Consider the following 72,089-nt stretch of genomic DNA (forward strand, 5'->3'; position numbering starts at 1 on the left):
TGCTCTTCCAGGTCCTTTGCTGTCTCTGTCCATATTAATGAGAATTTAAAGTGGAAAGTGCACATTTTGGAACTCCTAAAACAAAGTAGTGCAGCCGCATTTGCACTTATAATCACTTCAGATCTTGGGGTGAGACAAATCAGTAAGTTGACATATTTTTCATATTTGCATTCAGTAATATCCTATGGGATAATTTTCTCGGGTAACTCATCTTTAAGCAAGTATTCATTGATCAAATGTAACGGTAATACGTGGTTCTCACCCATGACCATCTCGTAGGCATCTGTTTCAGGAGTTCGGCATTCTGACTAGCGCTCCACAGTATATTTATTCCCTCATGAAGTTTGTTGTAAATAATCCACTACAGTTCAAAAGGAATAATGATGCACATAATTACAACACTAGAAGCAAAAATACTATTCATTACTCCACAATGAGGTTTCCTTTAGCACAAAAACGGGTGCACAATGCTGCAACTCAAGTTTTGATCATTTACCAAACAATATAAAATGTCTGACAGACAGCAAAATAACATTTGGAAACAAACTGAAAAAGTTTCTTTTTGGAAATTCCTTTTATTCTGTAGAAGAATTTCCACTATTGCACTGTGTAAAAGGGAGTGGGTGCAGCTTAGTATGTGATCACAATAATACAGACAGAGTAAGGCTCTTCTTGACAACATGAAGTGCTTTGGTTCATAAAAAAAGCAATGACTGTGGATTCTGCAATGATTTCTGTTTGGCACCATACCATTGGGTGCCCCATGTTTACATTCTTATTGCCACTGTAAACTGTTCTTTAGTCTCTTGGTATTACTGATATATTTACATTGCTGATGTTACTAATTCTGAGGATGATATCAGCTACTTCTCACTGTTAAGCCGTATGAAATTCCTGTAATAGGACACTTGCCACCAGCATGATGTAGGAGCTGAGTACTCTGTAATGGTGGAAGGCAGTGTCCACAATCATCCACAGATGAAAAGAAATATACAAACATAAATTTAGTAAAGACTAGTAATTGTCTAAGTTACTACATGTTTTATTTCTGCATTGTCTGTTACAACAACTTATCCTTTTGGCCTTAGAAGAACAGATGTTTTTACACATGGCAAACATTACTGCATTCATTTCATCCATATCTCATCCACGTATTTATTCTAATTACATTCCTCAGATTATCATTATAGAGTTACAGAAAATGTAACACATTCACAGAGACCACCTTTCACATGTCCCCATACATAACAAAGTTTTTAGCAGCACTACAGCTCACTTTTTCCAATTAACATTATTAATTTAAATAAATTTTTTCATCATAAAATAAAAACATATAACAAATGAATTTACTACTGACAACTGTTGGTGAAACAGATAGAATTTTTAATGTAACAAAGAGCAGCATCCTCAACTGTAAGCCAAATAAACCGAAGAGGGGGAGGGGAGGGAGGGTTTATTTCATTTTTGAAATCTTCTGCTTATTATTCTTTCCACACAACAGTACAACATTCTTCAGCCAACAAACAACCAGTGTTTTAGTACAAAATTTCACACACATTTATGTCCAGATCACAACATTTACACAGACTGGAAATGATGAATTGCTCTAGCTACCAGTGCCATGTGCATGTTGAATTCCTTCTGCCACTAGTTCTTGTTGTTTCTGGAGCTCAAGCAAAGTCTGTATTGCCAATTCCAATTGCCCTCGCCGTCTGCAGTCACTTGATGAGATATATAGCTATCAACAACAATAATTTTAATTAAAGATCACTAGGCATCACTACAACATACTAATTGGAAGTAAATTAATTCTGTCCTCAGAGAACACTTCTGGTGATTTTTAAACACTTTATCAATATCACTTGACTGCCACACAATAGTCTAGGCTTTGAAATAACTAAAACAAGACTGAAACAAAAATATACTGAAACTTTTTTTTTTTTTTTTTTTTTTGTTTCTAACTTGTGACACAAAATCAGTCATCTCAACCAAATACACCGAAATATCAAAGAAAATTGATACTAAGCGCACCAAATGACATTTTAGTATGAGAAAATCTGATCATGGTTTATACTGAAAAGAAAGAAACAAAGAAAAATATCTTCCTTAGATGTGTACTGATGACGGCAGGAAGTGCACAAATACAATATCGTATTTTATGCAAGAAATATGCTGGAATGGAAACTTAGTAAGAATGCATGTTTAAAAGGAGGAATGCATGTTGAAAACATTATAGTGAGTGTGTTTTTGTGTGTGGGGGAGGGGGGCAGCCACTTGTGTTCATTTCATGACTGTGTAGAAACTGCCACCCGCATAAAAGGAATTTGAATAATTTGCCATGTACATTTAAAAAAAAATATGTAATGCAAAATGGGCTACCACACATGGTGTAGTAGAATCACACACAATCATTACTTAAAATACACTAGATACTGCAACGAATAAACAAATAAGAAGTCTGTAGATTCCTAAGAGAACAATAGCACCCTTAAATAACGACCCGCCCCCCCTCACCCCCTGTTCCTTTCATCTACAAATGCCTACGGCTCTTTAACTCTTGTTGTTATGGGTGGAACACTACACCAAAAATTTCTCCCCCATTTTCTAAATTTGCATTCAGATAATTTGTGCAGCATGGTAATATGACCATACAGCTTCATCTAGCCCACCCAAACTACTTCTAAACAATTTGTATCCTAACATATATAAAATATGTATTTCTTTCCACTGCTTCCCTTCATAGCAACATTTTATGGACACTGTGAAATCCAAAAGGAACTGGAAGACCAGACAAGTCATACCATCAACTAACTGTGCTGTCATTAGTTGTACGAGACATAGGCGTGACTACCAGTAATACATCTATAGGGAAGTGCCAATGATTCATTCACCAAGGTAGCATAAAGTACTGGTATTTGAAGGCATCATTATTATTAATATTATTAACATTATTCTTTTGCTCTCAATCTATGTGGAAGAGTCAGAATGAATGGTAACTTATGAACATGTACTATAGTCAGTCAAATCTATCTTCTCACAAAACATACTGCTTAATATTATTCTTGTGTCATTAAGTAATCTTATCTTGTATGTAGAAAAGATTATTCCCTCGAGTAATACAGGCCATTGTAACAGTGAATGATGTGTGTGTCCACTGTAAGTATTGTTTAAGTACAATACAATGAAGGAAAGTTCTGTTATTCAAAGAAACAATTTAGTACAGAAACAATAACTGCTCAAATTGTGCACACTTTTGCCTTGGCAGAATTTTTTAGTCTCTTACTTGAACAGTGGTTGCCCTGTTACTATACTAACTTCTGATGGGAAATTATATTCAATACTATGAAATACTCACAAACATTTAAACTCCTTAAGAAACAGTAATTAAAAAATAAGGTTTACTCATTCAAAGCTCCAATAAATAATAGTACATTAGTTTGACAATATGAAATGACATCATAGATGACAATTTAGTAAAAAGTTCTAATTCCTAAGTCTCAGAAACAAGGAAAAATAAAGGCATGTAATACACCAAAAACATTTAAGAAGATCACAATAACAATATATTATAGAGTGCACAAAGGATAAAAATATGTTATCCACATTATCACCTGAGGAGTTATCCATTCTTTGCACATAGTTTATAGAATACTGAATGTTTTCAATAACATAAGACTTACCCTTATCAAGCCAAGGTCATCTCCTTCATATTCAGCAGCAGCTATTGCAGACTCTGAACTTGGATTCAGTTTATGAAACAGATTAATCAAAGCTGTGGCCTCATCTAACCTGTTAAAAAGGAATGCCAATGTCAATGGAAATGAACAATTTGTATGCAAAACAAAATAGAAAACCAATCATGTAAGTAAGGCTGCAGAATTCTATTAATAATTTAACCTGCACTGAAGTCTACATTGGAAATGCCAAAGTCTTATTTCGAATTTTTTATTTAAATTAATAGACACACATTACTTTTACCACAGATAAAATAACGTACTGATACCTGAAGGTATTATTATTAAATTTATGTTTATGAATAATTCAAAATTCTGTGGCTTTTCTGATCAATGCATTACATTTATTTTCCTCCTCTTGGTCTGTACACTGCTTTTTCTATCAGATTATTTCTGTCACTGGTCTAGTTATTTGATGCCATATTTTCTTTACTGTATGAGGTACCGATCACTGATGCAGACACATTTCGAAATGTACATTAGTTCAGAAACATCTTACTTTCAATTCTTACCAGTTACATTAATGTGAATTATGTCTATGTTCAACATCAATATGTAATAACCACTTACAGACAGCAGGTAGCAGCACTAGCAGTGGAGGGTACATAAAGCATGTCGGAGGGAGGCGGAAACAGAACAGTCATTATTGTAATGCTGAAACGGACTGATTTACCTGACTTCCAAAAGGGAGTGATCATTGGCTTTTGAGTGAAGGGTGAAGCATTTCCAAAACAACTAAGTTTATAAACTGTTTGCATACGGCTGTGGTTAAAGTATACCATGGATGGCAAAACAGTGCTATCTAAAACCGGCTCTGAAGCAACTGTGGTGCACGGTGAGCCATAGATGAGGGGGTGAATGACAGCTGTGCAGATGCATATGGGCGACTAGATGTCCAATTGTTGAGCATGTCACCACCCAAATGAACCAAGGGGCTACCAACAATGTCTCTTCAATAACCATTCAGCAAACACTGTTGCCTATGGGCCTCTACAGCAGGTGCATGGTTCATGGCCGTTGGGTCTTAGAAAGGGTCCAGGCTGGAGGAGAGAGTGTTATGGTCTGTGGAATGTTTTCATGGCATACTCTGGGAAATCTCATCATTCTGGAGGGCACAATGGATCAACATACCATATTTACGCGAATCTACGCCACACTTGAATCTAATTATATATAAAAACAAAGATGAGGTGACTTACCGAACAAAAGCGCTGGCAGGTCGATAGACACACAAACGAACACAAACATACACACAAAAAAAACACACAAAATTCAAGCTTTCGCAACAAACTGTTGCCTCATCAGGAAAGAGGGAAGGAGAGGGGAAGACGAAAGGAAGTGGGTTTTAAGGGAGAGGGTAAGGAGTCATTCCAATCCCGGGAGCGGAAAGACTTACCTTAGGGGGAAAAAAGGACAGGTATACACTCGCACACACGCACATATCCATCCACACATACAGACACAAGCAGACATATTTAAAGACTGACATCTCTGTCCAAACTCTTTGTCTTTAAATATGTCTGCTTGTGTCTGTATGTGTGGATGGATATGTGCGTGTGTGCGAGTGTATACCTGTCCTTTTTTCCCCCTAAGGTAAGTCTTTCCGCTCCCGGGATTGGAATGACTCTTTACCCTCTCCCTTAAAACCCACTTCCTTTCGTCTTCCCCTCTCCTTCCCTCTTTCCTGATGAGGCAACAGTTTGTTGCGAAAGCTTGAATTTTGTGTGTATGTTTGTGTTTGTTTGTGTGTCTATCGACCTGCCAGCGCTTTTGTTCGGTAAGTCACCTCATCTTTGTTTTTATATATAATTTTTCCCACGTGGAATGTTTCCTTCCATTATATTGACACTTGAATCTAAGCCGCACCTGAAAAATGAGACTCGAAATCAAGGGAAAAAAAAAATTTCCTGAATCTAAGCCACACCTGAAATTTGAGACTCGAAACTCGAGGGGAAATAAAAGTTTTAGACCGCCCCTCCAAATAGAAACAAAGTTGGTCCATTGTAACATGAGACACAACTGAGGTCGAATGGATGAAGATACAGCTACAGTAGTTTGGTTCGAGACGTAAGCTTAACAGTTAAGCTTTAAAAAGTAGCCATTGCTATGTGTCAGGCACTCTGTCCGTATTTATATGGGTACCCTTCCTTTTACACGTGCTTCGTCTGGTTTGAATCAATTGCTTATTTTGCTATGATCTGATAAGTGACGTTCTCTTTGTTATAGGTGTTTATGTCACTCTAAGCTGAAAATGCATTATTGTACTGTGTCATGCATTGTTTGTCGCTTTCTGATAATGAGTGTTTACGACCTAGCGCCGCTCGCGGCATGGCTTGCTTTTGTGCACGCTACTGTGGCTTTTTTTTTTTTTTTTTAAAAAAAAAAAAGAGAGGAATTGTCTCATAACCAAAGCAACAGCTGTTATTTGTTGTTACTTACACTGCTGCTTTCTTTGATAATGATCAATAGACTGCGTATGATAGAATTTGTTCCGAATGAGAGTTTAGTGAAAATTTTTCTCCGTTTGAAAATCTTTGCAGACGTCTCTTTAGTACATTATATTCTGCACAGAAATTAGTCATCTTAGATTCGTGCTTCATTTCTGACTGTATCATTATTCAGCATAAGAATAATATGAATATAAACATGACATTATATGTATATTCTTCTGCATTTGCTGTTGTCTCACTCTAATTTCATAGTTTATTAGGCAGACAGGATTTAAATGAGATAGCAGTAAACACGAAAGAATACATGGCATAATTTTTACAATCTTCAACCTTTTCTTTTAATTTATTTACTGAAGCTTAGGTTTTGGCACCAGTATTTATCTTGTGCCTGCAAAGCATGCATGTGCAGTGCTACATATATTAGACGGCAGAAGTTAGCTGTGGCGGCACCTACCAACATTTTTCAGAACTTCCACTTACTTTGCACTCGATTCTAAGCCGCATGCGGTTTTTTGGATTACAAAAAGCGGGGAAAAAAGTGCGGCTTAGATTCGAATAAATACGGTAGGTATGCATCTATCCTTGGGGACAATGTCCACTCCTACATGCAGTTTGTCTTTCCTCAACATGGCGGCATCTAGTAGCAGGACAATGCAATGAGTCACACAGCTCACAGTGTATGTGCATGGTTTGATGAGCACCAGGATGAGTTTACCATACTCTCCTGGCCACCAAACCTCCCAGTTTTAAACCCAATCGAGAATCTGTGGGACAACCGCAATCAGGCTGTTCACGCCTTGGATCCTCAACTGAGAAACCTAGAGCACCTAGCCATGTCACTGGAGTCGGCATGGCACCACATCATTGTCGGTACCTTCCAGAACATCATTAACTCTCTTCCAGCTTGTCTTATAGTGGTCTGCACTGCAAAAGGTGATTATTCAGTCTTTTGACAGGTGGTCACAGTAATGAGACTGGACAGTGTATAATGTTCCAAACTTCACATGGCTTGATTTATGAGATATAATTAATTTTTATCTATTAAACTGTGCATGTTTTGTGCAATATTCTTAACTGACAATTCTTAGGCTTATTTCAAGTAAGAGTTCAGGTAACAGTCATCACAAGACAAGTAAACTCAGATGCAACAAAGCACTAGGAACAATTGTGCCCAAGTCCTTTGATGTCCTGACAATAAAAAGCTTTTTTATTTTCCTCCGAGTTCTCAACTTTAACTGAGCAAGAGACGGGAGGAAGGAAGATCGGGGTTTAAAGTCCTGTTAATATTGAGGTCATTAGAAATGGATGAGCAAGACACTACAACAAAACTGCCACATAGCAGTGAAAAGTCCTACCAATAGCACAATTATGGATAATATAAGAGCAACAAATAGTTGGAACATAATTCCCAATGTTTACCACTATTTATATGTCTCATCCAGCTATCTGAGCCCTGTTACACTAGTGTACCATTGCCAGAGATGAGACCATTGCTTCATGTCATAGGGAAAGCTCTGCTACTTTTGCACTCACACCTTGCTACACAAAGATTGGCTTAACAGACTATAATGTGGACTACTACTTCTTCTTCCTCTTGAGAAGCAATAATTTATAGGTTAAAAGGGATATTAAGTAACAACAAGTGAATTACAGTACAGGTATCAGAAATATGGGGAAAAAAGTAATGGTCAAATACAAGGCACATTTCATATTGATTTACACATTTCTATATATAAATACACGCACTAAGAACCTCTATGCCTCAGCAGATACATGCACTTTTTCAATATAATCTCCACTGAACTGTACTCACTTGCACCACCACCATGGCAACTTCTATAGACCCTCCTAGAGCCACATTTTTGTTGAAATGTATCATATCCACTGCAGAACAGCTGCTTGCCATTCCTGGAATTCTGCAAAATGATGACCACGCAGAGGTTTCTTCACATCCTGAACAGGTGATAATCAGAAGAGGCCAAGTCAGAATAATATGGTCAGTGTGGCAGTACCTGGAACCCTATGTCATCTGATGGAAGCCATGGTTGTCCTACTTATACGGGAGTGAGTGTTGTTGTGTTACAAGAACAAATCATTTTGCCCATTTAATTGGCAGTTTCTTTTGAATTGCATAGTGCAACCTCTGAATCTCCTTATATGCCGTACTATTAATGGTGGTCCCTGGTTCCACCTGGTCAATGAGGAGGATGCCATTCTTGTCCCAAAAGACTGTGGCAATGTGTTTTCCTATTAAAGGTGTGACAGAACTATTTCTGTGGGAGCTGCCTGTATGCTTCCACTGCATTGATTGGACTTTGGTTTCCGACTCTTGGTAACAGAGCCACATCTCATAGCCAGTCACAAGTTTGGACATGAAACCTACTGGGTCATGGCTGTGGCGTTGAAGGAGGTCACAGTACATGTCCTGGTGCTGTTGTGTTTGTGCTACATTCTGGGATTTGGGAATTAACCTAACAGACACCATCCCAAGCTTACAAGGTGTTCATGCACTATGTGCTGTAGGGTGCTTCTGGAAAGTTTTGTGGCCACCTCCATCTCTGTGAATGTGATGCATCTATTCTCCCAAATATGCTTTTCCACTCTTAAAATGTCAACTGGTATTACCTGTAATTTTCCTGTCAGAACTTGTTCTTTTCTCCTTTGATGTGCGTCCAATTTTCCAGCCATCCAACCAGTTGTACATGATTTTTCATGACAGTGCACATTCTTTACACACTGCCACCAATTGCATGTGAATATCCACAGTGTTTACACTGCCCTTCTACAGAAACCATGGTATACAGCACTGTCCTTGATGGTTGGAGTCCATATTGTCCACTATGACAGCAATTGGAAAAATGGGCTGCACTGTGCAACGACTACACTTCTAGTGATTGTCCTGTCACGTACAGGTATGAGTAGGCCTTGCAACTGCATGATGTGTTAGATGGCACACAATGAGAAATGAGAATAAATAAAGTGTAAATCAATATGGAACACTCCTCATAGAATTAACATCAGGATATATGCTACACTACAGAGAAACTGACCAGTGAGGAAATTAAGGTCAGCACTTCACTGCAAACAGGAAAATTATTTTAAAAAAATTGTTGTGCATATTAAATGGATCTCATCCAAAATAGCAAGACTTGTTTTAAAACCAAAGAAAAAAATGTAGAAAACAATGCTGTTCACCCCCTATCCACCAACATTCTCACAAACTGAGGAGGAGGTGGTAGAAGACACATGACTGTGAGGGACATGACTGTGAAAATGAAATGAAGACTAGAATGAGATTTTCACTCTGCAGCGGAGTGTGCACTGATATGCAACTTCCTGGCAGATTAATACTGTGCGCCAGATCGAGACCCAAACTCGGGACCATTGTCTTTCATAAGCATGTGCTCTACCAACTGAGCTACCTGTTCCCACAGCTTCAATTCTGCCAGTATCTCATCTCCTAGCTTCCAAACTTCACAGAAGCTCTTCTGCGAACCTTGCTGAACTGTCACTCGTGGAAGAAAGAATAATGCAGAGACATGCTTAGCCACAGGCGGAGGACGTTCCAAAATGAGATTTTTCACTCTGCGATGGAGTGTGAGCTGAAATAAAACCTCCTGGCAGATTAAAACTGAATGCCGGACCAACACTCGAACTCAAGACCTTTGCCTTTCACGTGCAAGTGCTCTATCGACTGGAAGTTTCGAAGGTAGGAGACGAGGTTCCAGCAGAATTAAAGCTGCAGGAATGGGTCGTGAGTCATTCTTGGGTAGCTCAGTCAGTATAACACTTGCCCCCGAAAGGCAAATGTCCTGAGTTGGAGTCTTTGTCCAGCACACAGTTTCAATCTGTCAGGAAGTTTCAAAGTTAACGATACTTCAGTAGGAAGCTTTGGGTATGACATCAGTAGTGACGGATGATTTGTTAGTAGAATTTACTGAGAGAACAAGTTTGTTGTACATATACTCATCCAGGATCATCTTAATTTTCATGGCCTCTACCGTATATCTTAGAGTTGGCATTTTAATTATTGGATTTAGCAATGTTAGTGGTAGAATGTGGCTGGATGTCCTTCCTCTCACTATCTGCCACCCTCCCCCTCCCTGCCCTCCTCCAGATAGAATTTGTGAACCCCAACTGTTTGCATCTAGTGTTATTTGTTACAAAATTATGCACATCTTTTCTAAATGTGTTACTAAGGTGCAATATCAGTATTCAGCTAGTTATATGTGGGAAAGCGCCTAAAAACCACATCCAGACTGACTGGCAGACTTGTTCTCATTGTTAATCCACCAGTGCACCTTCCCGAATCCTGGAATTGGCATGCTAATGAGCACGCATATCTGGATGGATCAGTAGAGTCCTTCAGAATAAAACTTAAACAATGAATTACCAAGGACTAAATGGAGCTAAAAATGAAGTGAATATTTATTTTGTATGAAAAGCAAAATTCACTGAGAAGATCACAACATTATGAAGACAGAACAGCAAGTTATAGTGATAGACACAAAAGTAGAAACAATTTCTGTGAAAGCAACAACTAAAAGGGAAAACACGATAAAAGACAGACTGACAGGCATAGGATTAAAAAACAGCATCATCAAATGTCCTTAGAGAGGTTTGTCAAATTGATAAAACGAAGAACACGAGCAGCTGCTCGTGGGTCATCCGCTAAAATGGCATCTAAAGTACATGGCAGGTTAAGATCTAGACGCAGTGTGTTAAAATCCGGACAGGACATTAAAATGTGGCAGACCGTCAGCAATTGCCCACATGGGCAGAACGGCGCCGGCGCAACCGTCAGCAGATGGCGATGGCTGAACCGGCAGTGTCCAATGCGTAACCGGGCCAAAACGACCTCCTCCCGCCGAGAAGGGCGGGAGGAGGACGTCCAAGCCACGGGAAGAGGTTTCAAGGCCCGAAGCTTGTTGTCTGTAAGTGCAGCCCAATCGGCATGCCACAGCGATAAAATGTGCCGACAAATGACCCTGCTACAATCTGATGAAGGGACACAACAAGAAGCTGTCCGAGGCTGGAAGACCGGAGCCTTGGCCGCGGCATCTGCAGCTTCGTTCCCAGGGATACCGACATGGCCAGGGACCCACATAAAGCTAACCGGAGAACTGACGTCCACCAGCTGCTGAAGAGAGCGTTGGATCCGGTGCACGAAAGGGTGAACCGGATACGGATCACTGAGGCTCTGGATGGCGCTCAGGGAATCGGAGCAGATGACATAAGCAGAATGTCGGTGGTGGCAGATGTAAAGAACAGCCTGGTAGAGGGCAAAGAGCTCAGCTGTAAAGACCGAACAATGGCCATGGAGCCGGTATTTGAAACTTTGTGCCCCGACAATAAAAGAACACCCGACCCCGTCATTGGTCTTTGAGCCATCTGTATAAATGAAGGTCATATTGATGAACTTCGAACGAAGTTCAACAAAACGGGAGTGGTAGACCGAACCGGGGGTAACCTCTTTTGGGAGCGAGCTGAGGTCAAGGTGAACGCGGACCTGAGCCTGGAGCCAAGGTGGCGTGTGGATCTCGCCCACTCGAAAGGTTGCAGGGAGTGAAAAATTAAGGTGTTGAAGGAGGCGACGAAAGCGAACTCCAGGGGGTAGCAGGGCAGAGACATACAACCCGTATTGACGGTCGAGAGAGTCGTCAAAAAAGGAACGATAAGACGGGTGGTCGGGCATTGACAGTAGCCGACAGGCATACCGACAAAGCAGTATATCGCGCCGGTAGGTGAGTGGCAATTCGCCAGCGTCAGCATGAAGACTCTCTACGGGACTAGTATAAAACGCTCTGATCGCAAGTCGTAAACCCCGATGTTGTATGGAGTTGAGGCGGCATAAGATGGATGGCCGTGCAGAGGAGTATACGAAGCTCCCATAATCCAGCTTGGAGCGGACGATCGACCGATATAGACGAAGCAGGATGGTTCGATCCGCTCCCCATGACATACCACTGAGAACACGGAGGACATTTAAAGAACGGGTACAACGGGCAGCCAAATATGACACATGTGGAGACCAGCTAAGTTTCCTGTCAAATGTAAGACTTAAAAATTTTGTTGTCTCCACGATTGGGAGAGCAACGGGACCGAGTCGTAAGGACAGTGGGAGAAATTCTTTGTAGCGCCAGAAGTTAATACAGACCGTCTTCTCGGCAGAAAAACGGAAGCCATTGGCGACACTCCAGAAGTAAAGACGGTCAAGAGAATGCTGAAGACAGCGCTCCAGGACACGTGTACACTGCGCGCTGCAATAGATGGTAAAATCGTCCACGAAAAGGGAGCCTGATACATCAGCTGGGAGGCAATCCATTATTGGATTGATCGCGATGGCGAAGAGAGCGACGCTCAAAACTGAGCCCTGTGGCACCCCATTCTCCTGGCGAAAGGTGTCTGATAGGACAGAACCCACACGTACCCTGAACTGTCGATCCATTAAAAAGGAACGAATAAAAAGAGGGAGGCGACCGCGAAGGCCCCATGTATGCATGGTGCGGAGAATCCCCGCCCTCCAACAGGTGTCATAAGCCTTCTCCAAATCAAAGAACACAGCCGCGGTCGGGCGCTTCCGCAAGAAGTTATTCATAATGAAGGTCGACAAAGTAACCAGATGGTCAACAGCAGAGCGGCGCCTACGAAATCCACATTGTACATTGGTAAGTAGGCGTCGAGACTCAAGCAGCCAAACCAATCGAGAGTTAACCATTCGCTCCATCACTTTACAGACAAAGCTGGTAAGCGAGATGGGTCGATAACTGGAAGGCAAGTGCTTGTCCTTCCCCGGCTTAGGAATCGGGACAACAATAGACTCGCGCCAGCATGCGGGAACATGTCCCTCAATCCAGATGCGATTGTAAGTACGAAGAAGAAAACCTTTACCCACAGGAGAAAGGTTCTTCAGCATCTGAATATGAATAGAATCAGGCCCTGGAGCGGAGGACCGTGATCGGCCAAGTGCGTTTTCGAGTTCCCGCATGGTGAATGGGGCATTATAACTTTCACGATTCGAGGAGCGGAAGTTAGGTGGCCTAGCCTCCTCTGCCTGTTTGCGGGGGAGGAAGGCAGGGTGGTAATGAGCGGAGCTCGAAACCTCGGCGAAAAAGCGGCCGAAGGCATTGGAGACATCCTCAGGGGCCACAAGGACGTCATTCGCGACCGTCAAGCCAGAAACTGGTGAGTGGACCTTAGTGCCAGATAGGCGGCGCAGGCTACCCCAGACAACAGAAGAAGGAGTAAAACTGTTGAAGGTGCTTGTGAAAGCAGCCCAGCAGGCTTTCTTGCTTTCTTTAATAATACGACGACACTGAGCACGTAATCGTTTATAATTGATACAATTCGCCACTGTAGGGTGGCGTTTAAAAGTGCGTAAAGCACGTCGACGAGCACGTAAAGCGTCTCTACATGCTGCGGTCCACCAGGGGACCGGTACGCGACGTGGAGAAGAAGTAGGGTGAGGGATGGAATATTCAGCAGCAGCGAGAATGACTTCCGTGAGGTGTGCGACCTGACGATCGCAGCTTGTGAAGGTTTGATCCTGAAAGATCGCCCTGGAAGAGAAGAGCCCCCAGTCTGCCTTGGAGATGGTCCAACTAGAGGAGCACGGAGAGGGGGTATGCTGCAGGAGATGGATAACACATGGGAAGTGGTCGCTCGAATATATATCAGAAAGTGCATACCACTCAAACCGGCATGCAAGTTGGGGAGTACATATATAGAGAGGTCTAAATGGGAATAGGTGCGAGATGTGTCCGAAAGAAAAGTAGGGGCGCCAGTATTGAGGCAGACAAGATTGAGCTGGTTGAAAAGGTCTGCTAACAGGGAGCCCCTCGGGCAGGATGCTGGAGACCCCAAAGGGGATGGTGGGCATTGAAGTCTCCAGTTAACAAAAATGGTGCAGGTAGCTGAGCAATATGTTGCATAATGTCTGCCCTGGTAACGGCAGATGACGATGGAGTGTAAACGGTACAAATGGAAAATGTAAAAGTGGGGAGAGTAATGCGGATGGCAACTGCCTGCAGGCCGGTGTGCAACGTGATGGGATCGTAGTAAATATCATCCCGGACCAGCAACATAACCCCTCCATGAGCCGGGATACCTACCACAGGGGGTAGGTCAAAATGCACAGAGGTGTAGTGTGCCAAGGCAATTTGATCGCATGGGCGTAGCTTCATTTCCTGGAGGGCTACGACGAGCGGACGGTGCAAGTGGAGCAGCAACTTCAAGTCCTCTCGGTTGGAGCGAATGCTGCGAATATTCCAGTGAATAAGTGCCATCGTAAGAAAAAAAGGAAGATGAAAGAAGGGGTCACCTCGAAGGCCGCTGAGGGCCTGGCTTCGAGCGAGCACTGCCGCCGCTATCAGTAGGTGGACAGTCATCGTCCATTGGGTCTATAGGTTCATCGGCCATCTTGGGAAGATGGCCGGGAGGGGGAGCTTCCTCCGCCGGTGAACGGCCAGATGTTCGGCTACCAGCGGTGCGGCCAGGTGAAACGGATGACGGCCTGGGGCGGCAACCGCTGGGTGGCGCAGGAGAAGAAATGCGCCGTGGCGGAGAAGGAGAACTGTGTTTCCTATGAGCCTTCTTGGAAGGACGTTTGGTGGAAGTACCAGTCGAAGGCTGGGAGGTCGAGGTACGTAGGAAGTCTGCACGGGACGGTTCCTTCTTGAAGGCCCGTGCAGCTGACTTCTGGGTCTTCGTCTTAGCAGAAGCTGATGAAGGGGCTGGTGTCTGTGGGGTGATGGGAGGAAGAGGAGACGTCGACCGCGCGATCTTAGCACTGGCCGAACGGACGACCGTGGTGCTGAAGGTCAGATCGCATGTCTGGGTTGCCACCTCCCTGGTAGTCCGAGGAGAGGCGAGGACAGTACTGTATTTCCCCGCTGGGAGCAGCGTGGGCTTCCTACTAGCTAATAGCTTGCGAGCAGCCGAGGTGGACACTTTCTCTTTGACCCGAATTTCTTGGATACAGCGTTCTTCCTTATAGACAGGACAGTCGCGGGAGGATGCGGCATGGTCACCCTGACAGTTCACACAATGAGGAGACGGAGGTGGACAGTCACCCTCATGGGCATCCCTGCCACAAGTGACACATTTAGCTGCATTGGAACAAGACTGTCGAGTGTGATTGAAACGCTGACACTGGTAGCAGCGCGTAGGTGTCGGGACATAGGGGCGAACAGAAATAACCTCGTAGCCCGCCTTGATGCGCGATGGCAGCTTAATACTATCGAAGGTCAAGAAAAGTGTCTGGGTCGGTACAAGGTCATTGTTGACCTTTTTCATGACCCTATGGACAGCCATCACGCCCTGCTCAGCGAGGAAAGATTGAATCTCCTCGTCAGTCAATCCGTCGAGGGAGCTAGTATAGACTACACCACGAGACGAATTCAAAGTTCGGTGAGCCTCCACCCAGACAGGGAACGTGTACAGGAGTGTGGCCCGAAGCAGTTTTTGTGCCTGAAAGGCGCTCTCAGTTTCTAGTAATAAGGTACCGTTACGCAACCTGGTACAAGATTTGACAGATCCAGCTATGGCATCTACGCCCTTCTGGATAACGAAAGGGTTGACAGAGGAAAAATCCTTTCCATCCTCAGATCGATAAAAGACGAGGAACTGTGGGGCAAGCAGTAGTACTTTTGTCACTGGTGGCTGGTCATATTTCCGTTTTTGGGCAGAAGTCGAGAGAGATGGAGTGAAATCCATTGCGGAGGAATCCCCCATGATTGCCAGCGTCTCCGATGGCGCGCTCCTTCCTTGTGGGGACCCTCTCAGAGGGCACTCCCGCCTTAGGTGAATGTTTACACCTCAGGTCACACCTCCCGAGAAACAGACGGAGGGACCAATCGGCATGGTCAGAAGGTATCAGCGCAGGCAATCACCCCTCCCCGGGCCTGGCCTTTACCAGGGGGTACGCGCGTGCCTTACATGTCTACCCAGGGCGGGAAATTACGCCGTCACCGGCTATGCGTGCGAAAGCGTGGGTCGGCCTTCAGACGCGCACAGGGAGGAAGGAAGATGAGGAAAAAGGAGTGAGGGGGGGGGGGGGGGGGAGAGAGAGAGAGAGAGAGAGAGAGAGAGAGAGAGAGAGAGAGAGAGAGGACAGACTGTCTCAAACGCCGAGGCGCAGACCAGAGAAGGCAAGGAGAAGAAGGCAATAAGAAAGCAAGGATATTTTGCAGGGGAAAGAGTAAGGAAGACAGTGAGGTGGAGAAGAGCAAAGAAAGGAACCAACCAAAGGAAGGAAGAAACGAGAAGTGAAAAAGCAAAATGACCGCAAATAGAGGTCGTGGAACAGTCCGTCTCCGAACGCAGGTGCTAACTACCCCCTTGAGGGGGAGGGACTCCTTTTAGTCGCCTCTTACGACAGGCAGGAATACCGCGGGCCTTTTCTAATCCCCGGACCCGCAGGGGGGCCCGTTAAGAGTGATAAATGTATTTCAGGTATACATAGCATTTCATTAGTCACAATGACAAACAGTGAAGTAACTCAACAATTTTACAAAACTTTGGACATTACCTTCCATGTTGGCGCAGCTCAAGAGATAACTCAGAAACACAGGCAATTCATAATGTCCAATGTGAAATTTTGGACCAAGTATGTAAAGTAATTCAAGATATGTAAAAAGGAATGGAAACTAGAGGTGATGGTGTTTTAATGAAAAAGATAATACATCTGAAGCCAACATGATATAAAATTACACTGTAAAACTATTTGGAGATATCTAAAATGCTTCTCTTTTGAAGATGGCATTATACTACTGCCTCTAGGTGAAATGTAAAAACTAAATAGAGCAAGTTTGAAATCAGGCTTAAAGACTAAAATAATGTATAATCAACATGTCAAAAATTGTAGAAATTAACATGAAGTTGTAAAAACAATTGATATGTTTTTGTATTTAAGAGAGTCGAAGGCATAAACTAAGAGTACAGGAAAATAAATCTACAGAAGACTAACAATAATGGATTAAGGTGCTTTTGGTGAACTGTAGGGGGCAATTAAAGTGTTTCTGTTTGAGGGTGTTGCTAAAGCATGATGAAATATAGTATGATTCTGATGCGGGTATATAAGCAGCAACTGTGGGCAAAGGATCAGTGTGGCATTTGTGTCTTTCCAATGAGCGTGTAGTAAATGCAGAAACCTGCACTATGGTGATGTTATTACCAAATGCAGCCAAACAGGACCAACATGCTGCTATTCTTTTCTCGGCTGCCGAAGAATAAACACCAGTAGACATCCATCAGAGCATGAAAAATGTGTATGAGGCAGCAAGTCGCTAGAAAACAATCATCGGGGAATGGTGTGCCAAGTTCTGTGCTGGTCACAATTCGACACAAGATGCCAGACCATTTGGGAGGCCAGCCTAATCCATTACACTGTCTCCAGAGGTAGACATTCAAGCACATACCCAACAATCCTGATCTCTCCCTATGTGGTTATCATGCCTTCGATCGCTTAAAAAAGGTCTTGAACGGTCAATGATTCCTGTCAGGCAAGCAGGTACGAATTAAGACAGTGAAAAATGTATATTTAACATAAACTTAACAGATAATTTTACTCAGTGAATGATGGTGAGATGTTAATTTGGAATTGCTAGGGGAGGTGGAGAAACAAAATAGTAAATCAGGATACAGACTGGATTGTAAGACTTAATTATGATGAAAATGAAATGAAGCAGGGTGGGACGTACAGCAAGACAAATGGATAGCAGATGGACTGTGGTGAGTTCTTTGTGGTATTTAAGGAAATAGGAAACAAATGAGACAACAAAATAGTGAAAGGAGAGTGGATACAGTGGGCATTCATAAAGTTTTGAGACTTGTCTCGCAACAAAAAATTTACTAAACATTTTTGTTCAGCGAACTAAAAGTCTTCAAAATACTTATGACCCTTGGGTATCAACACACCACTGCCAGTGTTTCTTCCATTGTTCACAGGCTCCCTGGAACCCTTCACATGGAAGGCTGTCAAAGGACTTCATCAAAGCTGCCTGGACCACTGGAATTGCGTCTAATTACTTCCCTTTCAGGTCTCTCTTAATTCAGGGAACAAAAAGAAGTTTCTGAGAGGTACGTCGGCCCTGTAGGGAGGCTGCAGCAGTGTTGCCACACGGAACTTGGCCAAAACATCACCGGCGGAGAGCAACGTGTAAGAGGGCACACTGTCATGGTGAAGAAACCAATCGTGTTTGATCTCAGGGCAGACATGGTGGACTTGGTCCTTCAAATGGCGAAGCACTTCAAGCATCATGTGACAGTGACAGTCCGTCCTGCAGGAACAAACATACTTTCACCAAATTTTCATCAGTTTGCCATACTGAGGTCTCCCAATGCAGGGATGGTCTTCAATCCTCGCAGCTATCTCTGAACCTCTTGTGCTGCACGCTAACTATTTAATGTAACATGGCTTCTTCCTTATAGGCCTCCTAAACCATATCAAAAGCCCCTCTAACAGTTTTGTTCAATTTCGCACAGAACTTTATCGAATAATGCTGCTCCAAATAAAGATGCATTTTTAACTTTACGAGGTTTACATGGAGGCACTGACATGTACTCATGCCACTATCAATCTGCTCGTTCCACCATCTCAGAGGTAACTGTTGCTAGCGTGGTCTCACTACTTCACCCTATTGGTGGAATGTGTGTGTGTGCCCTCCCCTACTCAGGAAAAAATCAGTCTTGAAGCTTTGTGAACACACTCTGTGTAGCATTTAGAAACATGCAGGAGGAACATAGATGCGTATAGCCCTGTAGAGGAATCAGTTTCCACTGTAGGTATCAAATGGCAGACAACAAACAAACTTATCAGGTAGACAGACACAAATTTTACATAATTAAAAAAAAAAGGACAGACAGACAGACAGGGGACCAAAGCATTGCTTTTTTTGTAGTTAAATACCGATTATGGTTTCTCAAAATTTCATTTTGATGAACACAACCCTAGTAAGTGTTGAAACCTAGGTCAATGTACCAAACAGTTATCTGCAACTGGTTGGCTGTACAATTCCTATGTTTGAAAATTATATATGGTTGCCAAGAAATGGCCATGTTTAACACTTAAGTATAGTGATCTACACTACATTTTCCTTCATCTTTGTCAGCTTTTCATCCGTTAATCTGGATTCTGATTGATGTCTTCACCCTCCAACTTTCCTCCAATTATTTCATCTTTTCTGTCCCAAAAGAAGAAGCTGTGGTTCTGCCATGAGTATAGCTTTTTTTTTAAATTTATTTATTCTTATATACTTCTTTTTGGTTAAATTCAGTGTTGAGCCTCCTAAAGGCAGTAATTTGGAGAAATGCAAGAAAGAAACTGTAGTGTTGTAAGTTTTACACAATCTCTCGGAAGCTGTGAATTTTATAAATTCAATAGCTGAAGCAATAATTTTACCATAATCTTTCATTGCATTATCACATTTTTATCTGCCTGTACTGTACTTCATAGCAATTATTTTTCATTGTACTTTTCAGTTTCCTTACCTGAAGTGTGTTGAACAAACTAATTATTATGTACTTACCTGCCATCAGACACAATGTCTAAGAGAAGAGAATCAATATTTCTGTGCCACGCAAGGTAGAAGGCTAACGGGCCAAAATGACGAGTTGATCTTAACTTTGAGAAATGACGTGATTTCTCCACATGGTCAAAGGTTTGATCTCTAACTCTACAAAAATCTGGAGAGTCTGGATCAAACTGCACACATGCTCGATCCAGTATGAATTCATACTCTCCAGTATCGAGCAACGGCTGTAATAATAAGAAGTAGAAATGTCAGTTAAACATACATACACAGTGATAATTTGTTGACCAAAATAACAAAAGAAGCAGAGATCTGGAAAAGGCAATGAGTAACTTATATTACATTCTATTCTCATCTCTTACCCATACTGCTTACTGATTTAATGGAATAGTGACCTCAAGTTTTCAAGAATGAAGAAATGACACAGAAGCAAGTAACATCAATCCACAAAAGGCAGAGCCTAATATTCCAGGAAACTCCAATAATCCACTACCTGAGTAAGTTTCACATCTTTCTCCCACACAAATGGGCTAAGTGTCATGGGTTTCTGGTTCTCTCGCCTGTCTTATTATTTTAATAACTTCTACCTCTGTTGATCTGTTGTGAATAAGGGACAGCAGCTGGTCAAACATTTACCAATGAAAATCGCTAAACGGCCTATCTTTTGAGAAGTTACTTTATTTAGACACTGAGTTTTGGCATCTCAATAGTGCTATCTTCATGCCACTATGCATTCCATGTACAGACAATTAGATAAATTGATACTTGCATAACTGGAGCCATCACTATTTGTATTCCGTGAATCCATTTTTGGATTGTTTACTTCGAAGGCTTGACAACAACTGACTGTTTTTAAGTCTTTGAAGTAAACACTCTAAAAACAAATTCACAGAATCCAGATATTGATGACTCCAATTATGCAAATATGAATATAGGGAGCAGGATAAATGGAATCGACTGAAGCATTTGTTAAATGCAAACAAAAATGCCTTAACTGTCTAAGGTCATCCCCAATAAAATGGTACACTGTGTGCAGAGATACATTGTTCCTTGCTTAGAACAGTGAATAATAATGAGCATAAATTCTTAATGGACATGAGTGCACGTGTGTTGGCTGTTAGTATGACATAATGGGATGACTGTGTGAATGATTTCATAAATAGGAAGATTAGGATGTTAGAAGATACTACTGGCATTGTGCAAGTGGCTATGAGTTGGTTTGATGCAGTTAAGAAAAATAGTGTAGAAGTAGCAGCTCCCTTGTGAAAATGTGGAGTCTGAAGTAATTGTAGTGCCGAACAAAGCATGTGTGACTAGTAGTGTTGTTGTTTTTGGGGGAGGACACAAGACAGCGAGGTCATCGGTCTCATCGGATTAGGGAATGAAGAGGAAAGAAGTCGGCCATGCCCTTTCAAAGGAACCATCCCAACATTTGCCTGGAGCGATTTAGGAAAATCACGGAAAACCTAAATCAGGATGGCCAGACGCGGGACTAACCGTCATCCTCCCAAATGCGAGCCCAGTGTGCTAGCCACTGTGCCACCTCGCTCGGTGACTAGTACTGTGTTTTGAGGCTGTGGAATCTGGGCCAGATGCACGGGGAAACACATGCTTGTGATTATTGTGCCATGCAGAGTGGAACTGCAGTGATTTTATTGTAGATAGTATGAAGAACGTACAAGTAGCTGCTGATGATGCTAGTTGTATTGTGTATGTCATGGATAATGGGGTAGTACAGACTCGTGTGCCCGAAGGATGCACATTCCTCACCAATTCTCATGGAGTCACTTTCTCCAAACAGGTGAAGCAAGAGAAGAGGGAAAGACATTTATAAAGCTAGTGAGTGGACCGACAAGACTTAATCCTTTTAAGAATGTGTGCCAGAGTATCAAAGTGGATTTGAGGATTTGCAAGGGTATAGGTAATGGGGGTAAGAGAAAAGGCATGAAATTTTTCTCAAAAGTATAGTCAGATTCAGGGAGTCATTGTTTCACCCGAAGGAGACAGCTGCAAGTGAGACATCATTGGAAGGGTCTATTATCATTAAAGTAGAACCATTTAAGCTGCATATGGCATCAATACAATTCAATGCAAATGGTAAAGTGCCGAAAAGCAGCAGGAAGTCAACTTTGAAAAGGAAAGCTATAATGAAGTATTGTATTGCAGGCTGAAGTTAATCTCTAAGTAACTATAAGATCAGGGAGGTACTTGGAGCTATTGACCAGTACATTGTATGTGGTAGAGCTGCAAGTAGTTTGTGTGCAAATGTACTTTTAAGAATGTGTGTTTTGAGGAAACACAAGAGAAACTTATGCTTCAAATGCAAAGACCCAGTTGATGAACCAAAACAGTAGGTTAATACACTACCTGACCGGCAAAGAAAGAAGCTGCTGGGTATGACTATGAGGAAAGTAAGAGACAGTGGAATCCTAATAAATGGTGCAGTTTGTGACGTACCTGGAACAACTTTCCCCCTCCTAGCCACGATTATATGTGCAACAATGATCCAATTGACAAACCCTTTCCTGTTCTGGCCAAATAAGCCACTGGAGATAACTACTGGCCCAGAACCTTACCTTTTTGAGCAATACCTTAAACCAATACTCATTAGATAAATTTATATCATCATAGAAGGAGTGGACTTCCACAGAACAGATGTTGTAACACACCTAGCAGTACCAAGAGAAGCAGCATAACATTATGAATATAAGCATTTTAGCTACCAGTACTGTAGCGATTCTCATCGCCATTTGTGTAATTTGTGTTTTTTGCAAGTGAAAGACTGAACCACACCTAGAATTACCTGTTGCATGGTTTAGTAATGTGACTGGAAATAACAGAGAGTAACAAGTCAAGTCACAGATCTATACATTAGTAAATAAAGGGTAAGGAGTCATCTAGGAATTAATGTAAAATATTAAGTAAATACATGTAAAGGACCATGCTTTGTGGAATTCATTTTAATTAAAGGGAAAAAATATCCAGCAATGGATGAAATAATTATGAAGATGGATATTAGTTTGTCAGAGGGAGGATCCGAGTGCAAAAATTCAGGACAAATTTTATAAAGACTGGGAGAATATTGCACAGCAGAACAGTATTAGCATGAGGAATAAAATTTTTAAGCTGTCTCGAATGACAGCTAAGCATAGCGCACCTGCACAGTTCGAAATGGTTGAGCAACAAGTATTAACACTCGGGGGAGGGGGGAGGGTTGGGTTGCAGGAACACGAACAAGCAACAACTACATTGCCACAGACTGTGCGAGAGAGCGTCAGACACACCCGATTCAGTACATCATTTCAAAGGAGGCTTAACAATATTCTATTAACAGGCAGTGTGGAGTACAGTACTTTATCATGCAAGCACCTCTCCTCGCATATTCCTGTATCCTTCTATTTTTCATCATTAAAAAATTATTTTATTAATATCACGCATAATTCCCTCTCCTGATTCATTCTTACTGGAGTGGTCTTCAAATGACTTGACAATGGGCAAAAATGGACACAGCAGTACTTGGCACAAAAATATTTCCATTGTCACAACATATTGCAAATTTGAAAAATGGAGCTGCAGACATTGCAGTTTGTTAAAAGTCATCATTCTGTCAAAATATTCAAACTACATCGCAAAATTTAAATTAAATGTGTTATCTTACATCGATACAAATGGAGTGAAAGTTGCGGAAGGCATTTCTCCATTGATCCTAATGCAATATGGTACTGGTGGACAAAAAGATAAACTCATGGCTAGAAAGGCAAGCTCCAAATCTTTCTGTGGGCCTTAAACAGAGAAATATCCTGAAATTAATAATGGTGTACTTGCTTACATAAATGAACTTCAGAATGATAGTTGTGCTGTCTCTTATGAAACGATTCAGAACAAAGCTCGCAAGACAGCTGCCACACCCATTGTTGACAGAAAGGATTTTAAAGCAAGCACTGGTTGGGTGATTCATTTTATGAGATGGCAAAATTTCAGTCTATGAAGGAGGCTACACAGATTAGTTAATCGAGTTCCATGATTACATAATACAAGTGCAGTAGCAATATGACTGTTTGCTCTCCCAGGCTGGAAATGCTGTGTTTTTGGAAATGCCACATACTACCACCCTTGCTTGAACTGGCTTAAAAAGTTTCCTTGTGAAGGTGACTGGAGCAGAGAAACTAAGTTGCACAGTGATATTGTGCATTACAGTAGATGGCAATAAACTTCCACCTATCTTTAAAAGGAAGACATTACCAGAGGAGATTACCACACATGGCATTCACTCATGAGTTCAGGAAATGGGCTGGATAACAGTAGATTTGATGGGGTTGGTTTGAGAAAGTCTGGGGAAGATGACTAGGGGCATTATAACACAAGAAGTCCCTTCTTGTCCTAGACAGCTTCAGGGGTCACCTTGTGGAAGCTCTAAAGGAGAAAATGAAATTAAGCCCCATCCCGTCATCACCCCTGGAAGTTTAATGTCCCATCTTCAACCTTTAGCTGTCAGTGTCAACAAACCTTCCAAAAAACATCTTTGACACCTGTATTCAAAATGGATGGTTGTGAGATCTCATCAACTGACTCCAGGAGACAAGATATGGAAGCCATCAACACCGACGATGTGCAAGTGGAGGTGCATGGAGAAAGTAGTGTTGATATTGTTAAGAAGAGTTTTTAGAAAACAGGAATTTCTTGTACCACTGACAGTCCCAAGGATGACATTTTGTAGAATAATGAAAATGAAAAAGATGATGCATTATCTGAGCCTGAAAATAGTGATGAAAGTGAGGTCACAGAATAATCAGAGAAAAGAAACAGTGAAACAATGCATTGCTACTATTCATTGTAGCCATTATGAAACCAGTTCTTTTGAGCCAACAGAAAATAAATACCGGTAGGTACCACTTTTTTCACAAATTACTATAAATATAGCCTTTACCTACCAGTAAATCGTTTCCCTCCCTTTCTGAATTCCTAGACGCACTACTCTACTACTCACGTAATTCCCTCTCTAATGTTTTCAAGAAAAGAAGGGGAAATAAATACCAGTAGGTACCACTTTCTTCACAAATTACTATAAATATAACCTTTACCTACCAGTAAATTGTTCCCCCCCTTTCTGAATTCCTAGAAGCACCACTCTACTACTCACGTAATTCCCTCTATAATGTTTTCAAGAAAAAAAGGGGGAATTACACATTAAAATGTGGTAACTACATCTAAAGACTACACAATAACACCTTTCGAGCTCCGAACCATGCATAAAAGATTGCTCTGAAACTAAACATTTGTCAATCAGAGAATGATGATATGCTCAAAAAGCTGGAGCAGATTTGGTCACACATGTGAGAGGAATCGCGTCATGAACCACTATATTACCCTCTCCTTCCTTCCACTCTGGGCCAGAGTTTGGTCATTCCATCTGTATCACAGATACTGTGGAAGACCAGCTCCATTAATTGCAGGATGACATAGTGACATACAATGAAGTGCTGCCAACTGCTGCCACTTTAGAGTCTAATTCTGTGAGTCCACATCCGTCCGGCTGTGGGGTGCAACTTCGTCTCTGCAAGCTGTCACTCCTACCAGACACAATGTGACTGAAGATGAAGGCTAAGCAGATATTCTGCAGATGAAGAATGCATCTGTCTGACTGCAAGCTGTTCGACTTGAGAGTGGGGCACCTAGTGCCGCCAGCCCTGGGCAGTACGAGAACCACCTTATCGGCTGTATGCTGGGACCACCTCTTGAGCTGTCCTCTGTGCTGCTGTTGGGACTTCTGCTTTCTTACCATCACACCAACCACTAATACCTCGAAGCCAGACCTAAGCGCAGCTATACTTAACGAGGGTGCTGAGGCTTCAATGGACAACACAGACATACTGGGCTGTCAAGATGCAATTCTGTCCAATACGGGGCCGTGGAAATGACCATAAGCAACACTGGGTGCTTTGACCGCAGATTTCATGGCAGGTGCTGATGCGCCACTCAGCACATTGCTGCATTGTGGACATAGCATGGCTGCTACCAGGCCGCAACGAGGAGGAGACTGAATCACTCTAAAACTCTCATCAATAAATGAATTTTAAATGAATGCTGCCTCACTGACACACTGGATGTGACACATATCCTCATCACTGCCTCGCCGCTCAACCGTCCTGTCCCCTCACAGGGAGTCACATCCAGTGCAACCCTTATAGTATCCTTCCAATGAACTGAAGTCTGCCACCTGCATTATCCATGACTGAACCTAAGTGATCTTTCTATTTCATATCTCCACTAATTGTTACACCCAGGTATTTGTATGAAATGACTGATTAAAATTGTGATTCACTGCAACAAAGTTACACGACAGAATTGACAGCCAGCCTTTATATTTATGTGCTTACAAACAAATAAAAGTACTCTAAACTATCCCAGAATTTGGAATTATTACATCCTTTCTTGTTGAGGAAAGGAGGATAGGTTTGGGGCAGTTAAACGGAAAGACAGATCTCTCAGACTCAAGTATGAGGGGAAACCACAGGGGAGACAGATATTTTCAACTTTATTATAGTACAAGAGAAAGGTATTTAGCAAGAAATGTTACAATAAGAAAAAAAAAATCATACTGCATATTGAGGAACAAGCTAAGATCCAGTACTTCAGAAAGACAGTCTTAATTTCCCCTTTGGAACCATCATGGACAAAACCTGTTGTGTGCTCTAGATGTTAAGAGAATTGTAAAGCATTTCACAGGATGATCTCCAGACAAGTCTCAAGGCAAGGGAACTAATCAACTAAGCTAAGGATTATTTAAGACTCCATCAGTCTGGGGTGCATACTCTTCATTGTAAGCATAGACTGTAGAGAAGTGCTTTGGCCAGACACAATGTTGCAGGTTCCAGGTCAGATATGTGCATCTTGGGTACGAAGAGACTGTGATGTTATGCAAAGTGGTGACTGCTGGGACTAAGTTTTACAGAAACACATAAAATTAGAGCAAATGGCGGCCTTTATCTTGGTTTACTAGGTCACTGAAAGGATTCTACTTGAGGATCTATATTAGTGACAATACTATTAAGTGCATAATGTTGAGGCATACAGGCAGAGGGTGGGTAGGATAGGGGGACATAAGCTGGTGCCTTACTGATACTGCTTGGATTCTCACACAGCGCCTCTCAATTGTATACGTACTGTCATTGGCACACAGGAAAGGGTATACTGTTCTACATCAGAATAAAATGAGGGCTTAATGTTACTTCAGTATTTGACTGGAAAAGGAGCAGGAAAAATCATCAAAACAGTTTGTGACAACTCACTTGATTAGAAAATCAAGATATTACTACAGAAAGTTTTGAGAGCTTTTCCATAAGAGGATGTAAGTGCTTGACCATTCGGTGCATTCATAAATGCCTAGCAAACGATACTGAGATAAAACAGCCACTGATCATGCACAATTTAATTCACTATTACTGGTACCCCACATCAGAAGCAAGCATCATCACCTAATCAATGCCCTGGTGCCAAAACATTATGGATTAAAAGCACAGTTTGGTACCAAGTTTAAACACATGAAAAATTGGTAATTTTGAACTTAAATATGGGTAGTTTGTGGCTGTTTTATCAGAATACTAATTGTGATGGTCACTGTGTCCCTGGCACATGATGTCTGCATTTGCTAGCAAATGATGGAAACACTGTTTTCACTAAAGGGGCAGAAGTTTAACTCAGTGCCAGTCAGAATGCTGTTATGCATAAAAAGTAGAAGACTATTTTTAGAGGCTTCCACCAGCTCCTGAAAGTGGAAATCAATGCATTAATATATGGGATGCACATTTGTTGCTAATCTTTTCTTGTAAAAGATGATTTCACATTTAATCAATAGGTTGGGCAAAGTGAGCACCAAATACTACCCAAGACAAACATTTCTACTCAATATAACTGTTACAAAACTGGATCTGATTTTCTGGTCCTAAAATGTTCTTTGGATCAAAGGAGATTCCATTTGCCCTCATTTCTTGGAATGCCATCTCTCAAATACTAAACCTTAAAGAAATGGCCATAAAATATGTAGTCCAGTAGATTTCTTGCAAGTACCAGTGTAATATTCTACCAACATGAATTATATTATCCCTTGAAATAGTGTGGAGATGTACGGAATTCTACGATGCAACTAGTTATGATATAAAACTTTTTTTATAAACATTTCACTAACTTTCCTACAAAAAACATTGTTTTGATTGGTCTCAACAGATAAATGTCAAGTAATCTACAATAGGAATAACTTGAAAACATACCTTAAGGTGTTCTTCTTCAAACATATGAGGTGTCCTTAATTTGCGACCAGGAAGAGGAAAGTAGATTTGATTGCAACGGAAACGTTCATCTCTGTCCGCATGTCGTAAAGCACCATCTGGGTCTCGAGCAACAATCAATCTGTCCTATGGGACAAGCACACAGCATATGACAATGCACACACACAGCAAAAAAAAAAAAAAAGGGGGGGGGGGGGGGGGAGGCAGAAAATTCAGTCAGAGCTACTGACAAACAACTGACGAATTGAATCAGCATTATTAGCTCCCTGCTACAAAAGCGTTACTTTTGCTTTTGAGTTCTTTCAAAGCAAAATTTTTTTCTGATGGGTGTCTAGGCAGTACAGGGCAAAGAAGGAAATTAAAATTCATTAAGCAAAAGTTTGTCAGTTGAGCCAAAGTTCTTAGCAAATTGGTTCCAGAGAAATTGGGGAAATAAAGCCATGGTAAATTTTGTCTCATTATTTCTGAAGTGAGCTGCTTTTCCTGAATCACTGGTAAAACAAGGAAGAAGATAAAATCATTTCATTTCAGTATTGGCCTGGAAATTGCATTCAGGCTGTAAAAAGCAAATGACTTATAGGAAGAGACTTATACAGAACAGTAAACACATCAACTACTTCACCTATTTATCACCCCCCCCCCCCCCCCCAACACACACACACACACACACACACACACACACACACACACACACACACACACACAGTTGGCTGAAATGACAAGACAGAACATCTCCGAAAGAATAGAAATATTTAAGAATGTGATCTCATTTTTCACATTCTAGGTTTCTTAATATCCACTGCTGTCACACATGATCCACGCTAAGCCACCTACATCTATACTCCGCTAACCATCTTATGATGTGATGGAGGGCATGTTGCGCACCACAGTCACTTTGTCCACTTTCCTCTTTGTCGCAAATGGTCCCCTGGAAGAACAATTGTTGGTAGGCCTCCGTGTGAGCTCAGATCTCTCTAATTTCCCCTTCTTGGACTCTTCATGTGGTGAATGTATGAGAAATATATATACATTGGTTGGCTATTTTAGCTAAGTATGCTTTCATAATTTTAACCGAGATGCACAATACCTCTCTTCTACCACAAGTCACTGGACCTGGATGAGCATGTCCATGACAGTTTAGTGCTTACTAAACAAATTCTCTAGTAACTCTATCAGTTCTATATGATAAGCAGGGGTGGCACTAGGATTTTCGGACTCCAGATAAGCGTTCAGCATTCTTAGCTCCTTCCTCTATTTACTTATTTTAAACTTTGATTTTCTGGATGAAGTAAAAACAAATTAATGTTAGAGCATCAAAGAATGCCTTTCTTAAGAAACTTTTTTTAATTCTTGAAGTTTACATAAATTCCATACTTAATAAAAAAATATCTTCTTTCTAGCTTTTTTTTAGATGTAAACTCTTTCATTATCCCAGTATAATGTGCGAGCTAACTTTCACTCCACTGTGATCATAGCTATTCCAAAAAGCCACTCTTGCCACATTGTAGTTCTAAAGCAATTCTTAACTCTTGAAAGAATGGCCATTCTGCTTGGGTAACACTAACAGGCGAAGTAGAAAATCCATAAGGCTACCATTATGATTGAAATATGTTATTAAAAATGCACTTATGAAAAGCACTGAGGAGCCACAGAGGAGGAAGTGGCTCAGATACAAATTAGCTGTGTGACAATTTTTTGACTGCAAATTTCTTTTTTCAAATCTTATTTATCAACAACTACGCTCTACAAAGATGCCATATTTTCTACGTGCTTTGATAGTGTAGAATTGTATAGGCTTAGCAGTTCCATAAAAAATCAACTGTGTACATTTACAGCAACATGCCTGGAGGTAAAGTTTCCTATGATAATATTGAATACCTTTAGTTTCAAATTGTTCTCCACGGTCAGGTTTAAAGGTTGTTCTGGTTTTTCACTACAAGATATATATAATTTTAGGGTGCAAAACTGCTACATCAATGGGAGCGAAACTCCAGAAGGAGGTCAACTAAAAATGGAAGTAAATCTTTGAAAACTGCTATTGAAGGGGAGTAGGTAAAAAGTGTCTCACCGTCCATGGTTGAGAGTAGTGGGGACAAAGCATGGGAGGATCACCACTTAAAAGATGTCGAAGATTAAAGAGACAGTGCCCAATCTGGAGTCTAGTTAAAATTACCTTCTCCCGATGACGAGGCCAGGAGGAAGAAGTCCAAGCACAGGGAAGAGGTTTTAGTGTGTGTCTCTCTCTCTCTCTCTCTCTCTCTCTCTCTCTCTCTCTATATATATATATATATATATATATATATATATATATATATATATATATATATATATATATATATATATTATCCGCTTATGGCATCAGATGTATTGGACAGCCTGGAGAACAGCATAAAGCTCCACAGTAAAAACTGAACACTGATCAGGAAACTGAAACCTAATAGGGTTATTGCCAACAATACAGGCACTTCCAACACCAGAGGTGGTCTTTGAGCCGTAAGTGTAAATAACTGTGGCATCTTCCATTTGTGCATAGAGCAGCAAATGCCCAACGATAAACAGGGGGGGGGGGGGGGTGGTACTATACTATCCTTGGGAAGGTGGTGGCACACATTATTTGCAAATCTCAGACAACATATTCTTCTTCCTCCAATTTTTACTCCCTTGTCATCTAGTGGGCATTCGTCATTCATATTTTATTGTAATTGCAGAATGAAAAGTTTAGGAGTCAGGTAGCAGCCTTTCCTTATGCCTTTTCCTAGTCCTGCCCAATTAGTATTTACTGCTCTGACTTTCACTGATATTTTTTTATTTAAATAAACTGAGGTTATAAGCTGTCTGTTTTTCCAATCCACTGTTTTTCGCCTCATTATAGTTGCAAATTTATCCCAAGTCACATGATCTAGCGCCATTTCCTGCTCTGCAAAACACAAATGTACATTCTTTCCTTTTCAATAAACCACTCTCCCAAAATTTGCAAGAGTCCAAATGCATCTTTTGAAACTCTACACCATCTAAAACAAAATTGCTTCTCACCCAAGCCAAATTCCCCTCTATCTCCTTTTACAGTCTTTTATTATTAACAATATGCAATCAAATAAACACACCAGCTGCACATTTTGTTTCTCTCCAAAAGTGGTCGAAACTGGCTGTGGCATTTAAAATAAAAATGTAAGTATGACTTGAGTTTATTCGAGTGTATATCAACATTATAGCTGCAGAGCTTGCACCCACATTGCCCCCAAGATGGACAAAAAATAAATGTTATTAATGATTCTTAACATGACTTTGCTGCATGTGAATTAAAGTTAACTTCCCTGTACCACTGCATTTCTTGGTTCCTTGTTTCTTTGATACTGGACTCGTTACCATTACCAGAAAGTCTTCTGGCCATTCACCACTATCATATAATTTGTTACATAACCTCAATATTTCTCTTACTCTTTCTTGACTTAAAACATTTCAGTGTTTCACCTGGTATTGTATCTGTATACCTACAGCTTACCCATTTTCATTGCATCTAGTGCACTCTCCACTTCTTCTATTACATTTGGTGATCTTTTCTCCTCCTCAATGTCATCATTATTATCGTCATCATAATATACAGTGTTTTACATTTCAAGTAATAGAGTTGTTGGCTTGTAATGTGTGTTACAGCTGTTTTACATACTCTTTAAATCTCTGAGGAATGCCTTCATGATCTTTGTACACTATGTTCTTGTTTTCACTGAAAATTTCTATAACAACACTTCCTTGTCTGTTTTCGTACCATGTTGTATTCTTTACTCCACTGTGCAGTAAATCGTATTATCCCTTCTTTAATTTTCAACTGCACTTCAATCATCTTTTAGCCATTATTTACTTTTTTTATACCCTGATATGTTTATCTTTTCTCTATGCATGTCATTATTCATCAAGTGGTTCATCTTTTCTTTCTTGCATCTTCATTGTTCTGGTTTTTGGATTTTCTTCTCTCCTCTTGTCTTCGGTGTGATGCCTGGTTTTTTCCTCTTTTCTAGTTTACATATCGTATACTTCTCTACCCTGCTTTTATGATTCCTTCTTTCAGCACAGTCCAACAATCACTAACATTTTTTGATGGTTCTTTGTCTTGTAATGAGTTACTAAGCTAAAGTGATAGCATTTCCTTAACTCTTTATTTTCTTGATCTTATCTTCTCCAGGTCACACTTCTTCACCACGACAGTCTTCTTCAGTTTTTTCTTACCTCTGCTGTAAGGAAATTGTGGTCCCTGTTTAATATCTGCACCTGATAGAGTCCCACTTCTGCTTTCTTCCACCTGTCTTAAATCCATTTGGTTTCTATATTTATCTCATGGTGATTCCCAGTCTTGATCCTCCTCCTGTGATTTTTGAACCACATATCTATCTCTACTAGCTGTCTTTCCCTGCAAAAGTCAACAAGCCATTAGCCTCTGTCATCCCCCTTCTGAAACCATGAATGCCAACTATGGTTCCTTCCTTCCCTTCTCCCACCGTGACATTCCAGTTGCCCATTGCTATTTTGCATCGTCCTTGATTATTTCCCATTATTTTCTTTATTATGGTTCCTTTATGAGCTGATGATCATGCTCTGAAGCTGGTCTGTATACCACGATAATAAATATGCCTTTTTGTACTCCTTTCAGCCTCATCAATAATCCTATCTCACATTTTCCATGTACTTAGCCATTTCCTTTTGTCATAATCACTACTACTCCATACTTCCTCTTATTTATACTTTTCCATCTCTCTTTTAAGGTTTTCCATTATGTAGCAGTGTCCTGACATTCCAGATAATGATTCTTGTTTTGATATTGAATCTCCTGTCACACTGTGCAATACAAAAAAAGTCAGAATTCCAAGAACAAGGTGAGGGCAACTTGGAGCATTACTAGGTTGTGTTGTTGTCATCACTCCAGAGACTGGTTTGATGCAGCTCTCCATGTTACTCTATCCTGTGCAAGCTTCTCCATCTCCCAGTACCTACTGCAACCTACATCCTTCTGAATCTGCTTAGTGTATTCATCTCTTGGTCTCCCTCTACAATTTTTACACTCCACACTGCCCTCCAATACTAAATTGGTGATCCCTTTATGCCTCAGAACATGTCCTACCAACTGATCCCTTCTTCTAGTCAAGTTGTGCCACAAATTTCTCTTCTCCCCAATTCTATTCAATACCTCCTCATTAGTTGTGTGATCTATCCATCTAATCTTCAGCATTATTCTGTAGCACTGCATTCTGAAAGCTTCTATTCTCTTCTTGTCTAAACTACGTATCGTCCATGTTTCACTTCCATACAGTGCTACATTCCATACAAATACTTTCAGAAAAGACTTCCTGACACTTAAACCTATACTCGATGTTAACAAATTTATCTTCTTCAGAAACGCTTTTCTTGTCATTGCCAGCCTACATTTTATATCCTCTCTACTTCGATCATCATGTTATTTTGTTTCTATAATAGGAAACTCATTTACTACTTTAAGTGTCTCATTTCCTAACCTAATTCCCTCAGCATCACCTGATTTACTTTGACTACATTCCACTATTCTTGTTTTGCTTTTGTTGATGTTCATCTTATATTCCTTTTAAGACACTGTCTATTCCATTCAACTGTTCTTCCAGGTCCTTTGCTGTCCCCGACAGAATTACAATGTCATCAGCAAACCTTAAAGTTTTTATTTCTTCTCCATGGATTTTAATTCCTACTCCAAATTTTTCTTTCATTTCCTTTAGTGCTTGCTCAACATGCAGGTTGAATAACATCAGGGATAGGCTACAACCCTGTCTCACTCCCTTCCCAACCACTGCTTCCCTTTCATGCCCCTTGACTCTCATAACTGCCATCTGGTTTCTGTACAAATTTTAACTGGCCTTTTCCTCCCTGTATTTTACACCTGCCACCTTCAGAATTTTAAAGACAGTACTCTAGTCAACATTGTCAAAAGCTTTCTCTAAGTGTACAAATGCTAGAAACATAAGTTTGCTTTTCCTTAATCTATCTTCTAAGGTAACCTGTAGGGTCAGTAATGCCTCAAACGTTCCAACGTTTCTATGGAGCCCAAACTGCTCTTCCCTGAGGTCGGCTTCCACCAGTTTTTCCTTTCATCTGTAAAGAATTCATGTTAGTATTTTGCAGCCGAGACTAATTAAACTGATAGTTTGGTAATTTTCACACTTGTCAACACCTGCTTTCTTTGGAATTGGAAATATTATATTCTGCTTGAAGTCCGAGGGTATTTCACCTGTCTCATACATCTTGCTCACCATATGGTAGAGTTTTGTCAGGGCTAGCTCTCCCAAGGCTATCAGTAGTTCTAATGGAATGTTGTCTACTCCCGGGCCTTGTTTTGACTTAGGTCTTTCAATGTTCTGTCAAACTCGTCATGCAGTATCGTATCTCCCATTTCATCTTCATCTACATCTTCTTCCATTTCCATAATATTGCCCTCAAGTACATCGCCCTTGTATAGACCCCTCTATACACTACTTCCACCTTTCTGCTTTCCCTTCTTTGCTTGGAACTGGTTTTCCATCTGAGCTCTTGATATTCATACAAGTGGTTCTCTTTTGTCCAAAGGTCTCTCTAATCTTCCTGTATGCAGTATCTATCTCACCGCTTAGTGATATATGCCTCTACATCCTTAAATTTGTTCCCTAGCCATCCCTGTGTAGCCATTTTGCACTTCCTGTCAATCTCATTTTTGAGACTTTTGTATTCCTCTTTGCCTGCTTCCTTTACTGCATTTTTATATTTTCTCCTTTCATCAATTAAATTCAATGCACCTTCTGTTACCCAAGGATTTCTAGTAGGCCTTGTCTTTTTACTTACTTGATCCTCTGCTGCCTTCACAATTTCATCTCTCAAAGCTACCCATTCTTCTACTGTATTTCTTTCCCCCCATTCTTGTCAATCATTCCCTAATGCTCTCTCTGAAACTCTCTACAACCTCTGTTTCTTTCAGTTTCTCCAGGTCCTATTTCCTTAATTTCCCACCTTTTTGCAGTTTCTTCAGATTTAATCTACAGTTCATAACCAACACATTGTGGTCGGAGTCCACATCTGCTCCTGGAAATGTCTTGCAATTTAAAACCCGGTTCCTAAATCTCTGTCTTACCATTACATACTCTATCTGAAACCTTCCAGTGTCTCCAGGCCTCTTCCATGTATACAACCTCCTTTCACGATTCTTAAACCAAGTGCTAGCTTGATTAAGTTATTCTCTGTGCAAAATTCTACCAAGCATCTTCCTCTTTCATTTCTTATCCCCATTCCATATTCACCTAATACTTTTCCTTCTCTTCCTTTTCCGATTATTGAGTTCCAGTCACCCATGCTATTAAATTTCCATCTCCCTTCACTATCAGAATAATTTTTTTCTCTCTTCATACATTTCTTCAATCTCTTCATCATCTGCGAAGCTAGTTGGCATATGAACTTTAACTACTGTGGTAGGCGTGGGCTTCATGGCTATTTTGGCTACAGTAATGTGTTCACTATGCTGTTCGTAGTAGCTTACCCGCACTCCTTTTTTGTTTTTTTTTAGAGGTCTTGTTCCTACCGCCACCGAGCTTCACTAATTCCCACTATATCTAACTTTAACCTATCCATTTCCATTTTTAAATTTTCTAACCTACCTTCCCAAGTAAGGGATCTGACATTCCACACTCCGATCTGTAAAACGCCAGTTTTCTCTCTCCTGATAACAATGTCCTCCTGAGTAGTCCCCGCCCAGAGATTCCAATGGAGGACTACTTTACCTCTGGAATATTTTACCCAAGAGGACGCCATCATCATTTAACCATACAGTACAGCTGAATGCCCTCAGGAGAATTAGAACTGTAGTTTTCCCTAGCTGTCAGCCATTTGCAGTACCAGTACACCAAGGCTATTTTGGTTAATGTTACAAGGCCAGATCAGTCAATCATCCAGGCTGTTGCCCCTGCAACTACTGAAAAGGCTGCTGCTCCTCTTCAGGAACCATGCGTTTGTCTGGCCTCTCAACAGATTCCCCTCCATTGTGGTCGCACCTACAGTACGGCTACCTGTATCGCTGATGCACGCAAGCCTCCCCACCAATGGCAAGGTTGTTCATTGGCAGGGGGGGAGGGGGAGGAGGGGGTGGGAGGGAGGGAGGGAGGCATGAGACAAATATAATCACTACCATTAATGATATTGAACTCCCAGAGGGCAGTAGAATCAAGACAGATGGTACAAAATTAAAGTCATTGGCTACTATATTCAATGAATTCTTCCTAACAGTAGCTGAAAACACAGACAAAAACTCGTTGATCCAAAGCAGATACAGTAACTTACCTAGACCGGCAGAGCATACTAAATCACCAGACATCAGCCTTGCCATTTCGTATGTTAGAGACATCACAAAAATCATTAGGCCAGTAACATGTAGTAACTACTGACTATGATAGTATCTCAGCCAAAGTACTAACTAAATTCTTATGCCGACTTTGTAGTGCCAGCCTTGAGTTACCTTTGTAACCAGTCAATGAGCCAAAACGAAAGACTGAAATATGCAGTAGTAATATCAATGCACAAAAGTGTAGATAAGCAACTCACCTCTATGACCAATCTCACTCCATCCTGTGTCTTCAAAGTTATTTGAGTAAGTAGCTTACAATAGAATAATGAACAACCTTTCCGAGAATAAATTTTCAACAGGTCAGTTTGACTTCTTTACTGATAAAGTAATATATATATATATGATCTCTCAGAGTCAATTGTAGCAGAACTGAACACCAAAAATATCCTGTTGACATTTTCTGTGATCTTGCCAAGGCCTTTCGCTATGTAGATAATAAAATTCTGTTAAGCAAACTAAAAAAGGCATGGCATAGCACCCTCCCCTTGCATGGAAAAGGTCATATCTTGAAAACAGAAAACGGATGGTCACATTAGCAAAAGGCAAACAGGAACAGGACACAATAGTGATTTACTGGGGGCACTGGAATACTCTTAAAAAACTTTAATGTTTGCTAATGATACAAGTATACCCACAAAAGGTCTGATAACATCCATACCAGACACAGCCCAGGGGACTAATGGAAAAGGCTCACAATGGTTCACAGCCAACACTTAATCTTGCAAATTCTCATATTATCAATTACAAACATATAAAACTAACTTACAGTCACCAGAAGTGCAGTTAAATGGACATACACTGGATGAGGCTCTGTGTGTGTTCTTGGATATCCAGATGGCTAATAAACTAAGGTAGCACCAGCATGTGGATATGTCAACTGAAAAGCCAACTTCTGCCTGATTTCAATGAGAAGTCTCCCTCACTGGTACTTCCAGTTAACATAAAATGATAATTATTCCATAGAAGCATGCAGTAAGAATACTGTATACAACTGATAACTGAAAATCTTGCAGAAACATAAAAGTTTTCTGGGTATGGTACTGTGTCTTAATGTATAAAATTACTGCTGCTGGAGACAAACCAACATTTTGGCCATGGTTGCAGCAGCCTTCTTCTGGGTTTACTGGTGTGTTCTAGCTATGTAGTGTAAATTATATTTTGTTGTCACTGTTCACTGCACATAAAATTACGTCATAATTAAAAAAAAAAATTCGTTTCATTGGTCGCATAAGGAAGAAGGAGAGGGAACTTTATTTACTGACTGAATAGGCAAACATCTTTGCCAGGTTGGGGTACAGCCTGTCCTCTATAGTGGTGCAGGATCCGGGACATGCTAGGCTCCACTAACGTCATGGTGGATGCATTACACACTGCATGTGTGTGCAAGGTAGAATGCGAATGTGGAGAGGCACACATCATGGAGACTGGCAGGCCAATAGCAACGAGCATTTGGGAAAACGAGCGCCATATTCGTCTAGGGCAACACAACAAATCTACAGTGGCAGAACATGAGCAAGACAACAGAAAGAAATAAAAATTCAGCGAAGCCTATGTGTTGGCTGAGCAGCTGGTTATGACGAAATGCAAAAATCAGAGAGGCCATCGAAATACTAATACACCCTAATAACATGAATAGAGAGAATGGACTCAGGCTTGCCCCATCTTTGCTGCCAGCAATCAGAGGCCAACAGACCGCACTGTCAACACGAGGCACAAGCACTACTGGCGAGTAACTGCCGCCGCATGGCCGACGTCCAGCATTTGGTAAACAGCAGCCAACTTCTCATTCGACAGTGACCACCATCATGGCACATAACACAAGAGCCAATAGACAACAGAGGTTACGTTCTCCCTCCATCGCAATAAACTATTAAAATAAAGTTCCTCTCCTTCTTCCTTAAGTGACCAATGTAACAAACTATCTTTTTAAAATTATCACATAGTGGCATGCACAGTGAACAGTAACAACAAAATATAAGGGACGCTGCATAGCTAGAATGCACCAGTAGACCCAGAAGAAGGTCGCTCCAACCATGGCCAAAACATTGGTAATTCTCCAGCAGCAGTAGTTTTCCACATTATGACGCAGTACCATACCCAGAAAACTTTTATGTCAGCTGACTCTGGTTGCGGAAGCCTAAGCAATTATATCCTGCAGAAGCCTTTCACAGGACCTAAGGATCCTCACACTTATATGCCGGTACATGTACTCCTTAATAACACACACACACACACACACACACACACACACACACACACACACACACACACAAAGTAATCAAGAAGTAATTATCTTTATCATCAATCTGATTAGACTGATTATAGTCATAACATCTTGTTACTCATAATACACTTTACTGAAGTAGCTGACACTTGTTGCCTGGGCCTGCTAAAGTACAACTTAACGCATTCCAAATCCCTGAAGGCACTTCTACACACACACTCCACAAACCACTGTGAACTGCATAGCAGAGGTTATGTCCCATTGTACCATAGCAGAGGGTATGTCCCATTGTACCAGTTATTAGGGTTTTCTTCTGTTATGTTGACAGATGAATTGTGGGAAGAATGATTTTACACGCCTCTGTACTTGTTGTAATTAGTTTAATCTTGCTTTCACAATCCCTAAGGGAATGATAGATAGTGTGTTGTAATATATTCCTAGATTCATCAGTTGAAGTTAGCTCTCAAAACTTTCTTAGCAGGTTTTAATGGGACAGTTTCCGTCTATTTTTGAAGAGTTTGACAGTTACTGCTAAAACATCATGCATGAGTTTATAAGAGTCAAAAGCTAATTGCACTGTACATAACAGAGGTGGGAGTGGGGATGGTGAAAAACATACAGGTCAAAAAATGAAAGGCGTACAAAACTAAAATGGAGTGAAGAAAGGAGTAGTTACTGTGAAAAAATGCTGAGATGGAAGGAATTACAGTAAATGAAGGTCAGGTGGGCGGTGAGAACCAAGGACATGTTCTACCGCTTGATCCCACCTGCAGAGTTTGGAGAAACTGGTGTCTGGGGGAAGAATCCAGATAGCTCATGTGGTGAAACAGGCACTATGTCGCAACTGTCGTGTTGTAGAGCATGACCTGCAAGAGGATATTGTGTGTTGCCAATATACACCCTCTGCCTATGTCCATTCATCTTAACTAATAACTTTGTGGCAGTCTTGCTGATGTAACAGGTCAAACACTTTTTACATAACAGCTGGCACATGACGTGTGATTTCACAAGTGGCTCTCCCCATGATAGTATATGTTTTGCCAGCTACACGGCTGGTATAGGTGTTGGTAGGAGGTCCTTTTCCTTCACTCCCCTTCTGGAAGAAGGAGCCACTGGCTCCGAAAGCTTGCATACTTAAACCTTTATGTGTGTTCTCCTGCCACTGCTTGGTGAGTAGATTTTTTTTATCTATCTAGTCTCATTATATTGTCAAAAACTGATTATTTTCATTGTTAAAAAGTGTAACTTTCAATGCACATTTAAACTTTCATTTTAAATGTCTTACTTACTTTAGAAGTAACACTTGAGTGTTGATTTCCTTTTCTTTTCATGCAGTTATTGTCTTCAACTGAACTACAACTAGTTCTCTGACTTCTATTATTGACTCTTTGGTGGGTTTATTATGGGATATGTTAGTACTTTTATAATTTGGGAAAGGAATACAATATGACTTTATTTTATTCAATGGCCCATTCTGTACAAATGAGTGTCCATGTAAATTCATATATCAAGATTCAAGGTGAGAGAGTAATTTAAGTATTGCACATTGTAATTTTCATACACAGGAATATTTTTCACATATGAAATTATAGTTCAAAACTAGTAGCTACCAAATGACATAACTTGCTGACTGTAATCCATATTTTCTAGTGTGAATGCATTATTTGTTTGAAAACCAGACAAAATGCCATAATCAGACATAATTCCATATCACAAACAGAATGGCCTCCTCAATGAAAACCAGCAGGATTCTGGATACCAGGCACACAAAACCCAACTCAGACTTTTCTCTCATAATATCCTGAAAGCCATCTATCAAGCCAATTAGATGCGGTATTTCTTGACATCCAAAAAGCATAAAAGGTGGGTGTTTTATTAATGATATCTCTCCTACTGGTGATAATAGAGATCCTGAGTAGGGACGTCAAAACAAAGGTGTGAATTGAGTTGTAGTTAAGAAAATAAATGCCCATTTAACGGTGATTTGCTCTGCCCATGTTAATTTTGCTAGGTGGTTAGGGGACTGCTTTATTTCATTTCTAATTGTCGTCCACTACTGAAGTAATCTAGTGCGAACCCATTTACATTCCCTTTTGTTAGGCCCAGATACTAATTAATACCTTTTATCAAAATGTGCAACCAATACGTGGTAGCTGGTTTTGCATTGATAATGTAGAGATGATTCACTCTCTTTTAGTAATCGACTTTAGAAACAGTTATTAAATTAAAATATTTTTTTCTTTCAGAGATAATTTGGAGGAGGAGCACAAGAAGAGGCAGCACATGTTTAGGGGCAGATTAAACAGAAGATTTCTCATGAGTAGAGTGGCTATTTAATCCCAATAAGGTATATTGGCCACTCCACAAAACACTATAATTATTCCACTAAGTAAATATTAATTAAAACAGATCCCTTAACATACATAAGGTAGTGAATAGTATTCTTTCATCTGTGTATCAGCACAAATGCCTCCTGGGGTGAGGGGCGGGTGGGGGGGGGGGCTTAGGGTGCAGATGCTGGTGGTCTCCTGAAACTGAATAATTCTGCATCGTAATTGGTTGACCAGTTGATCAGAGGGAGGGGACCAAATAACGAGGTCATCCGTCTCATCAGATTAGGGAAGGATGGGGAGGAAGTTGGTCGTGCTCTTTCAAAGGAACTACCCCAGCATTTGCCTGACGGGGTTTAAGGAAACCATAGAAAACCTAAATCAGGATGGCTGGATGTGGGTTTGAACTGACGTCCTCCTGAATGTGAGTCCAGTGAGCTAACCACTGCACCACTGTGCTCGGTGCATCATAATTCAATTAATCATAGAGACAGGAAAACCCACAGGAATTTCTAGCCCTCTAGGAGAAAGAGACTAGAACCAGGGAGAACACAGAATGTTACACCCATCCCCATAACCTGCAAGTTGAAACCAGAACTACCAGTGGGACTCAGTTCATCTGTTGAGAAAACTGCTGAGTTCCGTATCAAGGAGAAGCAAACACAGAAGTGTAGGAGTGCATTAAAAACAGTTCAAACATACAGTGAATAATGGTACCCCTTAGGGAAATTGCAGCAAGGGATCAGAATGAATACCATTTCCACTCAGTTTGTATGTGTAGCATACTTATTCAACATGTTGAAAAGCTATTCTGGCTTCTGTTGAGGAAACAGGGTATAATCAACTGCAGATTGTGGTGCACACTGGGAAGGACAATGCCTATTGTCTGGGGTTCGAGGTCATACTTGGATAATTCCAGCAACTGGCAAAAAAGGTTGCGAATGACAGCCTTGCTCAATGAATTTCAAGGAAGTTCATACTCTGCAAAATTTCCCCACTCTGGTTCTGAGGCGATTGAAAGGTTTGAACCTGAGACTGAAGATTCCACGACAGGCTTGGCTGTCTCTTCCTAGACTTGTGCCATAGAGTTGAGAACTATACGGTGCCCCTAAATGGGTCCGGTGTACCCTAAACATCAGAGGCTGCTGCCCAGGTAGCTGACTGTGTGTGGGACACATAAGGGACTATTAGATTAGGTGACTCTTCATCTACTCCAGAAAATGATAGCTGTAGGAGACCCAGAAGTAGCAGTGTAGGATCCAAAGAAATTGTTCAAACTGAACTCTGCTCCAGGGCCGAGTAGAGCCCTATTAGATTCTATACTCAATTTACTGATCAGTTAGCCCTTCTGTTGACTATAATCTATCACAGATCCCTTGAAGAAAAAACTACGTCCAGTTCTTGGAATAAAGTAAAGCTCAAACCCATTTATAATAAGGGTAGCAGAAGCAATCCATAGAACTACCATCTGGTATCTTATCATCTATTTCTTGTAGGACCTTAGAATGTACTCTGAGCTCAAACATAATGAGCTACCTTGAAAAGAATGGCCTCCTCCATGCCACCCATAGAGCAAGTGAAACCCAACTTAAACATTTGTCACACAACATACTGAAAGCTATGGGTCAAAGTGATCTGACAGATGCATTTGATTCACTATTGCATCTACGCTTATTACCAAAAGTACACAATTGTATCGCTTAACAAGTGAAATTTGTGACTGGATTGATGATGTTTTGGTAGGGAGGACACAGTAAGTTATCTTTGATAGAGAGTCATCAGTAGCTGAAGAAGTAGCTTCAGGCATGCCCAAGAGAAGTATGATAAGACACCAGCTAGTCAGGCTGTTTTGATTCTTGGTAGTGAGACATATTTTTAAAACCTATTACAAAACTGAATGTTCAACAAGTAATGGAGATACAAGGTGTACATAAAGTCCGGGAACACTTTCAATTATTTATTGCACAAGAACCGAACATTGTATAGATATCATACATACGTCATTTTGAAGAGAAACCCTGAAAGTTTACGTACACTGCCACAGCATAGTTTGGTAATTTGCCGATTGTCAGCTCTAGTCGCAAACATGGCAACCGTGCTGCAGAAGGGGACAGCTGTTCCATGAAATTTCCTCCCCAATTACCAGATCTCACTCCATGTGACATATTTTCTGTGGGGACACACAAAAGATCTGGTGTATGTACCGCCTCTACCACGTGATGTAGTTTAGCTCCGGGAGAGAACACCTGGCAGCAACTGCCACAGTCGACGATGCAAAGCTGGGACGGGTATGGCAAGAATTTGATTAACGTTTTGACATCTGCCACGTCACTCATGGTTTGCATATCAAATGTTTGTAAAAAAAAAGAACTTTCAGAGTTTCTCTTCAAAATGCAATATGCATGACATCTGTACAATGTTTAGTTCTTGTGCAATAAATAACTGAAAGTGTTCCCAGACTTTATGTACATCCTACACACAATATGGTAGTCACTAGGAGAGATGCTGCTGCTGCTGTTGTTGTTGTCTTCAGTCCAGAGACTGGTTTGATGCAGCTCTCCATGCTACTCTATCCTGTGCAAGCTTCTTCATCTATCAGTACCTACTGCAACCTACATCCTTCTGAATCTGCTTAGTGTATTCATCTCTTGGTCTCCCTCTATGATTTTCATCCTCCACACTGCCCTCCAATACTAAATTGGTGATCCCTTTATGCCTCAGAACATGTCCTTCCAACCAATTCCTTCTTCTAGTAAGTTGTGCCACAAATTCCTCTTCTCCCCAGTTATATTCAGTACCTCCTCATTAGTTACGTGATCTACCCATGTAATCTTCAGCATTCTTCTATAGCACCACATTTTGAAAGCTTCTATTCTCTTCTCGTCCAAACTATTTATCATCCATGTTTCACTTCTATACAAATACTTTCAGAAATGACTTCCTGACACTTAAATGTATACTCAGTGTTAAATTTCTCTTCTTCAGAAATGCTTTCCTTGCCATTGCCAGTCTACATTTTATATCCTCTTTACTTCGACCCTCATTAGTTATTTTGCTTCCCAAATAGCAAAATTCATTTACTACTTTGAGTGTCTCATTTCGAATCTAATTCCCTCAGCATCACCCGAGTTAACTTTACTACATTCAATTATCCTCGCTTTGCTTTTGTTGATATTCATCTTATATCCTCCTTTCAAGACAAGGGGTAAAATACAGGCAGCAAAAGGCTATTTACAATTTGTACAGAACCCAGATGGCAGTTATATGAGTCGAAGGGCATGAAAGGGAAGCAGTGGTTGGGAAGGGAGTGAGACAGGGTTGTAGCTTATCCCCAACGTTTTCAATCTGTATATTGAACAAGCAGTAAAGAAAACAAAAGAAAAATCTGGAGTAGGAATTAAAATCCATGGAGAAGAAATAAAAACTTTGAGGTTCGCCGATGACATTGTAATTCTGTCAGAGACAGCAAAGGAGAGATGATATATCAAACAAATTAATCTGGGGACAGAGAGGAGTGTGAAAGATTATTCTGACTAATATAAATGAAGCGCAGGTGGAAAGAGGTGGCAGCAGCAGCATGGATGCATATCAGTCATGCACAGAGAAGGCTAATGGAGATCTTAAGCCAGCAGTGGATGTACAATGACCAACAGTTGTTTAGGAAATGAAATTGTTAATATACAACAAGTTGGATTAAGTTAAAAGCAGACTAGAGGAAGAATGAGAACTAATCTTAGTTTCGAGCAGTCAGGAAATGAAGAGTTTACCATTTTCAGTATGACATTAAATAATGTTATCTTGACCAGTTACAAGTAAATGTATACATAATTTTGCGCATTTACCAGTAGTTTACGTTTATCATAATCTTATTTGCAATGAATGTTACCAAGTATGAATTTCTAATTATAGATAAATATCAGAAGTGCTATAAGCTATTTTGTTCCATTACTTGCCTCATTGCAAACACCAAATGTGATATCCGTAAACAGGAATTTTGAATCACAATAGCCTTGTAATTCTGGATCCTTACAAATCTCTCGACGGACGTCTGGAGTTGGTAAAAGGAAAGGTGGCATCTGCAATCGTTCTTCAGCCCGCTGCCATGCTTCCTCTACTGCCTGTTATTGAAGAATGGGGTGACAATTTACATTTAAACTTAATAAAGATTCACAGAAAAGTTACGTAGAGACCCCCACCCCTCACGAAATCTTAGTTGTGGTAACACACTGACCAGTAGTGCAGCTCAAGGTCTAGATTAGCTGTGAACATGACAATTTGGTTATGAGATGGCGAAGCCAACAAATGTTAAAGCAGAAAATCTGATTGTGGTAATAAATTGCAGGGTAGCAAAGACTATTGTTTAAGTTTGTGTTGTACTGAAAAATGCAAGGTGGGTCCAATACGTAACTTTTACCTATATTTGTTGTCACACACAAGAAACTATTTTTCAAATATTTTCTGCAGTGTATACATAGAAGAACATATTTGGCTCTACATGTTAATATATTATTTCCCTAATTTCGATATACATTACAACTGGATTGCCATTATGCTATTTGATCGATAATCTACAACATAGTCTCCAACATAAACTGGCAAATAATATGGGGATAAATTGGGGGGGATTTACAAACATGTTGCGCATACACCTTAATTGTTTATAATTATACAAAAGAAAGGGTGACAAACAAAAAACTGCCTCTCAAGGTATTTTCGTTCTGCTTTAAAAACCTATGAAATGGTGCCTATACATAAGCACTACTGTCGCTGGTTGGAAAGTTGTTTCACAGATGCCAATCTTGAGTTTTCTAGATTCTGACGAATAAGGCATCTTGCTGATTTATATCATTAGAACACATAGTGTAATTAAAGCCAAAGCCTGTTACGCCGAAACAATGTACATTTGACTTACCTTGTTTACTTCTTCCGTTGACATAAATTTGTATTCTGGTTCTTTTAGATCCTTTCCTTCTTTTCTCGCTCTGAAAACTTTATGTAAATCAACCCTTGTCAATTTCTTAAGCAAATTTTGCACATCTTTGTTAAAGAAGAACGGTGCTGGATCTCTATCTGCAAAGAAATGAAAAGCATTAATTTTCTCTTATGGAGCACTGCGAATTACTAAAATAATTACTTTCAGTCAAATAACGAATTCGCTGCTATTAATCGTAGAAATGAGGCATAGAACAAGAAACCAATTAACATAGTTACTCACCAGCATCAGTTCTCGCTTCCGCGGAGAAACGTCTGGCAATGCTCAATCTACAAAAATGCGATTCCCGTAAGTTTGCTTGCACTAGCCTGTACGTGAATGATTTAAACAACAGTCTAAAGTTGCCGGCCATGGTTTGTTTTTGTTTACACCTCCATGGTCTTTCAAAGCAGCCAGATAATACCGATGAACCACTTCGTATGTAAAGATATACGGAAGCTTCACAAGGACGATCGCGACTTAGGTGTCTGACAGCACATTAGCGCAATAGCACCAGCAATGGCGAGAAAGCAACTGTAAGATTAACGTCCGTTTTTAATCACTTTTCTAGTTAATTATCGAAATATTTATTACATTTTTGCGTTTCAAGCGCTAGTAAATTTTCAAACGACGTGAATGATCATGAAATAAATGTAAAAACCGATGAATCTCACTGATTAAATGGCATAAGCTATAACTTATTCGTGAAGAAACACTTTCATCTATGTGTGCAATTTCATCTTTCTCGCTGAAAGCGTTAGAAGATAAACACGCATTCCATGCATGAGAAGCATGTATTTATTTTCTCTGTTCTTATTATGATAGACACTTACCTTGACATGTAAGAACTTTGTATGGAGACTAATGATTCTCGCATTCGGGAGGACGACGGTTCAATCCCGTCTCCAGCCATCTTGATTTAGGTTTTCCGTGATTTCCCTAAATCGTTTCAGGCAAATGCCGGGATGGTTCCTTTGAAAGGGCACGGCCGATTTCCTTCCCAATCCTTCCCTAAAGGCCCGTCCACACGCAACGATCTGTCTGCGCAAATGTCTGCGCACATCACATCTGCGCAGACAGATCGTTGCGTGTGAACAGAAGATTTGCACCAACCTGAGGTGTGTGCAAACCTGGAAGTTGGAGTTGGAGGTTTGAGCGAAACCACTCAAATCTGTCGGTTCAAACCACATCTGCGCAGACAAGTTGGAACGTGTGGACAGGAGATCGTCGCAAATCTGGCGCGAAACAGCTGTTTGCTCAGTCTAGTGTTTGTATTTGTGTGCACAGGGCATTAAAATGGCTGATACTCGTCAGTGTTCTAGAGAGTTTGTAAGTGAATTCATTGAAATATACAGAAACCACCCATGTTTGTGGAAGATTAAAAGTAAAGAATATAGTGACCGAGACAAAAAGACAGCAGCATACAATGCTCTAATTGAAAAATTGCGGGCAGTTGGCGCCTCGGCAAACAGAGAAACGGTAATAAAAAAATAATTTCGTTGCGAACTGGCGAAATTATTTGCGGATGGATGTCGAAACTTATAATTATCTCTTAAAGCATGTAACCCCTCATATTATGAGAAAAATACTTGTATGAGAAGGGAAATTTCTCCTCATGAACGCCTGGCAGTAACATTAAGATCCCTAGCAACAGGAAGGAGCTACAATGATTTGGAATTTTCATCTGCAATATCGAAACAAGCATTGAGTGAAATAATACCCAACACATGTGAAGCTATTTACGCTTTCCTGAAAGATGAGTTCATGAAGGCAAGTCAAGTAAATTAGTCTGTCAGCGAACTGTTTACCGAAAAGAGTTATCCAAAGTTCAGAAATCTAGAAGGTCTGGTGTAGGAGTAGATCAAGTATACCAGCCAACGTTATGGTATTTTGATCTACTTGGCTTTCTTAGTGATCAAGAAACGCCAAGACCAAGCAGGAGTACAATTGAAGATGAAATTGGAGTGCCAATGTGCGAGGAAATGGAACACGAGGTTATGTAAAACAAAACAGGTTCGCCCTGCAACTCTCGCAGTAAATTTACGTGACAAAACTGCTTTCGCTTTAGCAGCCACTGTCTGCACCATTTTGACCGCTTTCTCTGTTTCCTGCGGTTGGTCTGAATGTTTTTTGCAACACAAGTTGTGAACACAGACCACAACAGAACTTCCTCCATTTCTATTTTTCAAAATAACTGAATTAAATTTTGACGTTTTCGGGGAGCGTAGTCGCTTGCCACTGATATTTCTTTTCTACACCGACAGATGGCGGGCGAGTAGTAGATTGGGGTTTGTGTCGTGTGAACACACCACATTTGCAGCGATCTTATGCATGTACAGACATCTGCGCCGATGTCTGCGCAGACAGATCGTTGCGTGTGGACCGGGCTTAACCCGAGCTTGCGCTCCGTCTCTAATGACCTCGTTGTCGACGGGACGTTAAACACTACCCACCACCACCACCACTAATGATTCGCTCGGTCTTACACTCCACTCAGGTTTCGAATACACGGATATTTTTGTTAACGTCATTACTTTTGCTTCAACAGCGAATGTGTTAAATATTTTTGACGTTTGTGGCTCAGATGCTGCAACAAGCGTGAAATTGGTTTCCTTCTATGTTAGGAAACAGTTTTATTGCTTTTGACAAGTTTCTTCTGCTGGCCATTTTCGCAGCAGCTGTATACTAATTACGCTAGCTCAAAAGAAAAACTCCTTTTGCATGGTTTTTTTAGTTGATGCACGACGTCTTTCTGCAAAAGGTTAGGTCTTCTGCTGTTTACCAGCAGATTTTCGTTCTTAAATATATGTGTGTTGCACGAAAACCATGAATGAACTGTTATGTAATATGGTGGTTCACACCTCCCAGGGTCCTTAGAAGGCATTAAAAAAAAAGCGAATGCGGTGTCTTGTTGTTGCAGCTGTTAATTGCGCTACAAAAATCGTTCTACCAGGCAATCTAAACATTATGATTCGCTTTCGCAAGATTACACCAAGCTCGGCACACTGATACTACAGTGGATAATAAGAAAGAGGCAGAGTTTCTTTATTTATTTATTGAATTTTTTGCATGGAACCTCCAACTGATGACTTTTGCAAACGACTTTGCAATTTTTTACACACACACACACACACACACACACACCCACACACACACACACACACACACACACATATATATATATATATATATATATATATATATATATATATATATATATATATATATATGCACTTATTAAGTTTTGTACAAACAGAGAACACACACATTATATGCTTCAGTAATATCATATGCATGGTATCAATATTACTTATAAAAGACAAAGGACTCAGATATTAGATCATAATTACTACAAATGTCCAGTGTTTACACAACAAAATATACAGAGATTCCTAATTAGTTTAGTATTACCATTCACTCAAAGAGTACAAGCACTTAACTGTGTAAATGTTCTCAGTTTCACTTTGAATAAGTTCCCTTTGTGATGCATTATAGAGTTTAGCAGTTTATTACACCATACCTGGCCATTAATGCATGAACCATTGTCTGTTGTATTTAGCTTAGTGTTTTGTCTGCAGTAGCAGCCTGTCTCTTTCTTGTATTATAGATATGAATATCAGAGAACTCGGTTGATTTTTTTTTATGTGTCACAAAAAATGTAATTAATTAGTAAAGATACAAGATGTTGAGGTATTTATGATTTCACTGAAGGAATCTTTGTATCCTATTCCTTGGATTATCCTGATTGTACTTTTCTGCAGGGTCAATATTCTGTTGATATGTATGTTAGCAGCACTGCCCACATCTCTATCCCATAATTAATAGTTGTTCCATAATAAATTATTTTTATTGTCTGATGAGAAACTACTTTTGATAGCAGACTAAGTAGATTTAGTGAACTACCGATTTTATTGCAAGTGAAATTGATAAATTAACCATCATAGATTTTCATCTAGGTAAATACTGCTCAATTCCACCTATATTACTGACACAGCTTGACTTGTTCACACAACATAAATTCCAATCTATTGTTTGAGTGCTCACTTGCCATCTATCAATGTAGCAAAGAAATTGTAGTGGCAGCGACTATGCTCTCATAACCTCAAAGTGTATTCATTTATTCAGAAATGGAGGAAATTCTATTATGGCATTTGTTTGTAACTTATGTTACTAAAAAAAAGTAAACACAATGTGAGACACAGGAAGACCAGTCAAAATTATCTAGACATTGGCTGCTTAAGCGAAGGTGGCTTTACAACATAAATTTACTTTATGAGTTGCAGGGTGAACCCGACTATTGGCGGATTTATTTGAGGACGGAGTTGGAATTTTATAATTAACTTTTCACAGTCATAACTTCTCATATAATTTGAAAAACTACTTGTATGAGGATATCAATTTCTCCACATGAGCAGCTGATGATGATGATAACACTCCTGTCAACAGGAGTTGCAGGATCTAGAATTTACTACTATAGTTTTGAAAGAAGCATTGAGTGAAATTATATTCCAACAAATTAAATTTTGTTGTTGAATTAAGTACCATGCAGAGAGACGTGCGTATCTTTCAGCTTGGTGTCTTAAGGTGGATGGAATAATTTTATTATTCTTTTATATGAAACAAAGGAAGCTCCTTGGAGTCCTACTTACTTCACAATCATTCTTCTGTCTCAATACATTTAAGATGGCTATGTTTGTAGCTCTAAGTTAATTGTGAATAACAATCTTGCCACTGAGGTAAAATGACTTACTATTTATTGAATATGTATGTTAAAATCACTAATTATCTGTACAAGTTTCTTGCATTTTTCAGCGGTTTAATTGCGCTGAGAACCGAAAATTTGGTGATATAAAGACTGCGTGCATTGGCATGCTGTCATATGCATATTTGCATGCTTTCTTGTTGAAACTGCAGTGTAAATTGTTTGTTATATGAAGTTCGATTATTCTTGCTGTAGGCTGTGACATATTACATGGCACTATGCTGTATTCTAATAGGGTCAACCATCATCCAATGTATCATCTCTCATAGCAATCTATGCACCTGGTTTCATCATAATGGGAAAAATAATGGTAACAATGCACAGAGTCAGCTTCAATGATGAGTTTGTTCAAATTATATCTTAACTGCAAATTAAACATGATCATTCACTCTCCCACTGCAGCCTTTTGTGATTTATCTTACATCAGAGCAGATGGTATTCTGGGACGCAATGCAGTCTATCATTTCGTCTTTATGTTTATATGATTTACAGGATGAAAAATCACAATACCCAACATGTGAGAAACTATTTATGCTGTCCTAAAGGATGATTTCATGAAGTCAAGAAAGTACTGCACCTTAATCCTTACAAGTTAAGGATAATATTTTTACAGTTCTAGACATATTTCAGATACAGAGTATTCTTAGAATACATATATGTGGCCAATGAACTATATTTTAGTTTGTTTCAGAGTCAAGATTTTTCAGTTTCCTGCCTGAAGTGTACTAGCAACTTTTGTGGCAGAAAATAAAACTCCATTCTAAGCCTAAACAGGAAGTCACAATATATCTAGAAAGTTTTACTTCTAGCATTGTGATAGTGAATTCCACAGTTACCACTAAATCAATCTTGTTATGAATCACATATTATAGCCTGTTAGGAAGTAAAACAAGTGTAATAATTGCTATGTCTCCGAAGGCACTGCTTCAAGATCTTACATTAATAGCTTAAAACAATACTCATCTTTAGAACTACAGGACGACATTTTATTTGCTATTCTGTCACGTAAGATTATGACATACAAAAGTACCCGTTTGCTTTTGTTCTATTGTAGAACAAAAGCAAACTGGTGCTTTTCATTTATTATTATAATGTTGTTCTACCAAGAACCGATGGAAGATTCTGTTAATACATACAAAAGTACTTAGTGAAAGTGTTCTAGTAACCCCTGGCCCCAGATTGAATAGATTTCAATACTTTACTTAGATCTTTATAGTAAACAGTCTTTAAAGAATTTTTATAAATAATGTGCCGCTTCCCTGTTTCCTGTACGGTCAACCACTCGTAATTTCTCTGTTAAAGTATAACTAGTAGCTGCTTTCTTATCTCTGTCACTGTATTCGCTGCTTTTAATTTAACACAAACATGTATGACTCCTATACATTTCGATGAATTTTGAGATGAACTACCTAGAAAACTGACGTGTATCTACTATTTTAAAATTCACTATGTGCACACAGACAAGCAGCATCTGACCAAGCGCCAGATTTGTAGCGATCTCCTGTCCACACTTTCCAACTAGTCTGCGCCAGTGTTATTTGACCCACAGATTTGAGTAATTTTACTCAAACTACAACTCCAACTTCCAGTTTTGTGCACATCTTATATCTGCACAAATCTACTGTTCGCACAAGAGGATCCATCTATTCATATGTGACGCGTTCAGACATTTGTGCAGACAGATCGTTGTATGGGGATAGTCCTGTTGTGCATTGATTTCGTAGATTTGCACAGATATGAGATGTGTGCAATACTGGAAGGTAGAGTTGGAGGTTTGAGCAAAACTGTTTAAATCTGTGGGATCAAATACCATCTGTGTGGACAAACTGGGGCATATGGACAAGAGATTGCTGCAAATATATGGCTTGAAACTTGCCTGAGTCAGATTTTTGTTCAGTCTAGCGTTTATCATCTTTATGTACACAGTGAATTCTAAAATGGTTTACACATGTCATAGCTTTAGGGAGTTTATTGTTGACTGCTGAATTTATGGAAACAGATAGCAGCATAATGTGTTTGTGGAAAGTTAAGATCAAGAAATACAGCGTTTTGTTAAGAAGGCAGGTGCTTTTAATTCCTTAATAGAAAGAATAAGAGCGGTTGCCCTATGGAAAGCATAGAATTAGAATCCTTTCATACTTACTGTTCCTAAAATGGCCAGTTATGCCTGCTTTGTGCTTAGAAATCTCTCTCATTATGTTGACCAGCGTAAGGGACTGATAACATACTTCCATTCAATATTGTCATGTGCCATGGCTTTTGTGTTAGTGTAACTAAAATGAAAAGGTATTTATTCTACAGAAGCGTGCAGTCAGAATAATGTGTTAAGTTGATAATCAAACATCTTACAGCAATGTCTTCAAGTACTCAAGTATTGTCATACTTGAGGTACTTCAACAGATTTTTTTCCATATTGGAATACATGGTTGATAACAAGAGTGAATTAAAGGCAAATGGTACAGTTAACTACATCAGAATTAAGAATAAAACATTTCAAATAGACTAACAAATCCTGTCTAGAGTTCAGAACAGAGTTTTAATTTTGGAGGAAACTTTTATAAGAAGCTATGGATAGACATAAGACTAGAGGTGGGTCGAACTCGTTCATTCCCATGAACTACTTCATTCATTTCACTCTTTGCCGTGAAGCGTTCAAATGAAGTAGTTCATTCGTGAAGTACGGAAGCCTAGCGAAGTTGCCCAGTTCGCCGCTCAGCCGCTGCTACGCTCGCTTCGCCTCGCTCGTACAATAAAGCTCCGTAATACTTCACAATTTTACCAACAGATGGCGGAACTATGGAGTAACGTAAACGCAACGTTTTACGCTCTTACAGCGTCTGAGTTATCTTAAATACAGTGTGGTCGAAGGGGACAAAGGGCGTTTCTGTCTGTGTCCAAGTGTCTGAACAATTTTATCTTGGACTTTACGCCCGTGAACGGCACCTTGTATTTTAAAAAGTGTTTGGCTCCGTTTATATGTCCACCATCTTTTTTCTCTAATTGTCTTCATTTCTATCTTTTGTGTTTCTCTGCGGCCAAAGAGCGGCGTAGTATGCTGCTGCAGGCCTGCCTGTATACAGGTTTCAAAATGACAATAAAGAAAAAAAAAAGGGGGGACAAAGGAAAGATAAACAGAGAAGGCTGTCACATATAAAGAAGGTACTACATTTAATCTTGCTCGACATTTTCTCATGAAGCGCCCAAAAAAGTCTTTATCTGCCAAATGAAACATTATTTGTTGTATTCATGAACTGAAAAATAGGGCTACCAACGAAATGCAGTCCAATTTTATGTTCCTTTTAAAATTTAATCCAAAATAGAATGAGTATGTTTAACACTGTCACAAAGTCTATATACCTACGTTAAGTAATTATTCAGAAGTTTTCCTGTAGATTTTATTTTTGTTGACAATAATAACCCACTAGATTCAAAACGTAAACTGTCACCTGTAGTCACTGGTACGATTTCAGGTAAAATCCCTCTTTCAGTGTTATTAACAAACCTTTTATTTTCATGTTTGCTGTGCATGCTCACACAGATAGCCACTTCGTTTCTATCTTTAATATTCATTTGTCTGCAAGCGCTGCCAACGGTAGGCTACCCGTAGACGCGAAGTTTAACTGCACAAGTAGTCACGGGTAATGATGTCAGCACTGCAGGTAGCAGCTGACGCTGCCTTCTCCCCACCCCTCGCCTCCTCCGCCCGTCCTAAACCTATCGTTCCCCACAAACACCGCGTGATTCGTCGACAGGCAGGACAGGGAGGAGTTAAGTGATGGGAGGAGGAGTGAAGAGGGAGAGGGGAAGAGAGTGAGTGAACGAGAAAAAAGTGTGGAGTGTGCTATCTGTGAAGAGTTTGAAGTACCAGTTCATTGAAATTGAATGGTTAGTTCACACTTCACAGGAGTGAAGCGTTCATTTGAACGACTCATTCACGAGCACCCCATCACTACATAAGACAGGGAATTCAAAATCCCCAGATACTCGAAGCACTCCTATAACCTATTAGAAAATACTGACATGCCTAAAATGTAAGTACTGTCTATAACTTGTCACAATTGTGATCTTAAATAATTGAGATACTTTAGTTAACTTCATTAAATCCTCATTAAGGACAGTGTGTCTAGCTGGACATGTGTTTGGTATTATTTCTCTTCGTTTGTTTGGAAATCAGTGTCGAAAATTCTAAAACTTTGTTACTACTTCCAGTTGCCAGTAATTACAGTGCCACCATTGGTCGTTCATCTGAAACTACTCTCCTCCCATGAGTATTTTGACATGTTATATGAGGAGTTAGTGCACCAATATATGTTTATGTGTCTCCATGTCTGTTCACATGTAAAACACGAAGTAAATTAATATGTAACAACTGTCATCACTTGAGGAGCCACAGTCTTGACCATTTAGGTCGTTCTTTCCACCTCTTACACTTTCTTAGCATATCTTAAAAGCCTAATGTAAACACAGTTACAGAAAAATTCCTACAGTACGAGTTAATATCATGAACTAAAATACCCTATGTTTGAGAGTAGCTGCTTGCAGCTGAAAATTCTTTTCTACACTTGCTGATGGTGTGTCAGCAGTAGATTTAAACTACAGTATTCAAAAGTGTACCATACTAGCCACATGGAGAACTGTTGTCACAGAGTGTAACAAAAATGAAGAGGAGTGATGTAACTGTATATGTTAACTGTTTTTGAGACTGTGCTATATGGATGCACCAAACTGGTATTTGTGCAGAGAGACCATTATGTGTGGATTGGCGTCAACTTTATGAATCTATTATAGTAATAAGTGTATTACATTAACATTTTTTTGTGTTTAACTACTTTAAAACGAAAATTGCTTCGTATTTGCGTATCATTATCAGGCAAGATGAGTCAATTAAAAGATGGTGCACACCAACATTGAATTATTTGGTCTTTTCTACTATTTGTTGGAGAGTAAATATCTAGTTTACAGTTGACTTTCCTGGTTGTGAAGTGGCATTGATAGCTTCCAATAATGTCTTCTGCTATAGGTGAAAGTCTACTAAACAGGATATTTGATAGTACTTTACATATAATATTTAAGTGTGTTATGCCTCTGTTGTTGCTGCATTCAAATAGATCTCCTTTATTATGCATCAGATACACTATCCCTGCACTATCCCATTCTTCTGACAACTCTTCCTTTTCCTAGATAAGGCACACAATCTTGTAGATCCTACAATTTAATTCAACTCCTCCAGCTTTCAATAGTTCAGATGTTATATCGTCAGTCCCTGGTGCTTTATTGTTCTTCAATCTGCAACTGCTTTATTCACTTCTCCTTGGGAAGGAGCAAGTACTATGGTATCATCTTCTGGAGTGACTGGGATATCTTCAATAGGCGATTCTCAAGCATCCAACAGTTCACTGAAATACTCTACCCAATGCTCCAATGCCTCTTGATCATCGGTTAATAGTGTCCCATTTTTACTTTTACACAGAGTGATGTGCAGCTTAAATACTGTTCTTTCACTATTAATTTTCTGATAAAATTTTCTAACATAATTTGTTTTCCAATTGTCTCCAGTTCTTCAAACTGCTTTCTTTCCCATTCCCTTTTCTTTCTCCGATGCACTTCCTTCTCTTCTTTCCTTTTATCTTGATAATTTCTTACTGCTAGATGAGTATATGCCAATGGCCTTGCCACAGTGGTGACTCCGGTTCCCAAAAGATCACTGAAGTAAAGTGCTACCAGGCTGGACTAGCACTTGGATGGATGACCATCCAGTCTGCCGAGCACTGTTGGCAAGTGGGGTGCACTCAACCCTTGTGAGGCAAACTGAGGAGCTACATGATTGAGAAGTAGCGGCTCCAGTCTCAGAAACTGACATCTGGCTGGGAGAGCAGTGTGCTGACCATATGCCCCTCCATATCTGCCTTCACAGCCTGTCGGGAGGAGTTCAGTTTAGTTTAGTTTAGGCAAGTACATGATTTCTCAAGCATTTTCCTGTAGGCCAGATTTTTCTCCTGTTTCATCAAACCAGGAATTCCTTGGTGGTTTTCCTTCTTTCCCTAGCACTTCTTCAGTTGCCTTAATGACTGCATCCCCGCAAGCAGTCCATTCTTGACTTAGGTTATCACTTGCACTAGGGGTGCATAATGCAAGATCCTCAGCAACCTCCTCAGATTATGTTTTGGAGATGTCTTCATTTTTTAGCTTCGATACCATATACTTACTTTGAGGTGTTCCTTTGACTTTTGTTGCATTGGATATCCGAGCTCTTAGTTTCGCAATTACAAGGTTGTGGTCTGAATCTACATTACTCCCCTGTATGTATGTACATCTAGTAAGTTTGAGGAATGCCTGTTGTCAATAATTACATGATCAACTTGGTTGAAGGTAAGCTGATCAGGGTTACATGATGTTGTTGTATGAATCCTTTTGTGTGGGAACATAGTGCTACCTACAGCCGTGTTATGTAACAGTGCAAACTGAATGACTGTGGCCATTGTCATTTGTGTATTCATGGAAGCTGTGCTTTTCTACTGCTGTGAGGAAAAGGTCTTCTTTACCACAATCTGTGCATTGAGGTTTCCAATAATTATTTTAGTGTCATACACAGGGCATTCAATTTTGGTGTGCACCATCTTTTCATTGACTTTAAATCTGTATATGACACAATAAACCAGGCCGAACTTCATGAGGCAATGTGGCAATTTCAAGTGACTGGAAAATTGGTGCGTTTAATAGAGGTCACCCTAGAGTACCCCCAGTGCACCACGTGAGTGCAGTCCAGGCTATCACCTCAGTTTCCCACTCGAACTGGGCTAAGGCAAGGAGATGGCTTTCCTACCTACTTTTCAAAGTGGACCTTGAAAAAGTGGTATGCGAATCGGGTATTCAGACAAGAGGTACTATCTACTTTACAGTTGCTGGGATATGCAGATGACTTGGATTTAACGAGCAGGACACTTAAGAGATCTTCAGAGTGTATTTTTAGGTCTAAGACTGAGTGCAGAGAAGATGGGCCTGAGAATTAATGAAGGAAAGACGAAGTAAATTTGTAATGGAACTAATTAACCCTTACAGCCCACAGTAACCCTTGATGGATTGACATTTGAATGAGTGGAATGTTTCATGTATCTGGGCTCAAAGATAGAAACAAATGGCACCACCTTTACTGAAATTACGGCTCGTATAAGTGCTTCTAACCGATGCTACTGTGGAATGTTGCGACATTTTAAATCTAAGCTTCTATCACGAGGGACTAAGCGCCAACTTTACAAAACGCTGATACGCCCAGTACTTACTTATACTTACTTATGGCACAGGAACACGGACAATTAAAAAGCAGGGTGAAAACAAAGTGAGATTACATGAAAGAAGTATACTGAAGAGGATTTTTGGACCTGTATTTGAAAGTGGGACCTGGAGAAGGCGAAGGAATGATGAAGTTTATGACTGCTATAAGGAGAACGATGTGATCAAGTTCAGAAAGATGGGTTGGACATGTAATGTGACTCGATGAGACAGATCACGCAAGGAAAGCCTGCTGCAGTGAACCTGGAGGAAGAAGAGCAAGAGGACGGCCTAGGTTGAGATGGAGCTATGAGATTGGAGAGGACGCTGCCTGAGTCAGTTGCCGTATCTGGAGGTCCACGGCAAAGTCCAGAGAGGAATGGCAGAAAATTGTTGAGGAGGCCAAGTCCCACTTCAATATGTAGGGCCAATGGAAGAAGAATACGAATAAGAAGAAGAGCAAAAAGGCAAAATGAGTGGAGCACGATTGCATTTCCTTTCTTCATCTCAGAGACGATCCAATATCTATAATCGATAATCTCTTCTTGTCCTGCATTTTGTTGAGCATGTAGTTGTCTCACTTAGTTGTAGACATAGTCAAACCACATTCAGGTTATTTTGCACTAAAATTTCATCCTGTTTCGCTTCTTTTTCGAATGTATGCATGTACCTCTCACATATCAGTTTGAAAATCCATTAATTGAAAAGTTTTTTTCCTTGACAAGTTATTGAAGATGCGAATTATTAGTCTGTGTACAAAGCACTATATTACCTCACAGGGTTGGGGTTAATAACAGTCTGGTGAGGTAATCTATATAAAACAGAGTGTTTCGTGAATTCTTGAGTGATTTTATTGCAGCAGGCTCTCAGTTACGCGAAGAACAATTTATTTTACTTAAATTATAACATTTATCTTCTGTCAGCCACAGTTATAAACTTGATATTTGATGAGGCCAAAAGTTATTTGTCACTGTGTGCGCGAAACTTTTTCTAATAAATGTTGCACCATAGACTTTTTCAGAGGTTGGAGAAATTATGATGGAAACCCTTTTATACCCATACGAGACTATGTTCTTATTGGGCTCAATGGATACTCAGCCTGGAGTTTGCTGAAAAATATTCATACCATTGATCGTAAAGAACCTGTTCCAATTCTGGATTATGACAGCTATTTTTCCAACGCAAGCCACAGGCCGTCGATAATACTGAAATCTGACAGTTGAGGAGGCCACAGAAGAACTAATTTTTATCGCCGTCTTAACAAAATGTCTCATATGATCACAATGCAGTGGTACTGTAGAAAACAGAGTAATCAGTGAACAGGCAACACCAAGTTTGAAGGCAGTGTTACAGCTGATTGGAAGAATGTGTATAACCTGACAGGTGTCAGTTTTAAATTTAATGAATTTATTTATAGATGAGTTTCTATCAGTCTTTAATAGCTGTTGTCCCAAGAAAACAACAATGTTTGGTGCTAATAAGATTTCGAAAAAGCACAGGATTACAAAAGAAATCAAAGCATCATTTTCAAGAAAAAGAACATTGTCCGAAATAGTTTGGACAAAGAATAAAGTAGGACTGATTTCATCTTACAAGATATACTGCGCTGCATTGAGGAATGTTATCAAAACATCCAAATATCTTTGTAAAATGTCTTACATAGCAAATCAATAACTCAGGAAATAAAAATTAAATCTGTCTGGGCAGTGGTTAAAAGGTAAACCAGGAAAAACAGTTAAGGATCGCAAGGACTTGGTTATTAAAGAAAACTACTGAATAAGGAGTGAAGGCAGCCAGGTAGACAATGCATTTAATAATCACTTCCTTGAAGTAGTTCAGAAGACTGGTATGGACAGCTCAAGAGATAACAATACAATGTAAGCAAGAATCATTGTCTATACACACAGGCAAATTACAATACTCCATATTCCATCAAACAAATTAAGAATGTAATTAACTCTCTAAAACCAAAAACTCTCACAGAGGTGATACTATCTCGAGTAAAATACTAAAATATTATTCTTCATATATATGCAATGTTTTCTGTCATATATGCAATACATCAATACCAAAGAGGATATTTCTTGACAGACTGAAATATGGTATTGTCAGAACATTTTACAAGAAAGCTAATAAGAAAGATATTAATAAGTACCATCTGAGCTCCCTATGTACCTGGTTATCGAAGGTACTGAAGAAAACTATGTATGGAAGGACCATAACACACCTCTTTGAAGGTGAATACTAAGTCAGTCTCAGTTTCGACTTCAAAAGGGTCTCTCTACAGAACATCCTATTTTCAGATTCACAAACAAGATTATGCAAAATTTGAATAACAAACTAGAATTTTCTGTGGCTTGTCGAAAGCATTTGATTGTGCAGTTCACAGTATTCTCCAGAGAAGCACAAATATTATGGTACCTGCCAAAAAATTCTCCTGTCAGAGCACAAAAAAGTCGAACATGCTTCTCTTTAAAAGACTGACAGAAAACTGGGGAACAAGATGCCTCACTCCTCATACCATCTTCCTCATCAAAAGTTTTGAAATGCAAACATATTTGTGCTGTTTTAACACAGAAAATGGTAAATCCTTTTACCCAGTTTCTCTTTATACTTAAGCCTGCATACTCAGCACATCCTTCTCACTGTCACTGTATGCATCTCTCTTCCATTGTCTCCTTTTTCTTCCACTGTCACTCTGGTACCACACTCCACGGAATTTGAATCCGCGCCAGACGTCATGGACGTCGAAGACCCCTAGAGGTTTCTGCACCATCGCGCCATAGATGTGGCGGCGGGTGCCTCCTTGCCCACTTTTAGTGTGAGGGCGCCACAGTGGAACACGTGGTTCCAGTGGCCAATAGCGGCGCCCCCGATAGCGTACTTAAGCGCCTGCCTCTCGCTCAGCCAGTGCTACCCTACCTATCAACTCGTCCAAGTTCTGGTCAGCCTTCCGTCGCCTTACCGGAACTAAACCCTTCCCCTACTATCCTCTTCTCCATGATGATCACCCCTTCTCTGACACCCTTAGTAAGGCTAATCGCTTTGCCTCCTACCTCTCTGATGTGTTTTACATCGCCGATGATCCCCAGTTCGATTACTCCCTCTTCCCGGATGTCCGCGATTGAACTGACACCTCTGTCCCTCCCCTCGCACCTGGTTTCCAGTACTTGGACAACTTTGCACACACGGAACTCAATGCCCCTATCACTACACAGGATCTCATTGCTATGCTCCGCACTAAACGGAACACCGCTCCTGGTCCCGATCGTGTCACCTACCGTCATCTTCGTGAAGCTCCTGTCTCTTTCCTCTTCACTCTGGCCAGGCTCTACAATGTAGTCCTGTCCACCGGTTACTACCCCGACCTGTGGAAAACCTCCCATATCCTGATGTTCCTTAAACCTGGGAAACCGCTGTCCGCCATCTCCTCCTACCGTCCCATCAGCCTTACCTCGGTCTTCAGCAAGGTCCTGGAATCTATCCTCACCTGACGCATCCACCAGCATCTCCGCCAGCACCGCCTCCTTCTCGTTACCCAGTGTGGCTTTCAGCCGTCCTTCTCTTCCGACGACCTTCTCCTTCACCTCACTCATCTCCTTTCTGACCAGCTTAATTCCCATCGCTCCTCAATCTTCCTCTCACTGGACCTCGAACGTGGTTATGACCGCGTATGGCATTCCGGTCTCCTCTTCAAGCTCCAAACCTTCGCCCTTCCCATTAACTACGTCTGTCTGATGGGCTCCTTTCTCTCCCACCGTCCTTCCTACATCACCATCCATAACACAGATTCCTACACCTCTTTCCCCTCCGCCGGTGTGCCCAAAGGCTCTGTCCTCTCCCCCCTTCTGTACCTTTTGTACACGGCGGACATGCCACTGCCATCACCCCCCGTCCACCTTCCCCAGTTTGCCGATGACACCGCCTTCCTAGCCCTTTGTCCCACCCTGCAGCGCTCCCAACACCTTCTCCAATCTTGACTGGTTCACTGCTTGGTGCAACCAGTGGTTGCTCCAGGTCAATCCCTCCAAAACCAGGCGATCATCATAGGCAAAACCACCCCTTCCTTCCGCCTCCTTGCTTTCTATCTCACCATCTATGGCCGTCCTATCGCCCTCACTCCCACCCTTAAATACCTTGGCGTCACCCTCGACCGTCGCTTCTCTTGGACTCCCCATCTCCGTACAATCCAAGCCAAGGCACGCTCCCGACTCCGTCTCCTCAAGCTCCTTTCCGGTCGTATGTGGGGTCTGGACCCCTCCATCATCCTCCACACCTATAAATCCCTCATCCGCCCTATCCTTTGTTACGCCCATCCAGCCTGGATCTCTGCCCCCCTACCTTTTATAAATCCCTCCAAATCCTTGAACGCCATGCTCTCTGCCTCACCTATCGCATCTGTCTCCCCTCCCCCACGTGGATCCTGTATGATCTCATCCCCTTCCCCCACCTCCTCCTTTTCCTTGAAAGGATACGGATCCTGTACACCTCCCGCAAACTCGATCCTCCTCACCCGCTTGTCTCACCCATCCTCTCCCACCCCCGCCCGCTGCCGCGCCTGTGTTCCCACGTCCCACCCGGTCTCCATCTCTCCACCCTCCTTACCCTCTCCCAAGGTGGCTTCCGCCAGCTCCCCCTCCCTGATGATGTCCATCTCCCCTCCATCTACCCCTCCTATCAACTTTGATCCTCACCCACCCACTTCCTGTGTCCTTTCCTTTAGGCACCCTCCCTCCCTTCTCTTTCCTTTTCCCCCTGTCCCCTTCCTCCATCCCTCTTCCCCCGGGCTTCCCCTCCCCCTTCCTCCCTTCCCCCTATCTCCCCTGCCCATGGCATCTGCTCTCCCCTCTCCCTCTCCCACCCCCCTCCTCCTTTCTTAGCAGGTCCCCAGACTCGTACACAGTTAGTGAACTTTCGCGCGCCGGAGATCAATGCCTCGTGTTTCTGTGTGTACCGTCGTTTTGTGCAGTGGTTCACTGTTATTCGTTTTGTGTACCTACGTTCACGTGCGACAATCTTCGTCTATGTATGTGTCCAGGTGTCTGAACAAATTTTATCTTGGACTCTATGCTCGTGAACGGCTCCATGTATTTTAAAAAGTGTTTGTCTCCGTTTCTATGTCCACCATGTTTTTTTCTCTAAATATCTTCATTTGTATCTTTTGTGTTTCACTGAGGCCAAAGAACGGCGTAGTATGCTGCTGCTGGCCTGCCTGTAAACGGGTTTAAAAATAACAATAAAGAAAAAACAAAAAGCTCAGCCAGCCAGTCTAATCTCGCTTACGTCTGTTGACACATCGCCTCGCATTAGACAGCTTACTTACTTGTTCTGTGTACGAGTGGACGTGTTTGTTAGGTTTCCTTGTGACTCCGTTGTTTGATCTTGATGTTGTTCGTGCTGTCCTTTGTTGGTCGTGTCCGTCCCCTCCCGTTGTGTTGTTGTTCATGGGCCTCTTCACGGGTCCCACTGCGCTTTCCTTCATTTCAACCCCACGACCGTCCCGGTCGCAGTTACAACAGTCACTTTCTCCTGTCTGTCTCTCCCTCTCTCTTGTCTTCATCCCTTCCTCTCACTCTTGTCTGTCACAGCCTCCTACTCTGCCAGTTTCACTGTCTCTCTGTTCCAATACAATTCTCTTTGTACCATTCTTTTTTCCTTCCATTGCCACTGTCTCTTTCTTTCTCACTTACAGCTTACTGTCTTTCCCTTCAGCCACCATTGTCTCTTCACCACACATGCCTTTGTGGATAGTTTGCTCGGATTCTGAACTCTCACTGGGAAACGTTAATAGGTGGGTGCAGGGGATGGGGAAATTTTTCTATCTTCATCCATCTCTCTTTCTTTTCCACCATCACTGGCTCTCTGCTACTCCCTTTCAGCACAAAAAAAGCGCGAATTTGTTTGCCTGCAAAATCTTTGGTTAGGAAGGCGACGTGAGGATTGAATTGAGGCTGCTAATTCCCCAATTTTCCCCCAGAGTCTTGTGAAGAGGAGGATATTGTTTTTTTTTCTGTTGTCAGAGCATGTTTCATCTGGTTCCCTTCTTTTCCCTGTTACACCAGAATGTGCTGCTTCTGTAAAAAGGAATTCTGTAGATCAGTAAAGTAATGACAGTTTATTTTTATACTTCGACACATTTATATATGCTGACACATACAGTATACACAACAAATAACTATGCGTAATGTAAGGTCAATACAACTCCATCTTCCATCCATCAACAGTTCACTTTACAGTACTTTACACAACAAAGCATAACATTTGAGGCTACACCAACAGTGTACCAAAATTTGCGGTGTTTGATTTTCAGGTACAAAGAATGTCGTATAAGGAAATAATTTTTTGTAACGTGCTTACGGTGCCAGGTGGCACCAGCGAATAATTCCCAGGTGAAGACAGCCTGTATAGCCGTGAAGTGCCCATTCTATAGAGACAACGTGTCGTAAAGTTTTACTGCTGAATAATTGGCGACTGCAAACATAATCTGATGACCTCAACACCCTTGCGCTGACCCCAGAACCCTTACCATGTGTTCACCACATCAGTTAAAACAACATTTACGTCTTGGTCTGGAAATTAGGTACATACTTTATATGCATAAGAACCTCCGGATCTAGACAGTGGATAATGATATCGGAAAAAAGTTCCCCCAGAATATTATCTTAAGAACATGTTGTAAAAGTTTCGACGACTTGCCACGAACAGAAACTATAGAAATGGCCACCCCCAAAACTAGTTCTTTTGGTAGCCAAAAATCAATGTTTTTTGAGGTTTTCACAGGAACCACCCATGAACAAGGATGTTTTTATAAGCTGCCTAAGGCCCTCCCTAGAGCACACGTAATGTAAGGGAACCAACCAATTTGATCAATGTGCCTGGACTGGAGGAACTGTGTAATGTTTAAATTTTACCCCATACTGTAGGATAACTAAAGCATACCCGTTCTTGCAATAGGCATACAAATGGTCGCTGTATTCGAGATGGCGCAAGAAGATCCCTGACAATTCGCAGCACTGTCACTAGCTTTCAACTTCGAAGCGCTAACGACTGCAGGCGAAAACAGTAGCTGTCTACAGAACTGTGACAACACAAAGGCGTTGCCATAAAGACGTTTACAATAAACGTTACTTCAAACTGGCTGAGGTAGCCACGCGAAGCTGCCGGGCTCAACCCACTGCAACTGAAAACGATCAACTTACAGCCGCCGCAACTACAGTCCAAGTATTATACAAAACACTTGACACCTTATCGCTGTGATCAATAGAAACCGAAATATGACCTCCGCAGCTTTTTGGAACATATTGGTATCATGCTCCGTCGCGCAAGGACCAATTGAAAGTCTTGCTTGTCACTGGACTGCATCATACTTAACAAAAATAATGTTGCATTCAGAACCTCAGGGAGTGTAAACAATGAAAAATGAATGGGGAATAACCAATACAAGTGTACGACAGGGATCAATATTCAGTCCACTCTTGTTCTTGTTGCATATCCTGCTTGACAAAAGAGGCGAAGCACCCAGGAGGGGAGGAGGAAACGAACTGTTTATTGGCTGAGAGGCTAGATGATCAAATGGAATCTTCTTAGTTTACAAGCCACCTCACTTGCGCGTCACACCTCGCAAACGGAGAGTATTTTATTGAAACATGCTACCGCGAAATACTCAGAGGACACACGCTGTACGATGTTGCTTCAGTAATTACAAAATCGAGATAAATTTGCAATGAACGTGGCAGTATGAGTCCACTTGTCAGCACGACGTTGTATCCATTCTAGCGTGGATAGATGCACTAATTCGCTTGGGAAGAGCGTCTAACCGTTACGTCCTCTTCTTTGTCAAGGTGACCCACAACTGTTGTAAGTAACCTTGATATGCTGGATACTGGCACCAGAACGAAGTTGACGTCCAAGCTGGCTCCACACATGTTCTATCAGGGGCAGACTGGGAATCTTTCTGCCTATGGTAGAACCTCAATATTACACAAACAGTTCGCAGAGACACGTGCCATGTGTGTACAAGCACTGTCTGTTGAAAAATGACATCACAATACTGTTGCATCAGGGGTAACACAAGAAGATTCAGGATGTCTGTGTAGTAGAGTTACACCATCAAAGTTCATTTCAATCACTGCCAGCTGTGACCTGACTGTTCGCAGACGGTAGGCCTGTTCAAGTTGTCATCAATGTGAACACCCAAAAATTTGGAGAAATCTACCCTGTTAACTGAGCTCTGTTCATATGCTACATCAATCGTCGTTATGACTATATTCAGAGTACAGAACTGGACATAGTGAGTTTTTTCAAAATTAAGGGAGAGACCATTTTCTGAAAACCACTTAATAATTCTTTGAAAGACATCCTTAACAATATCTTCAGTTGCTTTTTCTGGAATGGGATTTATTATAACACTCGTGTCATCTGCAAAAAGTACTAGTTCCGCTTGCTGAACGTTAAGTGAGAGGTCATTCACATGAATAAGGAACAGCAGAGGACCTAAAATTGAACCCTGTGGGACTCCCTTTGTGATAACTCCCCATTCACTAGAATTTACCACCCTGACAACATTGTTTGTGATATTCAGCACAACTTTTTGCTATCTGTTCATTAAGTATGATACAAACCAGTTCTGTGTAAAGCCTTCAGTCTCATAAAATCTGAGTTTTTCTAAGATTGTGACATGATCCACATAGTCAAATGCCTTGGAGAGATCACAAAAAATACCAAATGGCGATAATTTGTTATTTAAGGCTTGTACTACTTGATGGGTAAATGTGTAGATAGCATTCTCGGTCGAGTAACCCTTCCAGAATCCGAACTGTGACATGCTGAGTAAATTATTTTCACTTAAATGTGAGACTACTCTTGAATACATAACTTTTTAGAATATTTTAGAAAATGAAGTCAGCAATGAGATTTGTCTATAATTATTTAAGTCATTCTTGTCCCCTTTCTTATGAAGATGTTTGACAACTTATTTCAATCTGTCTGGAAAAATTCCCTGTACCAGTGAAGCATTACATATATCGCTAACGACTCCACTTATTAAATTGGAACAATGCTTCAAAATTCTGTTAGAGACTCCATCAGCACCACATGAGTTCTCGTTTTTCATTATATTTATAATTCCCTTAATTTCAGTGGGGGATGTTGGTGCTACTTCTAAAGGCCTAAAGTCCTGGGGAATGACATTTTTAACATATTTTTTTGCTTCTTCAACTGAATCCTTTAACCCTATTTTTGCTGCCACATTCAGAAAGTGATTGTTAAAAATTCTTGCAACTTGTGAATTATCACTCACAACATCATCATTAGCTTTTTTGCTTTGGTATGATGTGCACTGTCAGGCTGCCCCATCTCTTGTTTCACAATATTCCATATAGTTTTAATCTTATTATCTGCATTATTAATTTCTGTCAGAACACATAAGCTTCTCAACTTCTTAATGACTTCCCTTAAAATATTACAGTATCTTTTGTAGTAAGCAAGTAATGTCAGATCTTGACTTATTCTGGCCTGTCCATATATTTCCCTCTTTCTCTTACACAATATCTTAATTCCCTTAGGAATCTATGGCTTATTTGACTTTGTAATGGCTTTTTTGGATTACGTTTCAACAAAGCAATACTCAAATATTGAGACAAATGCATGGTGTGATAAATTGAATTTGGCATCAGCATCATTTTCTGTGTATACTTCATCCCATTCTACTTCTTCTAGGTTGCACTTAAAGCTCCGTATCCTGTTCGAATTAATAAGCTTCCCTGCCTTGTATGAACCTGCCTGAATCCTTTAAAGTGCTATATGTTTTATTTCCATTAACTGTGCATCATGATCAGATAACCCATTAACAACTGGGTACAAATTAATTCTCTGCCTGAGCACTGTTTATGAAAATGTTATCGATAAGTGACCTACTATCCTGCTGCACACGAGTTGGAAAATTTACAACAGATACTAGATTGAAACAACCAAACAAAGATTCTAGCTCATTTTCCTATCTGTATCTTTTAAAAAATCTACATTAAAATCACCACAAAACACTAACTGCTTCTTTTTGTCTGACAGGTAGCTTAATAATGCCTCAATATATTTCATGAATAGTTGAATGTTACCTTGAGGGGATCTGTAGATTGTAACAATTACTATAGAAGTATATTGCAGTAGCAACTCACAAGCACATGCTTCAAGGATCTGATCTACACAAAAACTATTTGTTTCAATATTTTTGACTTTGTGTCCAGTTTTTATATAAGTAGCAACTCCTCCTTTTTCCATGTTGACTCTCCTTTTTCCATGTTGACTCTACATGAATAAGATGCTAATCTGTAATCACTTAAATTTAACTTGTCCATCCCTGCGGTTACATGGTGTTCAGAGAGACATAAAACATCTATATCTTCAGAATTTACCCCATTTTCTAGGCATACAAAAAGCTCATCTATCTTATTTTTCAGTCCTCTAATGTTCTGATGAAACACACAAATTTTATTTCTTTGCATACTGCTACAGACATTATGACACTGTTATGTTTTAATCTCTTTCAATACTCTCTCTCTGTAACCTGACTCTAACCTAAAATATGTGTCCTTTGACTCCAGTAATCACAGGTATTTTGTCTTGTGTGCATGTGGTCCCCCTTACATTTTCTGCAAGAAAATCAACTAATTTTTCGTTCCCCTCCCATTCAGGTGCAGGCCATGACTAGTGTAACCCCACCTCCTAATTGCATCAACAGGCAAAGCACAGATATGAGATTTAATTTCTGCCAACAGTAACCCCACCCCCTCCAGCCCTCTGTTAACGTGGTTGACAGGCGTATTAACCCAGAGCTGGGCATGGCGCTGCAAAACATCCACAAACCCCACACAAGTGTGAGCTGTTGCTGCACCTATTACATCCAGGTCACACCTACTACTATAGTCTGAATTGCTAGCCAGGCTCTTTCCTGCTCCTCCTACTATAAGAACATGGTCCTCGGCATCAAAATCTTTGCACAAGGCCCATAGGTTTTCTGTAGCCTGGCTAAGCTTATCACTAGGTTTCACAATGCTTGTGACCTGATAATCGACTCCAAGCCTATCCAGCAGCAACTAGCCTACACCTCTCCCGTGACTGCTACCTAATAGCAGGACTCTTTTCTTTCTGCTTGACTTTACTCCCGACCTAGCATTCCAATTGTTACCATGAGTCTGCTGCACACTGCTTTGCCCAAAAACTGTTTGAGGCTCTTCTACTTCAGGTAACAAATCAAAGTGATTGCTCACTGGAATATGAAAAGTGATTTCTGAGGTTTTCTCCTTCTGACTACGACTTGTTACCTGTTCCCAGCTCCCATTGTCTCTTTCCCCCTCCAACCTGTCTAATTCAAAGTACACTATTACTAGTTCAGCCTGAAGCGCACAAATCTTTTTTCCCTGTTCCACGATTTTCTTGTCACAGCTACGTAATTTACAACTCCATTGGCGAGCCTCATCTGGCACTATAACAGCTTCCCCGTTACAATCTCCCCAGTGAAACACCAACCCACAATCCCAACATTTTACTCCTGTGCTCACTAATCTACGACAACATCCACATTTGTCACACATGACGACAGATTAATTAATACAAATTACACTACAAAGTAACAGCACAAATGCAAACAATACAAATTACACCACAAACAATTCCCCTACACCAATTAATAATTAGCAGAAAGTAACTTAGCTTGTGGTGAGATGAGCAGAGAACTTCTGGACGTCAGGCGAATGTAGCAGCAGTGATACCGTATGTCATTATCCTGAATACTTCATCTATGCACATATGTTTGTTTAATACCGTTGCTGTCATGTTGATATAGCTAAGTCAAGCGATCGGTCTTGTTTTTCCTCATATTCATGACTCATTGACGAAAATTTCTGGTGCTGAAACCTGGGAAGGGGGCTTGTGGGCCACTATTGGATGAAGCACTGTCGCCTTCTTGTCACTAATGGAAGACGGAGCTCCTGCAACACCACAAAAATATGAAGCCCAATTACATGCTGTAGAGCAGGCATTATAAGGAAAATTATTACATGGCCCACTACTCTCATGGCTGAGAAGACAATTATTATGGACCGCAGTGCTTACTGTTGTCGTTAGAGAACCATTGGGAAGTGCCTTGTCTAATCCAAAAGAATCACATAATTGAGCGCACATAGTTCAAAACTTTGCTTGTCATTTGTTCGCATGCCATAGGCATTAATATCTCTGACTGTCAGCGAGTCACTTTGTTACGATCTTCACGCAGCCAACCTTTGCTCAGTTGAAGCAGTGTCTTGTTTCGCAACGCGCATAGTGAAGTATTTGAAAACTAATAACAACAACGGCTGTCAAAGAGTTACGTGGTTTGAAAAGAAAACGATCTCAGCAGAGAGGTCTTATCACGCGCATAGTATTTGTGATTGAAGATGGATGTTAAATATCGTAAGAAGTGCCTGGAGGAAGAACTGTCGTTTCTCACGCAGCATGACGATACTTTAAACAAACATCTCCTGGATGAGAAGTATAACAGGGGTTTAGTTCTTTGCGAGAAGTATCTTGGAAAAGGTGAAACACGCAATTTTTGTGGCTCAAAAGGATATCGAGAAAAAATAACCTGATTCTATCGCGACATTACGTTCGGATAGTCCAGTCTCGTCTGTGGTTCAGATTCATACGACTATTAAGTTGCTGCCTTTTAAGCTTGAATCCTTCTCTGCAGACAGTGAGAGGTGGCCCACGTTTCGGGAACATTTTTAAAGATGTATCGATAGTAATCCTTTCGCGTCAACTTTCGAAAAACACCTGTCCTTAAGAGCAAATCTCGAAGGCGAGCCCAGACGAATGGTCGATGGCACTTCATTAATTACTTCGACTTACGAAGACATTAAGCACATTCTTCAGCAAGGTATGGTGACTGTAACCGCATAATAAAATCTCACTAGGACTACTTAGAAGAACTGCGACCCATTCGAGTTGAATGTCCTAAAACTATTAATAAAACATTCATACAATGCAATAGATGTGTTCCAGCTCTGAAATCTTTGGGTGAGACTGTAAACGCCGATGGCAAGGTTCTCACGCAAAAAATTTTCACGCTTTCCCCACAGACATTTGTCGGGGCTCAATAATCTACGTCAAGAAGGACAAATTATCTGAAGGGAACGTACTACGTTTAATGCAATTTTTAGGTGAAGAGGTCGATGGTGCGCTCACTGTGGAAAAGACACATCAGAACATACCGTACCAAGCATATTACCTCCTGCTGCAGCCACTCTTCACGTTAATCCCAAGCAAGGCTGTTCGAAGCACAACATCACACGTACTGTGAAGTCTTATTGCGTTTTTTTTGCTGAACATAGCGAACGCTGGACACAAGACTGCCAGATAGTAAAGGAAATTCCAGAGCTCTTCAAGATATTCAGCTAAGAAATCGGTGTATTCTTTATCTCAATCAAGGCCAACTGTCAGAGACTGTTTGAAGAAAGGAAGAGCCGCCTGCTCTTACTGCAAAGGCGGTCAACAGCGATCAGTTTGTGAAGATTAACCTCAGTCCCGCCAACTGTGTGATTCCCTCAGCGTCCCCTTTAATAGTTCAATCGGCAATATTGTCACGGGACGCTCAAGGTTCATGGACCCTTAGACGGCATGCGTGTTTGTAATACGGCCCACAGGTGAGAGCAGACTCACACACTGTATTTTAACTGTAGGCAGCCAGTCCACATTCGTTTGTCGAAATGAGGAAGATAATCTAAATCTAAGGTTATCGAAAGTCAGCTTTTGTCAGTAGATGCACTGGAATCTTCTTTGACACCCATACCTCGCAGATTTGAGCGTTTCAAGATAAGTAGCACATGCAAGGACATACTTGTTAGGCTCAATGTTTTCGAGAGACTTTCTTCATTCAGGCTCCACAGCTGATCACAGATGAACCTAGATTCAGCTCCTACTTGAAACCGTTACGAACCACTGCTTACGCTCTTCGTTTCAAAAGGAAACTCCGTGAGGAAACAGAAACGTGCGAATAATTAACTGTAAGAGAGATATCAGAGGATCGTTTCCACTGGTTTAAGACAGTGCAACAAGAATGCTTCTCCTCGGAAATCGTCGCTTTGGGCAAAAGTCTTCCACTTTCTAGCACAGCAAAGACAA

General features: G+C 40.7%; 1 protein-coding gene across 1 annotated transcript; it reads right to left on the bottom strand.

Annotated features, from left to right (window-relative positions):
* Positions 1-1,021: 1,021 nt before the first annotated feature.
* On the bottom strand, positions 1,022-46,394 carry LOC124594813 (28S ribosomal protein S22, mitochondrial). Its single transcript, XM_047133255.1, has 7 exons — positions 46,151-46,394; positions 45,848-46,005; positions 44,889-45,053; positions 27,981-28,124; positions 19,711-19,940; positions 3,681-3,789; positions 1,022-1,738 (listed from the first exon to the last, which is right to left on the bottom strand). The coding sequence occupies exons 1-7, from the start codon at positions 46,278-46,280 to the stop codon at positions 1,607-1,609; spliced, it is 1,068 nt and encodes a 355-aa protein (XP_046989211.1). The 5' UTR covers positions 46,281-46,394; the 3' UTR covers positions 1,022-1,606.
* Positions 46,395-72,089: the final 25,695 nt, after the last annotated feature.

This window comes from Schistocerca americana, chromosome 2 (assembly GCF_021461395.2).
Source record: "Schistocerca americana isolate TAMUIC-IGC-003095 chromosome 2, iqSchAmer2.1, whole genome shotgun sequence".
In the NCBI taxonomy this organism is placed as follows: Eukaryota; Metazoa; Arthropoda; class Insecta; order Orthoptera; family Acrididae; genus Schistocerca; species Schistocerca americana.

Excerpts from the sequence above, each read along its gene's own strand:
- LOC124594813 (XM_047133255.1), bottom strand. The coding sequence starts at position 46,280 with ATGGCCGGCAACTTTAGACTGTTGTTTAAATCATTCACGTACAGGCTA. Across the intron at positions 46,006-46,150 it reads GGAAGCGAGAACTGATGCTG|ATAGAGATCCAGCACCGTTC; the intron begins GTGAGTAACTAT and ends ATTTCTTTGCAG. Across the intron at positions 1,739-3,680 it reads ATGACCTTGGCTTGATAAGG|CTATATATCTCATCAAGTGA; the intron begins GTAAGTCTTATG and ends TGTTGTTGATAG.